General features: G+C 41.6%; 1 protein-coding gene across 2 annotated transcripts; it reads left to right on the top strand.

Annotated features, from left to right (window-relative positions):
* The first annotated feature begins 15112 nt into the window (after positions 1–15112).
* Positions 15113–52793, top strand: ddr2l (discoidin domain receptor family, member 2, like). Of its 2 annotated transcripts, none has more exons than XM_078251525.1 (19): positions 15113–15434; positions 28097–28195; positions 28284–28386; positions 28702–28777; positions 29682–29834; positions 32610–32757; positions 34721–34826; positions 35063–35252; positions 36604–36850; positions 36962–37051; positions 38420–38559; positions 39437–39548; positions 40901–41017; positions 42961–43205; positions 43440–43567; positions 44068–44265; positions 45699–45933; positions 46315–46464; positions 49217–52793. In XM_078251525.1, the coding sequence occupies exons 2-19, from the start codon at positions 28135–28137 to the stop codon at positions 49349–49351; spliced, it is 2634 nt and encodes an 877-aa protein (XP_078107651.1). In that variant the 5' UTR covers positions 15113–15434; positions 28097–28134; the 3' UTR covers positions 49352–52793. The 2 variants fall into 2 exon arrangements, with proteins under 2 accessions (XP_078107651.1, XP_078107650.1); XM_078251524.1 differs by having other exon boundaries at positions 15114–15434; positions 38417–38559.
* Positions 52794–72089: the final 19296 nt, after the last annotated feature.

Here is a 72089-nt window from a genome sequence, read left to right as displayed (position 1 = left end):
TATATTTAATGGTTCTCTAACTGTCTCCATCATTCTGAAACCAGATCACAACAAATGTTAAGGAATTTTTCACCTGACACCTGACAGTAAAAAGAGGCAACATTTCTTTCAGTATTTTTAAATTGCATTACAAGGTATGATAGGAATGTGGCGTGAACAGCATTACTAATCTTGAAACCTATTTTTATTACACAATGCTGGAGCAGAGTTCACAGAACGAATGTTTAGCTGACAAATCTGCTACATTTGAATCCATCCAATATCATCATAATCTGGGCTGCTCTAATTGCAAATCCCCGCGATCCCCAAAAATGCCATGTAAATTTGGTCTTTATACATCAATACTCTGATTTGAATATTAGCATAGTAGTAGCAGTAGTAGTAGTAGTAGTAGTAGTAGTAGTAGTAGTAGCATAAAACAGTTATTAAGGTATTTTAAAACTTAAAAGATTCGGGACTTTTGAGAAATCATTTCTAGAACTAATATTAACTGGTCTTTACACGGACAACAATAAGTGGAAGGGACCTTTTAGTTCCTTGAAAAGTAATTCCTGGGACTTCAAGGGGAAACCCAGTCACACATGGCAGAAAGAAGTTTCATCTGGACCATGACAGTTGGACTGACAGACAAACAGATTATCCCTTCAATAGAGCTGTACTTGAGCCACACATGACAAAACACATCTTATATTTTCATACAAATAACATATTAGAAACATATTTTGAGTGCATGCTTTTGTATGACAACCCGAACCTAAGTGTGTTTCTCTTTTTCCCTATTTGTTGCTGCAGCAACCCTTTTTTTCTTTACTGGATCACAGCCGTTTCTTCCTATTTTAGCCACTTTGCTGACCGTAATCCACGTAAACATGGCTGGAGTCCAAAACTGTTCATCTGTTGCAGGCAAAATAAAGAGTTACAGACTTAAAGAGTGATCCTGTCAGAGTGAAGAAGGGGAAAAAGGATAGAATCAAGAGGAGGAATGATCAGAGGCAAAGAGGACAACAAGGAGGTTTTCCTCTCCAAACACCTCCTCCTTTTATTTCCCTACATACCAACACAGTGAGTCATCTCTGGCAGGAAGCATCCAGTTGAAACCAGAAAGGAGAGAAGGGGGGCTGGGTGACGCTGGAGGAGACAAAATGAGGAAGACAGGAAGAAAGAAAGGAAGTGTATCTGATGGGAGATTCCAGGTTGCATCAGACAGGAAGTACACAGAAACCATGTCAGGATTTCACAAGAAACATCAACCTTCATGTTTGAAACTGAAAAATATCTTCACTAGAACATAAAATGCATCATCAACAGCTCATCAGCTTTAATGCCTCATTATGAAAACATAACAGTCCTTTAGAAAGTCCTTAATCTTACTTTTGTGTTGCTAAAGGCTTTTACAACATCAGCAGCATGAAAAATAGTTCCTCTGTGCGATAGAAGTTTCAAGTTCTTGGAAAGTTCTGGAGGTCAAAAAGGAGTCAGAAATATGACAAATAGCTTCCATAAAAACCTCAATAGGGGCCAAAGATAACAGAAATTATATGGAGAACTTCACAGAGATGAATTAATCAAGCAAGCGTGTAAACAAGGAGTTTAATAACTTGCGGTTATAGAATGAAGGCTAAATAAGGCAGGTAAGTATGAAATATAAATTGTTGCACCTCACTGTAAAAGATGTGAAGAAAAATTAATAAGTAAGAAAATGAAAACTCAATAGATCCATCAATTATTTTGGCAATATTGGGAAATAATCTCAAAAGTAAATGCCTTTTTTGTCTCCATTAAAAAGTGTGGACTCAAACAAAGCTTTACATTTCAATGTGACCCTTCATAGCAAAGTGCTGATCATAAAGTTTGGGTGGGTGGATTACTGTGGGTTTAGTCAGCTGTGGACCATCTTTTCCAAACCATAACCAAGTGTTTGTGCCTAAACCTGAACAAACCTTACCACAGTAGCAGATCAGGAAACGATCATATGAATTGTTTTTGTAATAGTCATACTGTAAGTAAATAGGGGCATCACTTGAGTAAACAATATTCTCTGAAAGGAAATGACAACTTATTTCATTCAATATATGATTTGCCCTTCGGTGTTCTTCAGGGAAGCTGTCTTGGTCATCTCCTTTTCTTCATTGTTTACCCTATCTTTGGGTAGTACCATCAGGGAAGTTTCTCGTGTAACAGCATTACTAGCTGGCTGTTTAGCAATTGTACTGTATGACATACATGAGAGCAGCATTGCAGACATACCTGGAGAGTCACAGAGTGGAAAACCACATTGTGGAGGCTAACATGCTATTTAAAGCTCAGGTTTTTAATAGCAGTTTCTGTTTGGCTTGAGACCAAACTGCAACTTCTTTTTTCTAATTTTAAATTGCACATGTGTTTCCGTTGCTTTGGAGCAGGGTTATTGTAGTAAACTTAAACGAAAACAGAAATAAACCGTGAAAAATAAGTTTAGTAAACTGAAAGTATATTAAACTAAAACCTTCAAGGAAAACTAAAACTAAAATAAAAGTGTACTGCCTGGTTAAAAAACAATTAACAATAAAATAAAAATGAACGTAAATCATTTCAGTTTTTTAATTATAACGTATTACTACCAAAAAAAGGAGACGGCATGCATTTCCGTCAACTCTCGTGACATTAAACCACAGAAACTGAACGGACTTGACATGTGATGGCACTGTGCTGCAATTTGCTTACATCGGGCACTAAAGTAGCACAAAGATTAACCATTAAACATCATGGCCATTCCTATACAGTTCCCCAACCATGTATTTTGTATTGCATGTAGCTACATACTTCTGGGACATTACACCCCATGGCCTTAACAAAACAAACTAAAACTACTTTAAAACTAAACCTTTCTGTAAAACTGAAACTAAACTAAAACCAGCAATCACACTGAAAACGAACAAAAAATAAAATAATAATAATAATAATAATAAAACCTTGGTTTGGAGTGTGAAATAAAGAGTTTTGTTGTTTGTAGTTGCGTCGTAACTGCCCCGTTACATCTGTGACCAACTCTCATTAAATCTGTAAAAACTTGCCTTGTGATGAATGCCCAATAAAGCATCTTTCTATCTTTCATTTGTTTAACTCCGGGGTAAAAACTTTACTAAATGTGTGGTGTTCTTGTTTGACAATAACTCTAATAGAAATGTTGGGGTATAGTCACATGTACAGCAATGTACAGTAAAATGAAACTTAAGTTAAGCCATGAGAACATGTTCATACTGATGCTGATATTTCTGATTCTTCTTTTACGCAATTCTTTAAGTGTGATGAGTACTATGAACACCTTCTAAAGAGTTATGGGTAAATCTCAGGGGCTCGATTTTCCTCAGAGCTACAGAAATCCAGGATTAGAAAAGTATTTGAAATATTTGTGTGCTGGGTGGGAAACAACCAGAGGCCCAGCCGGGTGGAGCTGCATTCAGGTGCAGAGTCATACATCCGACACCAGCAAAGGTTTCTTAATGCTACTAATCTGAGCTCTTTCCCACACCTTCTACTCACCTAACAGAACCATTAGAGAGCACATAAACTCTGTGCCCTGTTTACACAAAAGACGCCTCCATCATTCATTCATCTGACATGACTATCAATCATGCATGCCGCACATACCGGATGAGAGACAGAAGCTTAAACACTGTGCGACCATGACAGCAGCATTTCTGAGATATCAAAAGAAGGTGCAGCGTGATGCCGCTGCGACACACCTGAACACATCACCTGCAGATTTCCTCGGATTACAGCGGCTTTTTCTCACCACAATTGAAACACCCAGTTCAGGCATTGAGGTGTGGCTTTAATTTTGATACTGCAGTCACACGTGGTCATTAAATATCACACATGGTTATAAAATATCACATGTGAAAGCGTTACAATTTGCCATGCTTGCAACCAGGAAAAAGGATCAGGGGTCAGTTGACCCAACACATCTATGTATTGATATAGAGCTGCAAAGATGAATTGATTGATCAATTAGTTAACTATTAAATTAATCGCCAACTATTTTCATAATCAATTTGAGTCATTTCTTTTGAAAAAAAAGTAAGATTTCTCTGATTCCAGTTTCTTAAATGTGAATATTTTCTAGTTTTTTCATTCCTCTGTGACAGTAAGCTGAATATCTTTGAGCTGTAGACAAAACAAGACATTTGACATTTTATAGACCAAACAACTGATCAAATAATCAAGAAAACAATCAACAGATTAATCAAATGAAAATGAATCGTTAGTTGCAGCCCTGTATCTGTGTGTTTTTGCTTTGGAGGATTATAGTGCGTTCCATTTAGCTCAGAACTCAGAAGCCGGAGCAGGGAATGACGTCACACTCAAGTTGAATGCGTTACATTTACAAGTCTGATTTTTCATTGTGGGGTTAGCTCTAACCACATTAGCCATTGTTAGAAATACCAGTTAATAACAATGCATTATGCTCTTTTTGTGCATACAAACAGCGTAACAACATGTCCACAGATAGAAGTTGGACAGGACTGTGTGTACGACTGATTTAGTGAGACACGCATAAGACAGAATTGCTAATAACTGTATGTTACTACAGCTTTCCCTACTGTTGATGCACGGGGCAGCCATGTTGGATTTTGAACTCGGGGTACTGCGAAGTTGTCCGAGTTCCGAGCTCAGGGGGGAGTTCAGGGGGCGTGTTTCCGAGTACAAATGGAACGCACTATAAGCCCCTTTGAATTGAGTGACCCCGTGATCTTTTTTCTACCATCATCCTCGGAACAAACTCAACAACAAGTTCAAATCATATACCCCTTCACCACCAACGAGTTTGATGGTTGAGGTGCCTAATCTTGAACCATTTTTTTGCGTTTCGGGAGCAAAATAATTGGCACTTGGGAAGACAGGAAACAGCTGATCAGTCCTGTGAGATAAATGTTTGCTACGTCAGAACTTGTTCGGCAAATGTGCTTCCGTATTTTTCGGGAAAAATGGGACCCGGCAGAGGCTATAGCGTTCTTTTCACTGTTAGTCTCGTTTGCTGTTACAGGTCATTTATGATCATCAGATGGAACATTACACAGTTTCAGAAGCGTGTAAAAGTTACATGTAGTCACTTTAAGTAAAAGTAAAATAACACATTTTAAAAACGACTTTAAAAAGTAAATGTACACAACAAAAACTACTCAATTACATTAACGTGTGAGTAATTGTAATTAGTTACTTTCCACCTCTGCCCAAAACCGAGGAATGCAGTTATGATTTAAAAAGAAGAAGAAAAAATGTTTTAAAATCCACAAAATATCTTGTCAGTTTACATTTCTTTTTTATTGGCAGGTATATTTAAAAACACTTCCCTGATTGTTGGTTTAAACTTTATATGATTTCATTTTTCTTCACCATTGTGATCTCCTTAAATGTCAGATGTTATCTGCAGTAAAAGATGTTGCTTTGCTTTCTATAAACAGAATGAAGATTTACACTTCCTGGCAAACAAGCTTCCATCACATTAAAACACTTCCTCCTCTTCGCACTTCAGAGGAAGGGCAGGAATGTTGGCTGAGAGTCAAGAAGATGTTGAGACACGCAGAGCAAAGTGAACTCTCCCCTTCAGCAATCAGATGGAGGCTTTGAAACTCACGAACCCTGAAACCAGAGGGGATTTCACTCATCAGCTTTGAAGCAAGAGAGCGTGTGATGGGTGGAAAACTACAGAAGAGACGGCGTGAAGTTCAAAAGTTTCAAATCGGAACATTTACTTATCACGGTTAATTAACATGTCTACATTCAAAACTGGTTTCTCTTTTTCAGTGGTGTAATGTAACTACGTACATTTACTCAAGTACTGTACAAGTACAAATGTTGAGGTACTTTAAGTTGAGTCGTTTCTTTTCATGACACTTTCTACTTAATTTCGGAGAGAAATATTGTACTTTTTACTCTGTTACATTAATCTGACAGCTTTAGTTACTAGTTACTTTAGAAATTAAGATGTTTGCACACAGAACACATGTTTATACAATAACGTGTTTTATTATAAATTAAACTATACAACAATATGAAAGCCTTCAATTCCAGCTGAAATGATGAGTCGATTAAACACAACTGTTTGGATCCGTTCCAGTTTCTAAAATGGGAGGATTTTTCTGCATTGACCACTTTTACTTTTACTACGTTAAGTACATTTTCCTGATGATACTTACATACTTTTACTTAAGTAACATTTTCAATGCAACAGAGTATTTTTACAGTGTGGTATTAGTACTTTTACTTAAGTAAAGAATCTGAATACTTCTTCCACCACTTCTTTTTTGAAGAAGAACTCACCACATGACATACATTTACTTAACCCTCCTGTTGTTCTCGGGTCAAAAAATAAATAACATGGATGGTTCCATACGACACTCTTCTCACAGTAAAAGAAATGATTAGTTCACTACTTTTTTATTGAATTAGGGTGATTCATTTTATAGCATTTGAAGGAAAAGATTGATAAAAGAACGTTGAAAAAAGTGACAAAAACGTTGAAAAAGCTTCAAAAAACGTGGGGAAAACGACAACACAAATGGCACAAACAAAAAAAGTGCAGACAAAATCATCAGAGATCGGAAAAAATGACAAAAACTTGAGAAAAAAAAGGGACATAAATGTTGGGAAAAGCGACAAAAGTCGGAAAAAAAAGTTTTAGTAGTCGACGGGAAGACAACAAAAGGGTTGAATCAGGATACAGCTGTACACGCTGATGAAAGGATTTTCTGACGTTGCCCAGCTGGTTGGCAGCAGATTTAATCAGAGCAGAATTTAGTCAGTCAAGTGTTGAAATGTTGAAACCAGAAGGGGAACCAACAAAGGATGTGACACACCTAAAGCTCAACTCATCCCTCCGGTTATTTTAAGAGATTCGAAGGAAGTCTTAGTTTCTTAAGTAAGAAGTAAAAGTTGGACAAGTTTCATCAATAGGTGTCACATTCCTTTCCTTGTTTCTCTTATTCACACTGGTGAGAATAATGTGTCATCTCACCTATAAGGAAACCTGAACTCAAAGGTCAGTTACAGAACAGAAGCCGTGGCCTGCAGTCAAATAGTCAAAAGAAATTACGTCCTCTGTTTTTTTCAAGATTCAAGATTCAAAATCCTTTATTAATCCCACAATGGGGAAATTCACACTGCTGCAGCAGCAAGGGATAAGAGGAAAGTAGAGGACGCACGTTAATAATAAATATTGAATAGAATAAATATGAAAATAGTAAAACATATTTACAGTAACTACACAGTAAATAGTAATAAGTAAAAGTAAAATGTATTTACAGTAACTGCAAAGTCACGTGTTTTATCAGTCCTGGTGTGTGTATTTCGTCCATGTGGTCTACTGAGAGCAGTGCTGATTGTAGAGTCTGACAGCAGCAGGCAGGAAAGACCTGCGGTATCTCTCAAGTGAGAGTTTGCAAACTTGTCTGTTAGTGACAGAGGACAAACAAGTACAGGTTCAAAGGGTTTGAATATCAGTATCCTGTGTCGCTGTCGCCAATGCTATGCGCCTGTAACCCAGTCAAGGAAAGGGTTAACAGAAACCTAGTGCTGGCCAATCGGAGGTTGTTATGCTAGACTCTTGCCTTTGGCTGTCTCTATCTAATCTGTCAGAGGGAGAGCAGGAGTGTTAGTCAAAGAGAAGAAGTTGGTCATTTCATGGCGCAGATTAGAACCCAAATTGAAACATAAGCAACTAAAATTGTTGGGGGAGGAGGGGGAGGGGGGATTAACACTTTTGCAAGGCAGTGTATCCGTGTCACATTCTCATTAGGGGCTGAGCCCCCCCTAAAGGTTTGATCCTAGGAGAATTCATGAGAGATTCAAGATTCAATACTATATTATAATATACTAATAGGAATTTGGTGAAGTGTGCACATTACAAAAAAAAAAGAAGAAAGCATTCATAGCAGGACAGTCAATACCCGTTAAAAACACATATAGACATTGTTTAGATTTATGCAAGATAGGCAAATTGTTTGTTTTCATGAATCCTCCAGGACTGCTCACTTCATAAAGGAAACGCTACTTCCTGTATTGCTGTGAACATTGTAACTGGAAGTAAATCAAGAGTGTGATGTCATTCCTCCAGTGGTGACAGCAGCCAGCTGGAATGTGTCCAGATAATCGTCCCTCTGACCTCCAGTACTCCTCCGCACTGCTTCTGTTTGTTTGTCCGAACGTGTCATAAAGTGTTTGAGGTTGATGACAGCGAGCAGCGACTCTGTGAGTAAACACTGCGTTCATCAAACCGGTGACGACTATCGCTCCGAGTTTCTCTGTCCTGATAACCCGGATTAAACTCCTCTCCTTCTCCTCCTCCACGCTGAACAATGACCGTTATCTGGAGACATGATGACTAAAGAGCTATTTCAAACACAGACGCTGTAGACATTTTTTGAGAAATCTTTTGCAAAGTTTTTGAGTCATTTTAAATGAATCTGGAAAAAAATACGGATGAGTCCTAGCTGCTGTTAGTTTTCATTATGGAAAACCATGAGGCATCATTCCAAATGTCCCACTGTCTTTTCAAAATCCTTCTTTTGTGATTCCTGCACACTTGGCATTTTCAAAATTCATGTGTGATGTCATGTGTCCTTCCAGAATAGGCCTAGTCTATATCGGAAATTCCGCCGGATGTCCCTTATTTCGGCCGGATGTCCGTCAATTAAATTTTCAATTCATTTTATTTATAGTATCAAATCATAACAAAAGGGTGTGTGTGTGTGTGTGTGTGTGTGTGTGTGTGTGGGGGGGGGGGGGGTAATACTGTTAAGTGTAAGTGAGTTCAGCTTGCATCACGTTTTCTGCCTCTGTCTGTCCTTTCGTGATAAAGGATGAAATCGCCTGTGTGCCCTTATGTGACTCTTCTGCACGATGGTGCCGCTGTGTTTTAATGTGCTGGGTAATGTCATTTTTCCCGCCGTGCGCTACATTAAAATCAATGCGACACACCTTACAAAAAGCGTGGAGGTTGTCGATATGACTAGGTAAGATGCGTGTAAATTGTTGCGGCCAACACTGTTGAAATTTACGGCTATATTTCAATTTCTTTGCGGGAACACCGCCTTCACCAGCCTTTTTTATCGGCTCGCTTTCGGGTATGAACTTTCCACAAAGCTTGCGCAGAGATCAACTGCGCACTGACTGGGTTATAGGTTGCCAGGTTGAGGTGACAAACGGGTTGAAAATTGGTGTGTGGATTGTGTGAATAGGATGCGTTTCATACAAGATCTGGCAACTGGTCAACATTAGACAAACATATTGGTCCGAGGAGTTTGGGCCATGCAAATTACGGGAGTTTCCCGGGAGAAATAACAAACCGGGAGGGGTCCGGGAGATAGGGCTAAAAAACGGGAGAAACCCGGGAAAAACGGGAGTGTTGGAAGGTATGGTTGGTACTCAGACACAGATATAGAGAAATATGATGAATATGAACTCTGACAGATAGTCTAGCTAGCTGTCTCAGATAGCTACACTATCTGAGTTTTCTGTTGTACGACAAAAACTACTTTTGAACGTACACATGTTCCACCAAAACAAGTTCCTTCCTGAGGCTATTTTGCCAATAAACCAGAGCATGTTGTTCTCCCATCCCGGAGTGCTGTGTGGACTAGCCAGACCTTCCTCGGCAGCGCTGTGGAGGAAGGTCTGGCGATGCGAGACTATTCCAGAAACAATGTCCTGGTTACTCTGGGTTAATCCCAGACCTAACTGTGAACAGTTTCTATTGGAATTATGATTACTCTCCTCTGTGCAAATAAAACATCTTGTATTTAGGGGAGATGCACAAGTTTTTTTTTTTTTTTTTTTGTATGTATGAAGAATATTTGTTCCTGTCCTAAATGCTTTGTGTCTTTGTGGGAAGAACAGAAATGGGGACATGAACTGGGTCAGACGTCAGCCAGCTGGATTCTGTCCATCTGTTAAACAATCTGAGTCTGCAGGTTTGTTGTTCCAAACACAATATGACAGCATCAGATTTCAGCTTGACAGACTTGTCTTTGTCTACTGTCAGACTATTTCATTTCATACTTATTTATGGTTAAACACTGCAAAGCTGCATGCGTTGTTGTGATATTCTGATGGACTGCCACTTGGTCACTTTTAGATTTTAACATGCATAATTGCTGTGTATTGTTGTTTATGGTGTGTGTGGTCTTACTGTATAGGCCAGTTGCAAAGACACATTTCCATGTTATGCTAATCTAATGGACAATAAAGTTATATGTATCTGTATGGATTGAATTGAATTTCAGCTTTTTTTCTGTCATCACAAAAGTTGAAATTAGTTATGTTGGATCGGTGAAATGAATCGGTTATTCATTATTTCTGCCAGATGAAAACCCACACAGAGTGGTTCCACCAACAGGTTTCATTGTATAAACTTCATTCCTCTGCAGGATGAAGGTGAACCGTTTTGTTTCCATCTCTGGTTCTTTGTGTTGATCGGTAGTGAAGGGGGTCCGGTGGTGAAGGATTTCTGACTCAGACTGCCTGAGATACGTCACTCACGTGTGTGTGATGCATGTGTGGGGGTTTCATTTATCACACGGCGTTGCGTTCGCGTTCAACAAACAAAGAAATTCAACAAATTTCTGAATCTTGAGTAACCAGGAGAGACCTGCCTCATAGAAGACATGCTGGTGCCCTCTTTATTTTATTTCTTTGCCCATCAAAGTCCACCACTGACAATAATAACTCCCTTCACTAATTGTAAGGCGGCTTGGCATTAATTGAGATTAATTTATGTGTAACATTATTTTTAAGGAATATGTGGCCCTGTACAATAGAAGGCAGTGAAGGAAAGACAGTAGTTTTTCTCCATAATAAGCACAAATGAATGAAAAGGGTTTTTAGTGTTTGTTCACAATGAAAAAAGCTGAAGAAAAAAGTTTTTTTTTTTCAGCATGTGTTATCTGGAGAGGATCTGAGTGACTGATGTGAGGATGAGCAGGAAGAGGAGGAGGAGGAGGAGGAAACTGTTGATGAAATGAAGCAATGATGGCGAGGATGTTTACAGTCTGTGGAAGACGGAGGTACTCTCACTGCCACATTTGGGCAAGTTAACATGAATGTTTGGATGGTGAGATGAAGCTGCTGTGGTTCCTGCTGCAGTTGACGCTTAGTATCAGCTATGTGGATAGTCTTGCTTTGCCAGACCCTCCTCCTCCTCTTCCACAGTGCTGCAGAGGAGGGTCTGGCTATAGTCCACACAGCATTCCTAGATGGGAGAAAAACGTGCTCTGGTTTATTGGCATTTCTTTAAACCAATCACAATCGTGTTGGGCAATGCTAAACACTGGGAAAAGATGCAATGCCGCTACAAAATAGCCTCGGGAAGGAACTTAGATTGGACAGATAGTCTAGCTAGCTGTCAGGATTTACCCTGCAGAGATCTGAGGAGCAGTTAACCATAGTCCTCAGAAATCCACCGGAGTTTAAAGCTATAGTGCATAGTTTCTGTCGCCCCCATGAGGAATTCTAAGTAATGACAACAACACTGTCGGCGCGTCCACATGATGCAAGCCTTCTGTGTGTGTGTGTGTGTGTGTGTGTGTGTGTGTGTGTGTGTGTGTGTGTGTGTGTGCGTGTCCTCTCTGATTGTCTTTGTGTTGGTACAGATGGCTCTTGCGTCACAAGGGGGGACCTGATTGATAAGAGGAGCTGAAGGGAGGAAGTGATGTCATGTGTGGGATGATGAAACTGTGGTCTGAAGCAGAAGAATGGAAGCAATCAGAGAAACTCTCTCTGCTGGATGTTTTGATCTGCTAATGGAAAAAAACTAATGGGTCGCAGAGAGGAAGGAGCCAGGTTTTAACATTTATCACCCTGTGTGCAACAGGAAAGGATGGAGGGATAGAAGAGAAGTTTAGAAAAGAAGACTGAATCATGAAAGGAAAAAGGAAGAAAGAGATCTGTAGGATGGGATGTGACCTCCTCAGAGGAAGGATGAAGTTATCAAATTAAAAGCATGATATGAAAAGTAAATGTCTTCACCTTCTTCACTTCACTTGTCTCTCTGTTGACGAAAGAATGTTATGAAAAACAAGAGAGTCATTTTATGGTGCGCGCCGCTCGCGCCGGGAACACCTACCTTAAACCAAACTTTAGAGTGTCTGCAGCTTTGAAAACTTTCTGTTTTACGATGAAACTCTGCTGCCACCTGCTGTCTCAAACACACACACACACACACACACACACACACACACACACACACACACACACACACACACACACACACACACATAGTGCGTGGCACTATCTTTGTGTGGACCCGTCATTGACATAATGTATTCCCTAGCCCCTTACCCTAACCTTAACCATCACAACTAAATGCCTAACCTTAACCCTTACCCTCACCCTAACCATAACCTAATTCTAACCCTAACCCTAAAACCAAGTCTTAACCCTCAAACAGCCCTTTAAAGTTGTGGGGTCCAGCATTTTGGCCCCACAAAGCTGTCCGGACGCCACAAGTATACTGGACTCCCGGTTTTTGGACCCCACGAATATAGTTAAACAAGCACACACACACACACACACACACACACACACACACACACACACACACACACACACACACACACACACACACACACACACACAAATCATAACTGTAACATTACATTACAATTATTTCATAAAATACACCTTGCATATTTATCTTACATTATATTTATATTATAGCCACATTATAGTAAATTGTCATTTTGTATTGTATTATTAGGCATGTCGATTAAATATGTCACTTTATTGGTCAAAAACACCTTTTTTATACAAATATTACATTTATTTAAACTTTTCTGTGATAATTTAGGCTACTGTAGACAATATGTTCTAACTTTGATTCATTTGTAGGCCGACTGTTTCTTATTTTCTTTTTTCTCTTTATCTGTATCTCTTCCTACCTCACTGACTCTCTGATCATTAGAATTTCATATCAGGCTCTTTCTTTCTTATCTTATCTAATGTTATGAGCCCCAACACAAGATTAAACTGAATCTCTTATCTTTTTCTCTTAAAATACCATTAGTTTACACACAGACGCAAGGTATCTGAATGGGATTTCAATTATAACAGAATATAATAAATTAAGGTATAGGCTAGTTTAAAAGGGGGAGCTCACTGCTGTTGTGGTTCCGGAGGGAAACCACGGACAGGTAATCAGCTGACAGCTTATGTGTCTGTTGTATAACATGAAAGTTGTCCCTTTTTTCTTTTTTTCTTCCTGAAAATGTCTTTCTGATTCGACTGAAATTCAAAGATGGCTTTCAAGATACATGGCGCAGTGGATATGACACATGCCTTTGATGGGGGAGATATAGGTTCAGTTCCCACTGCGACACATCAACCAATGTGTCCCTGAACAAGACATTTCAACCATAGTTGCTCCAGAGGCGTGCAGCCTCTGACATACCAACCCATTCTACGTAGCATTATAAAAAAATTATATGTATGTATATACATTTCAAGGTTTTTCAAGTTGTAAAAAAATGTATCAGATTAATATATCATAATCAAATCATGTATCCGTTAGTAATTAACCCCAGAGTTGGCTGAGCCCTAAATTGGCATCTCAATAGAAACATTAAGATATTTTAAGGTACAAATTAAGAGCCTCTCTCATGTTATTGTGTAAACCTTTAAAGTGGTTTACGCATGAAAAAAGTCCTTAATCCATGCATTAAAAAAAACATTATGAAAACCTTAAGGTGTAATATTTAACTTAACTTTTATCTACCCCAAATTTGGGATCAACCTATTAAAAACCCGAATACGAACCCCTTTCAACATCATCAATTCCCACCAGAAATACTAGAATCTCAACTTTATCCTAATAACACCTTTAAATAGTTAATCAATGAATTAGCCAAATATTTTAAATGAATTTATAAATAAAGGCATGAGTCATGAGCCCTTTATAATCGTATTTATTTTACATATTTATTCTGATGATTTGATATTGTCCGTCATTTTAGTTTGGGCTTTTTTTTCTTCTCCTTCTTCTCTTCTCTTTTCTTATCAGTATTTTAGTTTATTTCTATTTTAATTGGAGTATGCATTGGTGGAGTGCCCAGGTTAAGCCCCTCTGATGTTTTTTTTTGCATCTCTCCATCACATCTTTTATTGATCATGTATATAGTAATCTGTAGTATTTGTTTATGTGTAAACCAATAAACTAAACTAAATGAAGGTGTGTTCAAGGGCTTTCCAAATGAAACGACAAATGAAGTGGGGCTGCTGTGTTTTAAGTTGTTTTCTGTCTTTAACACATTCTATGGTTGTTTTTCAGTGACATGATATTGTAAAGTCATCCAATAGAAAATACCTGAAAGCACCACTTGAAATCTTTATAGCACTGCATTTAGGATATAGAACATGAGGGTAAACTCATGGTGGTGGGTGGAGCAGTGGATATGACACACGCGAGATCTGGGTTCAATTCCCACTGTGATACATCAACCAATGTGTCCCTGAGCAAGACACTTAACCAGTGGTGTAGTCTACGTGATACGCAGTATACCCACTAAGAAAGCTCCAGGATTCCCATTAACCCACTTAAATATACCCAATGACACGCAACAACATACTTTCCATTATATTGTTGATATATTTTGAATTGTCATCTGTGTCTTCTTCACATAGGCTAAATAAATGTATTTCCACCGTAAATAAAAAGTGTAGTCAAAAAAACGTGCTCAAAACTTCCCTGGGGGAGGACACCCTGACCCCCCACTATGATATGGCTCCCCCTGCCCCAAATGCAGATTCTGGCCAATATACAGTACAGTATAGACCTACCCTCTACAATACATTAGACTACTACCACTGGACTTAACCCATAGTTGCTCCAGAGCCGTGCGACCTCTGACATATAGTAATTTTAAGTGGATAAAAGCGTCAGCTAAATGGCATATAATGAAATGTAATGTAAACTGGTGGAAAGCGAGACTAGGTGGAAAGGAAAGGTCCCATCTACCCTCCATAGTTCCCTTCGTAGGGCCCTACTGCGGATTTCCTCCAAGTTCTCATATGTCAGACACTCAGGGTGCTCATGTTGCCTTCCTCCTCCTCCTCCTCCTCCTCCTCCTTCTCCTCGGAAACGGGATGTGATGTAAATACACAGCAACTTTTTTTTTTTTGTTCCCGTGTCTTTGGAGTGTGCAGCTCTTTTTTTCTTCTCCTTCCAACACTTTGTTGAAGCAAAACAAGAAGAAGAAGATATAAAAGAGAGAGGAAAAAGTCGGACAGCGAACGATCAGAGAGATTCAAAGTCGCCGTTAGTTTCCTCCACCATGATCCTGTGAGCTCCTCCGTCTGTCTGCGATAACTGAACTCACCGAGCCGCCGGACTGGACCCGAGAAAAACGGATCAAACCGGAGAGCAGCTCGCTGCTGTTGTGGATCCGGAGGGAAACCGCGGACAGGTAATCAACTGCTGACAGCTTATATGTCTGTGTTGTACCTGACTTAAACAGGAAAGTAAAGAGAGTTCAGGCTACTGGCAACTTTGACTGCATGACAACAGAGCTGAGATCAGTTCTGCTGCTGCTGAGGCCTAAATGTGACATCTGAGATCTTTGGAGAAATTATGCAACATTAGTACACAGGTTACAGATTACACTGCCAACTCTAACAGATAGTTTAAAACCATAAAGGTAAACTGCAGAAAAACTCAAAGAGCAACATCAGATTTAGAGTAATATCAGATACATTGTAAACCACTTAAAAGCTGCAATGATTAGTCGACAAAGCGACTAGTCCATAGAAAACTAATCTGCAATTATTTTGAGAATCGATTCACCGTTTAAAGTTGTTTTTCCATACAAAAATTGCAGAAAATGCTGTTTTCAGCTTCCTTAGATATGTTGTTTTCTTGCTCTTTATGTTTAATATCATATTAAATTGAATATCTTTAAGTTTTGGAGTGATAAAACAAGACATTTTACATCAACTTGGACTTTGAGAAACTAGGATGGACATTTTTTACAACGATTAATCGATTAATCAAGAAAATAATGGTAAATTGCAGCCCTAAAAGCACTGTAAGGATATTTTGTATTATAGGACAATGACAGCGTTCATGTGGAAAGTTTAGGAGATTAAAAAAACTGTATGAATATTATAGAGATACTACAGGGTATATTATAGGATAAACTCAATATAGGACACCTCAGAAAGACAGATTATAAAATGTATTGTCACAAGAATACCATGAAACACAATTAATCTGTCATAAACTTTCTATAGAGAACCACAGATGCACTGTGAGTTACTATAAGTATTATAAGAGTATTATGGGAATATCACTGTAGGATGATTATAGCAGGACTGTAAGAGATGTAAATACTAACAGAATAACAGACTGTAAACTCTTTGAAAGTGCAACAGAAAGACTAAATTAATGAAAATGAATGATGATAATATGCACTACTTATAGAGCTGATAATAATAAAAAAAATGTTGCAGATTAGCTGCTTTAAAGTCACTGAATTCACAAGAATACTGTTTACTGAAGGGCTGCAACTGCCGAATATTTTTTCGATTAATCGATTAGTTTTTTGGTCAATAAAATGTCAGAAAATGGTGAAAAATGTGGATCAGTAGTGAAGAAACTAGAAAATATTCACATTTAAGAAGCTGGAATCAGAGAGTGTTTCCCTTTTTTTTAAATAAAAATTGACTCAAACCGATTAATCGTTTATCAAAATAGTTGGCGATTAAATTAATAGTTGACAACTAATCGATTAATTGATTCATCTTTGCAGTTGTCTGTTTAACTCCTGCATGTTTTAAAGTGTGTTTGCAGTCAGTTTAACCCCGTTAACTCCGTTGCTTAATAAAAGCGGGCTTTCCACACAAACAAACTTATGTGTCATTAGTATGACAAAAAAAACGAGATTTTAACTGTGTCGGGCTCGGACATAAATATCTTAATGCCTGTCGGGCTCGGGCCGGGTTCGGTTACTGCTCTGTAGGACGCGGGCCGGGCTCGGACAGAAAAATGTGACCCGATCCGCACTCTAGTAACTTTCACCTGTCAGTTAACTGTCAACATTTCAACAGTGTCTGTTACTGTAGCTTGAGCACTGATATTGTAAGTCAGTTTAGGGCTGAGATGTTTGCTTGGTTTAAATGAAACTTCAGTCTGCAATGTTATCACATTGTGTGTGTGTGTGTGTGTGTGTGTGTGTGTGTGTGTGTGTGTGTGTGTGTGTGTGTGTGTGTGTGTGTGTGTGTGTGGCTGACCTCTTCACCTCCTCTGAGGTGTCTTTGGGTTATTTTCGTGCTCGGCATTCAGTATTCAGTAAGCTGACGGCTTACAGTTTCAAACCTCTAAACACTAACTTCTCTTGAATAAATCCTTCTTCCTCAGTCTTGTCTATGTTCTCAGACTTTCTTATCTCACTTCATTCAGTTCATAAAGTTATAAAAATGATTATAAAGTCTTGTACTTGTTGTCTATGAGATGTAACTTTGGGCTGAGCAGCAACATGGTGTGTTTTGTGGAGAGTGTTGAATGATCATTCTGCAGAACGATTGTCAGGTAAGATGGCAGTGAAAAGACCCATTTTAAAAAACGGAAGTAAAACTCTGTGGATCAACCTGTTCAGGTTGTTTCATGAACCATTCATACATATTAATCCGAAAAGTATAATGCACTGTAATTTGAATGTATTCCATCTATTTATTGCTGTATGCAACACAAGACTTTCAACAAGGAAAAGGGTGTTTGTGTCGTATTGGTGCCTAAACTTAACTGTCCTAACACCGCAGGACAGTCACCTTTTCTCGGCTAAATTTGACTGTGATGGCCTCTGAAAGGACCGGCATCTCACAGTCACCTTTTGTCTGCTAAATTTAACTGTAAAGGCCGCTAAACTTAACTGTGTCATGTGACCGGCCGGCGGTCTCCGCAGTTTCGTAGGATATCATACAAATGGTGCATAAGTTTTCGTACGATATCATACGAACCCGTTGAGAACGCGTTGGCCTGTTGAACTGATTTCCATGAATATAATCCCCTCACACTTTTACTGACTGGCAAAAACAGCACTTTTAGTACTTTTAGTGAACAGAAATTGGTGGTGGACATTTGCCCCATAGGGTTACATCGCAGTCCGGTTTGTGGCTGCCGGCTACAGCTTTCCCGCTCAATACTGGACTCATTTCAAAGATTTTTGCTCACATTGGGGGAAAAAAGGGATATAGGAAAATAGGTTCCTTATAGAAGACAATTCATTGGGATGTTTTAGTTCCAAATCCAATAAAAAGTGAGTTCTGACAGCCAAATAAATCTAAGTCGCTGACGACTGATGGTATCAGCCCCCTGCAGGTGTCTTTCACAGCTTCAGGTTTGTGATTTGAAGCAGTTAAAAGCTGATTTATTGTCTCTTGAACAGACTAAGAGCAGCCTGCAGCTACAGAGTCTCAGAGCGATTTCACAACAGCAGCCGCCGCTCTGTTTGGCTCAGACTGTGAGAGCTGACAGCTCTGTTCACTCACCAAACAAAGCCAACAACAAAGCTATGGGAGACAGAGAAATTGTTTCTCACTGCTGAGAGACAGGATCATTCTACAGCTGAAGTATAGCAGTTTCTCCTTTTTAATCACTCTGTCCGCAGGTCATTTGGGTTTCAGGGTTTATCCCCAGTTTTAGGAGCAGTGCAGTGTATTGCCAGTAGAAGTGTGGGAGTGTATTTGTCCTGTAACAACAACCAGCACGTATCCAGATCCAGCACTCTCCTGCTGCTGCTGTCAAGTTTATATTTCTTCACAAACTCACCTGAGCCGTTTTCTCATTTGAACTCAAGACAACATCTGGAGAATCAGGTGTGGACATTGTCCAGAGTTTCTCTTTCACAAATATAGCACACAACAGGACGTGTTCTCACTTAAATGCTCCGTTTGGTTTTAGGCGAGGGGTGGCGCCTGGGTAGAGCATGAAGGAGGCAGGACGTGACGCAAATTATCGCAAATTACAACCGTAATTTGTTCATAAACAACCCAACCCGTTCCATTGACGATTTCGGCATCGGCCCTTACTGTAAGAAGTTGCTGAAAATCAACGTTTCTCGAGTTAGACATTTTTGTTTCTGTCTTTGTGAATAAAAACTAAAATAAAAACTTGGTTATGTTTAGGAAAAGGTTGTGGTTTGGGTAAAAATAATTACGTTTGTTATGTAAATTAAGTTCTGTACGTAAGCATTGACTTTTGGTTTCACATGGGACACAAATACATTTCCTTGGTGTGGTGTTTGTTTGAAGCATCCATCAACCCTGACCTCCTCCCTACGCAGACTTTGTCACTCTTTATACTACATCACAATATATTTCAGTAGAGACTAAACGGCATGAAATGACATGCAAAAAGTTAAAAATGAGTAGTCATAACACATGACTTAAGAAATTGGCATGGTATTCATATGCCATTTTGGTGATACAAGGCTGGAACATGCTGAACACACTTTATACCCCCCTTGCATACAGTAAGTCATTGCCCCCCCAGTCTAAAAAGGTGTTGACACGCCGCTGCTGTGCCCTCAGTGCTCTCTGGAGACTAAAAGTTAACAAGATGACGTCAAACTGGATCTCAGCGCAAGTGAGCACTCTTGCTTTCCAATAAAAGATAATTGGTCCCATCCCGATATCTATACGGCATTAGATCCAGATCTCCTCTAAAATCTCTCCAGCTCAACCTGCAGCCAATAAAGTGATGTTTCTGTGAGATTTCTGCCAATGATGGAACCGTTTAACAGATCATATTTTGCATGTTAGCAGCAGGAAAAGGTGAAACCACAACCTCCCTTTCTGTGAAGTCCTTCAGACGTTTAGATAAACATTTCCAAAGACATTTAACCTCAGGTCCCTAAGTCGCTATATAAAGTCGTATCAGGCTATAATCTGACTGATGATGCTCTCATGATGCCTTTTATATAAACACCACTTGAGTCACACTGGTAAACTCTTAAAAACACGAAACAGTCAAAATGGCTTCTGGAGAAGTGTGTGGGCAGATAGTCACTGTGGTTCGAGTGGAAGCAGCAGATTACAGATGAGTGTGAATGAGTGTGTGTCGAGTTGCCAGTGGCTCATTAAACCATTAAGACACCACACGGAGGGGCCGTTAGAGGCATGTGAGGCTCAGATGAGGAACACTAAACAACAGCTCTGTCATTTTTCATACAATGGTCTTAAATGACGTGTAACAGTAAATGAGACTAACCGTGAAAAGAACGGTACTTTTATATAGTTTTTAGTAAGGCATCTGCCCAGGTTCGATTTTTTTTTTTTTTACCGCAAAGTCACAGAATGATTTGTGGCAGGTAGACTGCGCTAGAGCCCACATTCTGATGGGTAACAGATTTCTTTGTAACACCAGAAAAGTGTTAAAGTATGCCAATGGAGCCAGGTAAAAGGTAGCAGGAGATTTCTTAATATAAGCCTAATTGTATTCAAATTTAATTTTAGAAGTTATCTGTTGTAGTTATTATGGCTGATAATAGGGCAGGACCATCACAGGAAAGAAGGAAATTAAACAAAGAACAACTAAAAGCTAAAAGGGAAAGGGAAAGAGGTCAGATGTTGTTAGTGGTCCCCTGCACTCGTTTTAAAACCAGAGGGGATCGATCATTTCCGGCAGTGGCAGCCAGGCTGTGGAATGCACTTCCGCTCTCTTTACGTTGTTCAAACTCTGTTGATTCTTTTAAAAAGCAGTTGAAGACTTGGCTATTCAAACAGGCTTTTAGTTAGACAAGGGCTGATTTGATGTACCTACTGTATGTTTTTCTGGTCTTCTTATGTCTTCTATTTATCGTATTCCAATTTATTGTAAAGCACCTTGTGATTTTTATCCGTGAAAAGTGCTAAATAAATAAACTTTACTTACCTACTTACTTACAACGGGCGATAACGTGAGTCACACTCAGTCTGGCTATTAACAGATCGGTATTTTAAATGATTCAAAACGACCCTGAATTGGCCCTCAGGTATGTAACCTAATATGTCTATTTCATTCATAAAATAACTTTACAGTGTACGATGTGGTTGTACGTCAGTAGCCAACATTAAATTACGTCCCCCTTCCATTTAGCGAAGACGTTTTTTTCCTTTTAGTCAGTGTTTGTGTTGGCCTACTATTTTCTTTTCTCTTGTCCCCCTGTAATGTTACTTGTGTAAAGCGTCCGTGGGTTTCATATAATGCGCTATATTAATCTTAAGTTATTATTACGTTGGTTGCTTCAGCTTAATGCTTTGGCTCGTGGCACAGTGACAGTGATACCCGGTTTAGCTCACGAGACATCCAGAGGAGGCTAAGTTACCGTATGCAACACTTGAAATGCAACGATGCATCTGTAACTTATTCTCTTATTGAAAATGAATGATTTTCTGGTTGAGCAAAACATGCATAAGCGCCCCAAAAATGGAATCATATTTGAATCAAACTGACTTTTAGGGCGTCTGAACGCAATAGTTTAGCGAAAACAGTTGTGTTTGCATTTCCATGAGCCCACAAGTGGATACAAGACACTTTGAAAAATGCTGCACAGGAATTCTCAGAACTTCTTTTTAGAAGTTTTATAACCTTTCGTGCTGTCTTTCGTTCGGCCCCCTGTCAAAGTCTGTTTGCACTGATGTGCTTTCATTTATCGGGCTCTTTGCTCTCCATGATGTCATTCGAGTCATTCATTTTCATGGGACCATTGAGAGCATGAGGAGTTGAGAACTATTTTAAAGCTTATATTGTTTTTGGGTGAACTTTTTACACGTGTTTTTGTAGAAATCTAAGGGTCATCTACGTATAAAGTCACAGAACTCATCAATGAAACAAATGTTAGTTCTGCTTAGTGATTCGTAACTCGGCCTCACAGAGAATCCAGAGAGAGATGGGCTCCTCTGCTCCCTCCACCCACCGCTGACGGAGTTATGATACCCTGCATACGCGTGTGTGTGTATGTGTGTGTGTGTGTGTGCGCGCGTGTGCGTCTGTGACATTCATGTCTTCGGGGCCAGTTTTCCAAGTCGAGCAGACCTGTGTGTGTGTGTGTGTGTGTGTGTGTGTGTGTGTGTGTGTGTGTGTGTGTCATTTATGTCTTCGGGGCCCGTATTCTTAGTAGAGCATTCTTGAGTTGTTCGACATCTGAGTTACTGGAGAGATAAAGTCTCGTTCTGAAGTTTTAAAAGTAAAAAATGTTTGCGCGTATTAATTTAATTTACTCTTTTAAATGTGAGACTGCAAGAGTGTACTTACCGTCTTAAATCTGCTGACAAGTTAAATAAATATAGGTGTGAAAAGGTTTTCAGGTCAAAATCTCTCTGAAAACCTCTATGAACCACACAACTGGGCTATGTAATTCCTCATTCAGGTTTGAAGTGTTTTTGATAACGCTCACCTTAGCTGTCACCTCAAATCTCTACATGTTAAATCAAGCGCTCCTCACATTCTTCAGATACCAGCAGCTCTTTTTAAACCATCTGCTGCTCTGCTCCGGTTCAGACCTCACAGCCATGACGTGCTCTGTGAGGTTACACAGTTTTACCCCGAATGCTACATGAGCGAAAGCTAAAAACGTCCACCTGAGAGCTGATAACAAACAGAGATGGCAAGCAAACAGGAGATTTAAACAAATGAGTTTTTATGTCAAAATGAGTTTACCTGTCACGATTAGAACCACTCAGCCTGTGAAAAAAGTCGTATAATTTCTTCTGTTGCTCTTTTAAAAATATATATATTGTAAATATTACCATTTTATCTCCGTTACAGTTAACTGGGAGACTTTAGTGACAGCTTGTCATTACACGCATCATTATAAGTGGGTACGTCCATTACACACATGGTCTATATCGACAACGTTTAATTTCAGGGATTGTTCAGGTTGGTTCACCTTCCACTTTCTTTGTGTTGACATTCTAACCTCCGGTGGATTTCTGAGGACTATGGTTAACTGCTCCTCAGATCTCTGCAGGGTAAATCCAGACAGCTAGCTAGACTATCTGTCCAATCTGAGTTTTCTGTTGCACGACTAAAACAACCTTTGAACGTACACGTTCCACCAAAACAAGTTCCTTCCTGAGGCTATTTTGCAGAGGCACCGTGGCTCCGTCTGGCACTTAGCGCCACCCAAGACAATTGTGATTGGTTTAAAGAAATGCCAATAAACCAGAGCACGTTTGTCTCCCATCCTGGAATGCTGCGTGGACTTGCCTGACCCTCCTCCGCAGCGCTGTGGAGGAAGGTCTGGCAATGCGAGGCTATTACCCACATCACTTTCTGGCATAAGTGCAAATTATACTTTGCACAGCTGTAAAGGTCTGCCAGACCTAAATCGATTATCAATATCCATGAGGGTATGCGCAGACCGTTCACATGCAGATAACTATCTGACTACCTGACGCTGATTTCCGCTTCTAACGATCACAATTTCACAGTACTAGGTGTTTTCACTGCTGATTTGTTTAACTGTGTTTTGAATTCAATAATTCCAACGTCTGTCCAAAAGTTAAGCAGTCGAGCAGACCTACTTTGCAAATTATTCTAATAATTTGCGTTCAGTCGGTTTGAACAATGATTAATGGTTAAAAAACATACTGTATGAGTTTTTATGTTAAAGATGGATTCACCAGTCTATTTCTACTCGACTCTATTGCGTGTTCTGCCGTTCTGTTTTGCACTCAGTGAACTCTTCATTCACCCCAGAGAGAGAGAGAGAGAGAGAGAGAGAGAGAGAGAGAGAGAGAGAGAGAGAGAGAGAGAGAGAGAGAGAGAGAGAGAGAGAGAGAGAGAGAGAGAGAGAGAGAGAGAGAGAGAGACGTGGATTCCTGTGTGTTTGTGTGAGCGGGAGACACAGACACCGAGAGAGAAAGAGAGCGATCGAGAGAGCTCTGGGTTGCGTTGAATGTTAGGAATGTTGAGGCTTTTGGCTCCAGTTTGTTCTGACGGAGGGAGGAGGAGATAAAGCAGGAGGAAGAAGGAGGAGGAGGAGGAGGGACAGAATGAGAGGAAAAGGAGGACAGAGGGAGGGAGGAGATGAGGAGGGAGGAAGGGAGACGGAGAAGACAAAGAAGAGGAGGCGAAGATCGAGGAAAAGCAGAGAAAATGATGCAACTACTGATTCATTTCACTGTCTATTTCCACTGTTTATGGGTTTTGTTTTTTAATTAAGTGATTATTCAGTTATAATATCCATGACAACAAATTTTCACCCAAAAGTTATATTCGGGGTTAGCGCTTCATTTGTGTTTTTGCACAGAGATCTTTTTTTAAAACGGTTCAATCCAAACGGCTTGTGTGGATGGGATTTTCTTTTTTTTTGAGAACGAAAGAGGATTAAAAAAAAACCAACCTCTTTTCAAAAATACACATTAACCAGAGAGGTCGCAGATCAGAAAACATAAGACTCATTTTGTGATGGTTTGGAGAAGTACTGTATGAGGACTTGTACAAGCCACAGTTTACTGTGAAGCCTTTTGTTACAGAAACAGATTCTGGGTGTTTATATCTCTGGTGGGTCGTAATCTTAGACTGAACTGAGGAAAAAAACTTATTTTTCTGTCTCTTTTGTTGTCTCTCTGTCTCCCTCCATGTTTCCCTTTTTCTTTCTTTATGTCTCTCTGTCTCTCCATGTTTTTCTCTCTCTCTCTCTCTCGCTCTCATGCGCTCCCATTTTGCTGTAGAGATGAGCAACAGTGCAGGAATCTGAGCTGCAGCCAACACATTACATAAAGCTCTCTCTCTGTCCAATCGTTGCCAGAAAAAAGAAGAAAAAAAACCGTGAACGTCTGCGTTCGCCTGCAGCTCGGCTGAAGTGAATGAACTCAACTTCCTGAAGCCAGAACGGATGTCTGTGTCAGCAAGGGAAGATTGTTTTCAGTTTGAAGCAAGCTGTAATCAGGAAACTTGTTGTCTCCATGAAGTGTAAATTCAGTACCGTTCTGTCACCGTCTGATCCGTTTCATTTGTATGTTAGGCTGCCTACTTCGAACTAACTTCCTCGAATCATCCCGATCGTATGTCATCTGTTGGTCATATTATGACGTGATGAGAATCTCTCAGACCACATGAACAACTTTAAGTTGAAAGGTTTTTATGGATTTTCTTTACCCAGTGACCCCTGAAGAATAAACTGCCTGCCCCATCATTAACAACAGCCCCGGAAAGTCTTATCTTTGCTGACCTCCAGTGGTTTGACCCGTCACCTTGCTGCAGTGATGTACAGGTGTACTGCAGGACGCTGTGACGTCACTGGTGGGTGGTCAGAGGAGCAAAACACAGATTTGTTTAGCCTTCTGTTAAGTTACTCTTTAAGCTGTGTATGTCGCTCTCTGCTTTCCCCTTCCGTCCATTGTTCTCCTCTCAACCTTTTCTCCCCCTCCTTCTCCTGCCTTCACTCTATCTCCCTCCTCCGCCTCCGCTCTTTGTGTTTTCTCTCCGCAGTCCTCAGCCTCACCCTGCTGTCTCTCTGCTGTCTGTGTTCAGGTCTCTCTCTCTCCCGTCCAGCTGTTTCCTCCAGCGACAGAAAAACGTCCAGAATAAGAGAAGAACAGCGAGATGCTGCTAATACTTTCAAATAAGAAAGTATATTTGTCAAACACTTTGAGAGAAGAGGTTGTGTGTGTATGTATGTGTGTGTGTGTGTGTGTGTGTGTGTGTTTTTTTCTGTGTTGCGTAACCTCTGTGAGTGGGCTGCCATTTGTGTGTGTGTGTATGAACTGCTCCACTCCAACAAAAAAAAACATTATGAAATCACACACACACACACACACACACACACACACACACACACACACACACATTCTGAACCTTGTTCATCCATCCTGCTGTACGGTGACAGTTGACCTCCTGCAGCAGAAACGTGTTTAAATAAGGATTTTGCCTGGAAAGAACTGCAGTTATTTGTGTTTATATAGTTTAGATGGCTTCATAAATACAAATGTGCAATCTCCTCCTGTTTGACAAGGACAAAGACTGAAGCAGCCTCCACATTGCCTGAGTGGATCCTATTGGATAATAACAAACTCAACAAGTCCTCCAAACCATACCACGATACCAGTTGTTTATTTCTGCCCCTCTAATACTATTTACAGGAGCGTGCCATAAATTAGCGGCCTGAGGGGTGGCAGGAAATAGAAACCACAGAAGCTTTCTCCATCCTCATATCGAAATGTAACGGTCACGGTTTTAAACACATCGTTAATGTTGTTAAACAGTTGCAGTTTAGTTATGTGTGGGCCACAAAAATGCTAAGATAACTTAAAGTGCCCATATTATGAAAAAACACTTTTTCTGGGATTCTGGGTGTTATTTTGTGTCTCTGGTGCTTCCACACGCATACAAACTTGGAAAAAGTGAGATACGGTTTCTGAATGTGTCCTGCCTTCAGTCTCTGGGTGAGCTGTTCAAAATCGGCACGGCTTTTTACGTCGAAACGAGGTGGCTAACCGTAACATGCTAGCTCGTTCTGAATGGCAAAACACTGCTACAACACACACTAGTTCACCATAATCTACAAAAGAACTACTTACATGTCCCTGTATTCTGCAGGTATTCCACGCAAAGTTGGAAGTGTGCCCTCCCGTTGGAAGTTGGAAGAAGTCTCCCGGCTAATCCTGCCTCGTACTAACTGAAGTTGTAGAAACAAACAGCTAGCTAGATGACGTGATCTTACCTAGCTGTACCTAGCTTACCTAGCTTACCTAGCATGTGCGACTGCTAACAAAGATGTTACAGCAGTGAGAGGTCTCACTCTGTAGCTAAAACAGAGACCTGAACACAGGGTGAAAAGAGGAGCTGCAGCAATGTGCAGTACAACAAAAATATGGTGTTTTCTGAAAATGAAACCATGTAAACCTATTCTGGTACAACCTCAAAATACAATTATGAACCTGAAAATTAGCATAATATGAGCACTTTAAAGGTGCAATATGTAATACTGACAGCTAGTAGTAGTAGTTACTAATAGTTACTGCAGTACAAATTCAAAATACTGGAGAGAGTCGTCTTTTCTAATTATATCTGAGTCAGCACACATCTTTTGCGTCTTTTGTTGGTGGAAGTAACCTCCTTAAATGTGCATATGATAATTATTCACCTCAATGATATATGAATTCATTTTAATGAATTAATAAACTCCTGGACTGTAATATTTCAGATGTGTTTGAGCAAGATTTCTGCTCATGTTCAAAACTTTGTGCACATTCAAAATATATCTCATCTGTGCTCTCTGAGATTTGGAAGAGTCATGATATTTTGAGAAAAATAAAGTGATAATAGGCTATTACAAGAATAAAGTCACAATATTTCAGAAAATAATCCACCTGCACCATAGTCTGCTGTGCATTACGTGATTGCTCTGCTGATAAGGTAGATCTCAGACCTCCTGACAGACACAGAGCCCCGTTTGGGACTCTGGTCTCTGAATGAGACAAAGTTTAGGGAAGTGGCTGTACGCTGCTCTACATCGGAGGTGGAAAACCAAAACTACTGCAGAAATATACAGAGCACAAACGGGACACATCTGCCGCAGCATGCCCACAGCAGAGCGCGTCCATTATAAACCTGAAGCTGCACAGACCACGGACGGCGCGCTGCGGCAGCTCCGTGGTATGTGCCGCTGCTCGTCTCTATTTTTACAGCGAGAGTGGACACTAAGTGACGCACAGGTCTGCTTCAGAGCTCCGTGTGTTTGAGTCTGACCCATAGACTGGAAACGTCAGGTCACGGGAACTTCAAACTAAATCATTAGTTTGAAATACAAATTAAATAAACAGCAGGAACTCATTCCATTAATGTTTCTTCTAGTTTATGCATGTTAAGTATAAACATTGTAAATGATGGATGATTTGAACGCAGCCTGAAACTTGTTTTCCTTTGGTAAGTGGACATGGCATAATTCACTCTGAAGTGATAACTTTTTCCAACGGCCATTGTTTTGCCATCATTCTGTTTTCAGCTGTCTGGATCACGATCACAGATTGTTAATCACCTTTTTAAACAACTGTATTGTTTTACCAGCTCTAAACACAGTGACAGAGAGTACAAACAATACTATAAATTATAATTCATTATTAAATCTCTCTCTCTCTCTCTCAGAGATGTAGCGTGTGTGTTGGTGTGATCGGCGGACCATCATGCACCTCTTCTTGCTGCTGATCCTTCAAGCCACAGCAGCCTACGGACAGATCGACCCTGGTACACACACACATACACACACACACACATAAAAGTTGTGTTTTTAAATGTTTGGGTGTCATTGTGATTATCTTGTGTGTGTGTTCAGCACACTGTCGCTATGCCTTGGGCATGGAGGATGGACGGATCAAAGACGATGACATCACAGCATCCAGCCAATGGTACGAGACCACAGGACCTCAGTACGCCAGGTCAGTGTGACTTACAGAGTGATGTGATTGGTTCCTTCCGATTGGTAGACGACCGCTCTACCACCTGAGCCACAACCGCCTGCATGTGACCCGATGTGTGCAGCTCCATGTCAGACTTCTCAGCTTTGTGGTTGGGTCAACTATTCATTCTCTGTAATGTCAATTTCACCCCCGAAATGATCATAAAATGAACTGTGGTCAACAGCTGTAAGGGCTCAGTTTTTGATCAACATTAGCAAACGTTCCCAGGATGTGCAGACGCTCTGTGTTAACTGTATTAAGTGTGTGTGTGCGTGTGCGTGTGTGTGTTTGCAGGTTAAATCGTGAGGAGGGAGACGGCGCCTGGTGTCCTGAGGGACAGCTGGAGCCTTCAGACAGTCAGTACCTGCAGGTTTGTGTCTGCTCAGTGCTTTAAAGAAAGAAACTTAAACATGTTCAATCGTGTTCATGTGCCCATATGGGTTTGACAGTTACAGAGTGTCAGTGTCTGTGAGGATTCTCAGTCGTTCAGGTCAGAGGATGTCGAGAAGTGCAAAGTAAAAAACTAAAGAGAGGCGGAAAAATCCACAGCAAGTCCAACTGCCTTTGACTAAGCACTTATAAATGTTCAAAACTGTATGTGATTTTCTGCCATTAGGGTTCTCTCAATCAAAAACAAAAAAAATGCAGTTTGGTGACGTGGCATCATGGGAGTTGTATCCGCAGGGGTCTCTCACTCTCCAAAACAAACAGACCCCCTAATTTAAACCGGTAAAAACACAGAATAAAGCAGTTTCATGTTAAAAATCTGTGTTTCTATGACGCTGATCGGTTTGCTCAGCTTGTCTCTCTGACAACTTAAGATCCAGACGTCCTTCATCCGGTTAAAATATGGCTTACAACTGGATAAAAAGTCAATTTATGACAGCTTCTGTCACGACACCACAATACTGAAGCATGCACAAAGGGGATATTGCCTCGCATTAAATGACAGATTTCTCTGGGTTTGAACACTGTTGGAAACATTTGGGATAATGTAACTATACAACTCAACAAAATATTTATAGGCCTACTAGTTTTAAGACCTTTCTTAGGCGGCAATGTTACATATTATATCTTTTGATAGGATTAAAGTATTATTTAACAAAGGTACAAACACAAAATATGATGTTTTCACAAAGTAAACCTGGTGAGTTTAAAATTGTTGTGATGCCCAAAGATACTTCTGACATTAGATAAATTGTGTAAACAGTCAAACTATTATCTGTAGATGAACATGTGGGTTCTTGACAGAAACCTGTTGCTGTGTTGTTCAGGTGGACCTGGGCAGGCTGATTTTCCTGACGGTGGTCGGGACTCAGGGACGATACGCCAGGTACTCCGGGAACGAGTTTGCCCGAGCTTACCGCCTCAACTACAGCCGGGACGGCCTGCTCTGGAAGTCCTGGAGGAACAGGCTGGGGAACACGGTGAGTGACACAAATGTTTCACAAAGCACCGTGGGTCGGGACTGGCAGGGGGAGATGGGAAATAAAGTCAAAACATCAGTCAGGAAGAAGGAAAGAATAGGAGAAAATGTGGAGCGGAAACTTGTGACGGAGTGATAGAAACAGAGCGATGGAGGGAAGAATAGGAGAAAGAGGAAGGGAGAGAAAAGACCTCTGAGCTGCTTCGGGCCATTCACGCTGAAATTACAGGAAATGACATTTAGCCACCAGCTTCCTGTTGGCCTTTAAGGTCCCTGACAGCTACAGCAACACAATCAGGACTCAATTTAAACAGCAGGTCATGTTTTTATCTGAGGCTGTCTGACTGAACACTTTCCTCCCTCACATTTTAAAAAGGGAACTTCCCCGAACCCCCACAGATTTTTGCTGTCAGACTCTGAAGAGCAGCGGGATTCACAGCCTGAAACAGAAACACACGGAAGTAGGATCATTGGCATCTCAATCCTTAAACACTCAGATCTTAAAGGGGTCATTTGAATTTTTTTGAAGGCCAGTCTAATACCCGCACTCTTTTACTACGAAGCCACGCTGTTGTAACACGTGCAGAATGTGGGTTGGTATTGTCTTGCTGAAATAAGCAGGGACGTCCCTGAAAAAGACGTTGCTTGGATGGCAGCACATGTTGCTCCAAAACCTGTACCTTTGAGCATTAATGGTGCCTTCACAGATGTGCAAGTTACCCACTAACACCCCCTCATACCATCACAGATACCATCACAGATGCTGGCTTTTGAACTTTGCGCTGATAACAATCTGGATGGTCCTTTTCCGCTTTGGCGGAGTCATTAGGTTTCCATTAAAGTCAATGTGTGTATTTTCACTGACTGCAGAACGGCTGCGTTCCGACTCCGGCACAGCTCCGGTGGTCCGCAGCCCTACGGAGCAGATACGCAGAGCTTCTGTTTTTGCCAGACACCGGAGAGCTCCGCAGCAATTCAGCACACGGCAGATAGTACGGGACAGGAAGTTGAGCACAGAAACAAAATAAAAATCTGGTTAATTTTCAAAATAAAATACATCGTGCTCACGGCGGATCATATTTCCCTGCACCACACCTTGAAAACACAGCACAGAGTTGTTTCCCCTCTGCTCCTCTGGATGGAAACAAACTGTTGTTGGTTTTGTGGTTCTATTCTACGTGAATTCGCGAGATCTAGCAGGTCCTCCTGACTTCAGCTGTCAGTCATGGCCGCAACAAATCCGGACCTAGTGGGTATTGACGAACGGCGGAGCACGGAGCCGTTCCGCAGCGGAGCCGGTCCGCAGACGTTCTGCATTCAGTGAAAATCCGGGGTTATTCCTCTACGTGTCAGTCCATCTCAGATGAGCTCAGGCCCAGAGAAGCTGGCGCCGTTTCTGGGTGTTGTTGATATATGGATTTTGCTTTGCAGGGTAGAGTTTTAACTTGCACTTGTAGATGTAGCGACGAACTGTGTTAACTGACAATGGTTTTCCGAAGTGTTCCCACGTGGTAATATCCTTTACATAATGATGTCCGTATTTTAATGCAGTGCCGCCTGAGGGATCGAAGGTCACAGGCGTTCAATGTTGGTTTTCTGCCTTGTCACTTACGTGCAGAGTTTTCTCCATGATCCTCTGGATCTTTTGATGATATTATGGACTGTAGATGATGAAATCCCTAAATTCCTTGCAATTGTACATTGAGAAACGTTCTTAAACTATTGGACTATTTGCTCATGCAGTTGTTCACTAAATGTTTTTTTTGAAGGAGTACCGACACTGAAGCTACGCAATGTACTGCTGTGGGACGGGGCAGCAGCTGAAGGCATTTTAAACACCTAAAAAATAGGGTTCCCTGAAAAAAAATCAATATCAGTTTAAGCGTACGCTATATTAGAATATTTTCACCCCTTTACCTTGCTGTCAAACGACCTTGTTTAAGTTTACACGGGACGAGCTGAAGGTGGTATCTATGCTCTTGTCAAAGCCGCTGGACTCCATTTTGCCTTACAGAACACGGAAGTTGCTGGTCTACCGCTGCCTCGATCTGTTAGTTTATTTGTGTAAATGTGTGACTTTAGCGTTTTAAAAGGGTTAGGAACTAACAAAACCAACAAACAAACTAGACAATCGTGGCAACGGTAGACCAGCAAGCCCTGTGTTCTGTGAGGTAAAATGATTGTTTTTGTCAATGGAGTCTGGTGGCTTTGAAGAGAGCATAGATGTCAGCTTCAGTTCCCCCCGCGTAATCAAGGTAAAGTGGTGAAATATTGTAAATATAGAGTACACTCTACACACTGATATAGATTACGTAAAAAAAAATGTTTAGCTGCTGCCCCCGTCCACAGCAGGACATTGCTTACTCCTGCCTGCTTCTCCAAACTGGGGGCATGCCGACCGCCATCTACGGTAATACACTGACTATGGACTATAGATATTGTAGTTACCTCATACAACACCGCTTCAAAAGATCTGAACTATCCGTTTATTAACAGAGCCATCAGGGTCACTTTTCCTGCTACTTTCATCAGGATGTAAATACAGCACATTTAAATGGAAAAATGCATGTTTGGATAATAGTGTAATCTCCTCTACTAAAGCGGCTCTAAACACATCTATCTGTATACCGTCTGTCTGCGTGCATATACACTGAATGTACGTGGATGTTTTCATGCCGGTGGTAGATGTTGCTGTTTTTTGCAGTAAGGACCACACTGTAGAAACCCGTCCCGTCTTCAGGACGATTGATGTTTCACATGTGATATTTGTCTCCAGGTGATGCAGGGCAACAAAAACGCCTACACCTCTGTCATCAACGACCTGCACCCTCCGATCATCACCCGCTACGTCCGGCTGATCCCAGTCACCATACTGTCCACCACCGTCTGCATGAGAGTGGAGCTGTACGGCTGTCCATGGGAGGGTAGGACACATAAACACACACAGTCACACTGTTAATGTGTGTGTGCTGACTGTGCTCTGCAGACATTAAAGGTTGTTGATTCAGTGCATTTCTAAGAAATGTTTACCCCTCCTCAGACTCGAATAAACTCTGCTGAAACCTCCTCATTCAATAAAAGTCAAGAAGGGTTGTTTGTGAGACCATTTTTAATCTGTTAATCTGTGCAATAAAACTGCAATTCACGCCAGCAACCTAGTACTGTTATATTATAGCACACAGTTTGTTCGCAAAAAAAACCTCACATCAAGCAAACACTGCAGAGATATTATCAACATTATGAATAAAAAAATAGGTATGAACTCTTTGGGTGGCAGGTTAACACATTAAAGGGATGGTTTTTAAAGTGGGTTTGTATGAGCTACTTCTCCACCGTGTGTTCAGTGTTAAATGAAAATATGTGATAACGATGTTGAATATTGCTATAACGATATTACTTGCAATAAACAAAACTTAATTATTTATTTAAAACTTAAAGATTAATGAGAACTAAGTGACCACAGTTCTGCATTTCTGCTGCTTTCAGTATTCTGCTAAAATACAACAAATTGCTTGTTGAATTTAACCCTGTGTTGTCTTCCATTCGACCATGTACTTGTCGTCCTGAAAATCAACACTTTTTCTGACGTTTTCGTCTCTTTTGTCTCTCTTTTCAATGTTTTTGGCTCTTTTTTTGCCGTTTAACGCTTCTTTTCACTACCATGTATAAACACCACTAACACCAACTTATTACCAGTTTTACATTTACTACATTTTTGGAATTTATGGTCACTAAACCTCATTTATAGGAAATTATACCTAATTCTTGAGTTAAAATAGCAGAAATTATGAATAATTTAGACTCATATTAAATGAGGGATAATTACAGAAGGGCATATGTCAATGTTCAGTCTGGTTCCAAATGCAAATGTTTTTTTATAAAACACCCAAAAGTCAATGAAAGTAGAGATCCGATCTTTTGTTGTCACTTGCAAAGCGTGATGTGTGCTATCATCCATGTTATTTTTGGGTAATTAAAATTAGGTAGTTTAAAGGAAACCCATTATTTCTGATATAGACATTTCGAAAAACGGGTCAAATTTGACCCGAAGACAACACAAGGGTTAAACCAAATAAATGGAACTCATTCCTAGTTTGGAGGAGCAGGCAGGAGTACTGACAAAGAAGCTAAGCAATGTCCTGCTGTGGACGGGGGAAGCAGCTTAATGTTATGGCTGGGAATCACCAGAGGCCCCATCATACGATATTATCAAGATACTTATGCCACAATATATTATTCCAATTTTAAACATCAGCAATATTCTGCAATATATTGCATTTTATTAACCTTTTTCCAACTTCAATTTATGTCCCCAAAAGAAAACTTTGTCAACATCTGTTTTATCTACAGTAAAAAGGTACACTTCTTCGTTTGGTTATCTCACTTCACTTTTATTGCTGCAAAATGGGATTGTCATGAAATGTAATAACAATCATGAATTCTTGTACCAAAAAAGTTCTCATGTGCAATTTATATAATAAAAGAGCAATACTTGCCATCTGTGTATTGATACCATATTGCCATGGAAAATCGTGATACTTTGCTGTATCGGTTTTAGCTACCTTAAGAAATAAATGTCAGTTTATTTGAACACACAATATTTGGAATATTTTCAACGCTTTACCTTGCCGTCAAACAGCCCTTTACAAAGGGAAACTGAAGCTGTTATATCACTCTGTTCGAAGCCACCAGACTTCTTTGACAAAAAACAGCAATTTTACCTCACAGAACATGAAAGTTTCTAGTCTATCGCTGCCTCGATCTGTTAAGTTTGTTTGTGTTGTTGTGTGACTTTGGTGAATCCGAACTAACACTTTAAAACACCAAAGTAGTAGCGGAGGCATTTCTAATGTCTTGAACCTGTCCCCCCCCCCCCCCTTCCTGCAGACGGTCTGATCTCCTACAGCGCGCCAGAGGGTCAGCTCATGATGCCCCCTGGTTATCCCATCGCCAGCCTCAACGACTCCACGTATGATGGAGTACATGAGAGGAGGCGAGTCACACACACTCATCACGGTCGTGTCTAGATGGTAACCCTAGATTTGCGAAAACTCTCGCGAGACTCCCTGCCCGACCATATCCTAACCACAACCATTCGAGGTCAACACCTACACCATCTCGCGAGAGTTTTCCCATATCTTGGGTTACCATCTGGACACGACCACTCATCACATGTCGCTGCTTCCTGTCTACATGCTCTCTGTGACTGACCGCTGTCTCGTCCAATAGGAGGCTGTTTGGCGGGCTGGGCCAGCTGACGGACGGTGTGATCGGCCTGGATGACTTCCTTGTGACGCGTCAGAACCACGTGTGGCCGGGCTACAACTACCTGGGCTGGAGGAACGACTCGCTGGGAAGTCAGGGATACGTGGAGATGGAGTTTGTCTTCGACCGGCAGAGGAACTTCACCTCCATGAAGGTTTTCAGATCTTACTTTACATCCTCTCAGCAGCTCACCAGCCACATTTATAAACGTGCTTCTAATGCACAGCAGCACTGCACAGACCGATCCAGTGAAACACTAGGTCACACCTTTTCAAGAGAGTTTCAAGGACCTCAGGAAGAATAGCACCTGCAATGCAGGAGCTAATGAGGATCCTAAATAAACAAACAAACAAACACAAACCTTTTCTATTCATGTTTTCTTTGTGTGTTTCTTCTGGTGTGTCTTATGTGTATCGTAGGGATGCACCGAATCCAGATTTTTGGGGTTCGGCCGAATACGGAATCCAGTGGTTAAGATTCTGCCGAATCCAAAACCGAATACCGAATCCTACTCCCATCCTCAGTCCATTAACACAGTAAACACAGTAATGAAGTAAACAACATCCACAGCCTCTAAAATAGTTAAATGTAACAGCTTAATGTTGAATTCACACGCTCTTTTCACATCGTAGGAAAGCACATCGCTATCGCCAGATGAGTGACAATTTTGTTTGGCAAATTTTCGCTAACCAGTGTATGATGAAGGCATGTTGGGTGGGTGAAAAAAGAACGCTAACGTTAGCTAACGAGCAGCAGCCGGCCGTTCGGTCGCTCCGCTCCCACTGTAGGGAGACTCATTTGCAGAGAGAACGGCTGACAGCCCGGGAGAGGCACTGTCTGGTTAACACAAGTTTTTAGCTGTGACTGTCCTTCCTTTGCCGTACCTGAAGTTGCTGCATTTTGGCTGCTGTCTGTAGATTCCTTCATGCGCAACTCATATTCTTTCGGATGTTTCATATCCAAATGTATATTGCGGCGATGTTGTGTGTTGTTTAGGGTCCTCGCCACCACGAGACAAATCGGCATTGCAAATTGAACAAGTAGCTTGACTTGAATGGCCTTCTTTTGACTGAAAGTACTGCCAAACAACACTTTTTCTGCTCACGAGTTCCATTTCACTTTCTCACAGCCTACTGCATTGAACGGTCCACCTACGTAAACACCTTCTCGTAATCAACGGCGGCGTCATTATATCGACCAGCGTAGCAAGCGTAGTCCAAGTGTAGGGTTCGGTTCGGTGGAAAACAATTCTAAGGTTCGGCAGAAACCGAACCCCGTCAAAAAGCCGAATCTGAAGCCGAATCCTGGATCCGGTGCATCCCTATTGTATCTAGATTGAAAAGAAGGCCGGCTTTCAGTTCTCTATAAGAGAAATTTTGGAAGTCGTCCTATAAACCACTACAGAAAAACAGTTTTTGATCGTTTCAAAAGAAAAACTATGAATTTATCCATTATGTTTCATTATTCTGTTGTCAATCTTAAAACATGATCTCTTCTCCGTCCAGGTTCACAGTAACAACATGTTCCACCGCGGTGTGAAGATCTTCTCCAGCGTTTCCTGTTGGTTCAAGCCCCGCCTCATAGCCGGCTGGGAGGTGGAGCCTGTGGCGTTCAAGACGGTGCTGGACGACAGGAACCCGAGCGCCCGCTACGTCACCGTGCCGCTGAACCGCCGCGCCGGCAAATCCCTCCGCTGCCGCTTCTTCTTCGCCGACGTCTGGATGATGTTCAGCGAGATCTCCTTTCAGTCAGGTAACACACACACACACACACACACACACACACACACACACACACACACACACAGATAAACATTTCTTTCAAACAGATAAATAAAATGACTTCCCTATATTTGTCCCTCAGAGGATACCGTACTCCCGACCCTGATGACCCTGGGGTCGACCTCCCCTCCAGTCAAGAAGGAGAGCACCATGCCAACCACACTTATGACAGGTATGACCTTTGACCTTACCCTTTTTATTTCACATGAAATAGATCGAATCAGCATGACGTCACGCTAACACAAAAAACACTTCCGGTTAGACAAATGGCAGTTAATTTGAAATGCAGAGAAATGTGAAATTGGGCAAACTTGTTGTCATTTTCAGCTGTAACTGTAACATTTAAAGATATAAAGTTAAACACGGAGGTCTGACCTGTCTGACGTTTCTGCTGAGCTTATTTTCTGTACCAAAAAAACAAATCTAGCGTTACCAACAGCATCTCACCGCCGGTCGGTGACTGCTAGTTTGGGTGGTGTTATTTTCTTTGGTCCGTGGCCCAACAGGTAAATTAGCTCTCCAAGCTAACGTTAGTGAAAGTGTTGACATATAAAATAGAGGATGGATACCTCGGTCACATCTTAATGCCTGTCGGGCTCGGGCCGGGTTTGGTTACTGCTCTGTCGGACTCGGGCTCTGCCGGGCTCGGACAGACTCTAACCCTACAGTCACATTAGCTACAAGAGACAGAGACAAAGCGACAGGCTACCATTCATTTTCAATGGGGGTGGCCATTTCCCAGCGACAAGCAACGAGCTTGCCGCTGCCACGAGCAAGGCGGGGCCAAAATAGACAAGAAGTCTATTTTATGCAAATGCTGAGCGATGCGACAAAGCGACTGCCAATTGGAGTGAAGGCAGCGTGAGGGCAGCGCGACGTATGTCAGTGGCTCGAGTTGAAGAAAATAATTCAAGATGGCGGAAAACGCTTCAGGACATCGTATTTTTGTATATATCTGATATGTTTGGCATTTTATCTCGTATATTTTGTTACTTTTATCGAGAAATAAATACTTTTAAATCCAAAAACATCGTTGTTGTGACTTGACAATATCTCTGAAGTGACTTGTAAGACGTGGTTGAAGGTAGCACCGGAGAATTTCTGCCAAGCAACCAGGTGTAGGCTTGGCACGCCCAGGAGCGCCCACAAGCGAGTGCATGTCACTCTCTTTTGTAGCTAATGTGACTGTAGGGTAATATGAAAGCATCAAACATGCATTTTAGATGAATAAGATGAGAGTATATAGTTAGGAGTAACCCCTTTTCGAGGGGGGCCTTGACAATAATTGAATATACAGTACAGTCATAATTGGACACAACAGTTGTTCCTCATCCCTGTTTGATCGGCGCTTTTAAATTGTAACAGGATTTTTCTACCCAAAGTTATTGTAAACAAACATTGTTATTGGGTCTATAATCCCTAAAATTGAAACACCTTAAGGGTGTTCCGTGCATCAATAAACCATTAAACTCACCTGAAAGTATGGATGAAAATCTAATCCGTAGACATCATTAAATCCTCTTTTACTTCTCCACAGCAGCCAGTCCATCAGCCAGTGACCCGCCAGATGATGGGAACACGCCCATTCTGATTGGCTGCCTGGTGACCATCATCCTGCTGTTGGTCATCATCATCTTCCTCATCCTTTGGTGCCAGTACGTCTGCAAGGTGCTGGAGAAGGTAAGCAGATGATCCCCTGTTAAAGAGATACAGGACTAAAGCAGTGGAAACTTTCCTAACACCGCCATTGGAAGAAATCAGATATTCCGATATATCGGCCGATAAATATTTTTTTTAAATCCAGAAACGCGTAACAAAACATAAACAGATTTCCCTAACATTAGTTATTTGTAATTATTCATGAGTCCTCACTAAAATAATATGATAATGCAGTTTAAAAATAAACTTGCTTATTTTATTGTCACAACAGAACAGAGGAACATGAAAATATATTAAAGTTCTGATAAATAAAATGTATAAAAATACAAACTTAAGATGTGAAACTTAAAGGTTTAAACACGAGTGTTGCCAACAGGGACGTTGTACAGCGCCCTCTGGTGGACAAACTATGCAATGCTCATAACATGGTTGAAGGGGGTTTCGTCCGTTTTTTTAATATTTTAAATATTCATTTATCGGCCATTATAAATGCCGATGCTGATAGTTTGGAAAATGCCTAATATCGGCCGATAATATCGGCCCGCCGATATATCGGTCGGCCTCTACTTTTTACATAGGCTGGTAAAACAGTAGGTTATCATCTGATTCCTGCTACACCTATTCATCCTACGGGTGGCAATACAGTGGCGTTTTGACCAGATGCGAATGATGCCCTTCCTTACTGCGACAATATGAAACAGGAATATTTGGGGCAGATTGCCAGTTCACCACCTAAAATTGGTCTGGTGGTAGGTTTAATGAAATTCATTAATTTAACCTCTGAAAGGCTAAATAACAAAATCCAATAATACATTTATTTCCCAACAGCTGTGCCAGCCAGTGTTCAACAAAAACACAGCTGTAAGAAATGGTTTTCAATCCCTATCTCCTCCTCTAGGCTCCACGTCGGATCCTTGATGAGGAGGTAACAGTTCGGCTGTCGTCCTGCAGTGACACCATCATCCTCCAGACCCCCCCTGTGCCTCCCCGCTCCGGCCACGCCCCTTCAGGTAGACAACAAGGAGTCAGTCCGTCTGTTGCACTTCCTTCAAGTCTAAATAGAAGGCTAGAAACGGCTTTTAATGGGTTTGAGTATCTCCCTCTATGTCACACTTGCATATGCATGCACATAACTGCCAATAGAAACTCTCTCTCTCTCTGAAATGACCTGAGATTGGCCAATGTCTCCCATCATGGGCTAGATTTTTCTAAAGCCTGAAAACAAAGCCAATAGAAGGTGCAGAAGTCTGGTTTTCTCTCAAATCACTTGTCACATTGTGACTGGTTTTCATTTCCAAAGTAGCAGAACTCAGGGCTCACCAATGAGACAAAGTATAGTTTTGCTATGGGATGGTAATGTTGGTCTGTCTATCGGTCAGTTGGTAGATCCACCATTTTGGTCCGGACTGAATATATATGGATATGGATAAATGGTGCAGAAACAATCCTCTCCTCTGTCACTTTGACAGTTTTAGTACAAATTTACTAATTTAAAGGTGCAGTAGGTAAGACTTATAAAACTAACGTTCTGTCATATTTGCTGAAACTGACCCTATGTTCCAGTAGAACTACATGAAGCAGGTAATTAAAAAAAATCTGGCTCCTCTGGCACCACCTGTAGTGAGATTTGCAAAAATCCACAGCTCCCTGTTCAGATGCACCAATCAGGGCCAGGGGGGGTGTATAACTGCGTGTCAATCACTGCTCATGCACACGCATTCATTCTCCCTTGTGGGGGGAGGGGCTTAGGAGACCGTTTTGGGCTTTAGCGGAAAGGGGGGAGGGACTGAGAAGTTGTCGATGTTCAAATTTTTTGGCTTTTTGCTGGCAGGTTTCTCTATAGAGCTCCCCCTACAGCTTCAGAATAGATATTTGGCAGCTCCTATGTTTACTTGTGTCTGACTCCCCGCTCAGTCAGTCTTCCGTTTCCTCTTCCTCTGTTCCTCCGACAATGCTTTCCTAGCTTTCTGCTTCTTTTTTGCCGTCTCAGCCATGACGATAGTGTGAAAAACCCCATCGCTACCTTGTTAGCCGGTTCCTGAATGGGCGTATGTGTGCAGTGCCGTGAAGCAATTTGTTATAACGCGAGACCTGACCGCGATACTTCCTGACGGTTGGAAAGTTGGAAAGTTGCAAGGGTGGTTTTTCTGCTCACATGCACTAGAGGGTAGCAAGACGACCACCATTCAACTTGAAAAAAAGTCATATAACCATTCCAATGACTGTTAGCTTATTAACTTAAATTAAGCTAATAGTCATTGAAAAAACTGCATAGTTCCCATTTAAAGAGCTGAGACATACTCCGACAGGGTTGTTTGGGCTTTGCATGCTCGATTAATTCATGTGTTTTTGTTTCCCTTAGGCCCTGCTAACACTGACCCTCACTATGAGAGAGTCTTTCTGTTGGACCCGCAGTACCAGAACCCGGCGGTGCTGAGAAACAAACTGCCGGAGCTGTCCCAGAGTGCAGAGGCCTCAGGTAAACATACTTTTTTTTTTTTTTATGATTATTTTTTGGGGCTTTTCCCTTTATCTTTTGACAGTGACAGTGGATAGACAGGAAAGGTGGGAGAGAGATGGGGGATGACACGCAGCAAAGGGCCACAGGTCGGATTCGAACCCGGGGCTGCCGCAAAGGACTCGGCCTACATGGGGTGCACGCTCCTACTGGGTGAGCTAGAGGTCGACCAAAAACCTACTTTTTAATCTTACAGTAGTCATAGCAGAAAGAAATATGAGAACAAGGTTGACAAATGTTCCTTTTAAATCCCCCAGTTCTCCTCACAGGCACGTCATTATGTTTTATTGACCATTTGTGATTGTTAACTGAGACCCTCCTCATCTCAGGAAAAAACATAAACTTGAGTGGAAGTAAATCTGAATTCTTGATGTTTTAAAATGCTCCACATGTCCCGTGATGACATGTTTAGACACGGCTGTTAAAGCTGTCAGAGAGAGTCGAGGCTTCCAGTTAAATTCTCCAAACTGCTGCACTCAAACTGCTGCAGTCGGCCCCCTGCTGGAAAATCTACTTCACCACTTCTTAACATCTTCTGAATGTTTCTCTGCTTTTCATTTTCTTTATTTGCTTCAGGAGAACATTGTACAAGCTCTCTCTCTGCTTTTCTTTTTTCACTCTTTCTTTTTTTGTCCTTAGGATTTTCTTGATGATGCTGAATGTGCATGCTCAATCATTCTGCAGTTTTCTCTCTCTTTTACCTCCCAGCCCTCTCTGTCGCTGTCCATGTTTTCCTCCTCCTCTTCCTCCTCCAGCTCTCCTCCTCGGTAATCCTCTCTATGACCTCCTCCTGCTGACTTCCTGTCACTTGACGTCAGGCTGGCTGCGTGGTAAGAGCTGAAAGGTGTGACTTCAGACATTTAAACATCTGTCAGACAGTAGACGAGGACGTGTGTTTATTTTTGAATTGCTTTTTCATTTCTGTGCATGCATACATTATTCTTTCTCTACAATCCACTGTATTAATTTCCTGCTGCGGACACATTTTTCAGTGTTGAAAAATCAAGTTCTTCATCGACATTTGTAAACTCTGTGAAAGTGAGGTTCAAAATCAAATATTTTTAAAGGACAATTCCGGCGCAAAATGAACCTAGGGCTTAATAACATATGTGTACCGAGTCGACCGTTCTCTGGGATTTCATGGCCTTTCATGGGGTTTTCATGCTAATTGAATGTGTCTGTAGCTTTAAACAAGCTACCGCAAACTGCTGATTAGCTTATAAACGCTAGTCGTCGGGGCAGAGGGTAAATCGCTATTTCTACACCACTAACAAGACTCAAAATAGCACCACACTTCCACGGTAGCATAATGAGGGTCCCTACATGTAAACCGAAGCGTTGAGAACTTTGTAAGTGTACAGACAGTTTATTAAAAAGATAGATTATAAAGACAGTACCGTTCACTATACAGCCAGGCGCCATCTTGGGAAAACAGTCATGACCAGTCGAACCACGAACGCTGTGCAACCAGTAACATACGCAGGGCGTTCGTCGTTCGACTAGTCATGAATGTTTTCCCAAGATGGCGCCTGGCTGTATAGTCAAGCTAGAGACACATTCGATTAGCATGAAAACATATCCCAGAGAACGGTCGACTCTGTACACTGTAACCCCTAGGTTCATTTTGCGCAGGAATTGTCCTTTAAGGAGCTAAAGTCACAAACATGAGATGACTAACACACAGTTAATGAAGATCAATACATTTGAAATGTTTTCCAGGATCTACAGACATTGATGTACCAGAAGAACTCAAGTTAATGAAGTCATTATATCAGGATAACAGAGTAGTTTACTTACAATAATGGTTTAATTATATAGTTATCTTCTAATGAAAACAAATAGTGCCATTGGAGCATAAGAAATCACAAGAGAAAGGTGTCACGGCTTCCTTCTCTCTCCATCAGCGTGTGGCGGAGGCTACGCCGAGCCCGACGTCACCCAGTGCACGCCGCACCAGTGTTTCCATAGCAGCGCGCCGCACTACGCCGAGACTGACATCGTGCGGCTGCAGGGCGTCACCGGCAGCAACATGTACGCCGTCCCCGCCCTCACCGTGGACTCGCTCACCAGGAAGGACATCTCCGCCGCGGAGTTCCCACGGCAACATCTGATCTTCAGGGAGAAGCTGGGGGAGGGGCAGTTTGGAGAGGTGAGCAGGAAAGCCGGGGAATCCTTTAAAGTTTGGAGAATAAAACAAAAGTTGTTTGAAAATAAAAGTGATGCGTGTATTTGATTCTTCTCAATGTCTTTGAATCTGACTGGGAGCTCGAGGTTGAAAGGGAATATCATGGCATCACCAAACTCTTGTGTTTTAGAAAAAAAACTACTTGAAAGTAGGCTTCTTGCTTCCACGGTTCTATTTATTCCTACTTTTCTCCTGCAGGTCCACCTGTGTGAGGCAGAGGGACTCCCAGAATTCCTTGGGGAGGGGTCTCCTCTCCCTGACAGAGATGGTCGTTCAGTGCTGGTGGCTGTTAAACAGCTGAGAGCCGACGCCACCAGCCAAGCCAGGTACGCCGCGTGTCTGTGTCACAGTGTTTTTATGTATATTGATTTGTGCCTAAGTTTAAATTTGACCCATTTTAAAGAAGTTTCTATATCAGAAATGTGGGTTTCATTCAACGAAATTGTGAAAGAAAACACTCTTCACAAGTAAAATAAATGATCAGTTAACTACTTTCATTGGATTTGGGTGTTTTATTCAATTTTATAGAATTTGAAAAAAAATTATGAAAGAACGTTGAAAAAAGTGACAAAAATGTCGGAAAAAAAACGTTAAAGCGCAGAAAAAATTGACAAAGACGTTGGAAAAAGTGACAATAACACTGAGAAAAGCGACAAAAGTTTCTTGCGGTTTTCATTTTAAAATTTTGACCCAGAAAGACGCCGTCGACGGGAAGACAACACAAGGGTTAAAAGTGTCTCTAGTGTTGCTCATAAGAAGCTGTGAAGTCTAAAACATATCCTTTCACATAACTTAATTAGGGACCTGAAATCTGTTTGTCCATCAGGAATGACTTCCTGAAGGAAATTAAGATCATGTCTCGTCTCAACGACCCCAACATCATCCGGCTGCTGTGTGTGTGCGTGTCGTCCGACCCGCTGTGCATGGTGACCGAGTACATGGAGAACGGAGACCTCAACATGTTCCTGTCACAGCGGGAGATCGAGAGCACGCTGACACACGCCAACAACATCCCTTCAGTCAGGTTAATATAACATACACTCTATCTATATACATACCAACATCACCTTTTCAATCCATCCAGTTCATGTAGTTCTTGATGGATGCAGCAGGGGGCGACATGTTTCCTTTTTGAACAGATGCAGGGTTCAACATTTAATTTTTTTTTTCACTTGCCCGGTAGTTTAAAGTGCTCATACTATGCTTTTTGGTTTTTTCCCTTTCCTTTATTGTGTTATATATCTTTTTGTGCATGTTATAGGTTTACAAAGTGAAAAAGTCCAAAGTTCACCCCAAAGGGACTTACCATCTCCAACAGAAAACACTGTTCACAAACTGCTCCAAACAGCTCTATTGTAGTCCAGCCTTTACTTCAGAGACAAACGTGGTCACTTTGTAACACACGTTATAATGCTCGCCTAGCTGCTAGCATGGCACGCCCTCATACTCTGCTTCTGACTGGCTAGTAGTCCTTACTTAGGTACTGTGCATGTGCGACTCCCAAGAAAGATGGAACAGAAGTGAGATGTCTCACTCTGTAGCTAAAACAGAGAGCTCAACACACAGGGTGAAAAGAGGAGCTGCAGCAATGTGCAGTACAACAAAAATATGGTGTTTTTTGAAAATGAAACCATGTAAACCTATTCTGATATAACCTCTAAATACAATTAGGAATCTGAAAATGAGCATAATATGAGTAAGTAAAATAAAAAAAAAAGTAAAATTCTACTTGCCCGAAGTCAATATTTACAGGCCCCTATACAAATTGTTTTTTATTAGTTTTTATCTGTTATTTGTTTGACCGCATACATTTTTAGATGTGTCAAATAGTTTGAGTTGGAACATTTGTATTTTTAGGTTTCTAAAGGCCATGACACACCAAGCCGATGACAAGGAACTAATTGCGACGAAGGCCGAATGTGATGTTGCCTCACGTCGGCCCACGTCTCCTTTGTCTTGGCCAAGAATTAGCACTGGAAAACACAGCAGAGACCACAGCCTAAACCTACAATAACTGCAAATGAGACATGTTTTATGCAAACACTTTAATTGCACTTAAAAAAAACATTAATAGGGTAGGATGTTTTTTTTTTTTTTAAAAGACCTGGAAATCATTGTGGAACTGTAAGCAGGATCCAATCCTGTATAACGTAATTTTTTTTTTTTTTTGCCTGAACGGGCAAGTGGGTGGTTATATTAACTTGCCCGACATGGCCTTTTACTTGACCCGGGCCATCGTGCAACACTTATTATTGAACCCTGAGATGTGATATAACACACAGGCTATGATCAACACTTTTCTACAGAGGAACAAAGGAACACACATAAGATTCTCACAAAATCAGAGAAGAATCAAAATTCTCATCTCCTCCACTGTCACTTCTTCTCAACCTCGTTCTCCGTCTTCTACTTTCCTTATCTCTTAACCTCGTCCTTCCTTTTACCCCCTCCCTCCAGTCTGTCCGACCTTCTCCACATGTCGGTGCAGATCTCGTCGGGGATGAGGTATCTCGCATCTCTGAACTTCGTGCACCGCGACCTGGCCACCAGGAACTGCCTACTGGACCGCCGCCTCACCATCAAGATTGCCGACTTTGGTATGAGCCGGAACCTGTACAGCAGCGACTACTACCGCATCCAGGGCCGGGCGGTGCTGCCCATTCGATGGATGGCCTGGGAGAGCATCCTGCTGGTGAGGGGGGGGGGTAGTTAACATAAGATCAGACTAAAGAAAGAAAAGAAGATCACTTGTCAAAATAGATAATCTGTTGTTCCCTGGCACCTATACCTGCTCCTAATGATGGTTGAAACAAGTAAAGTAAAAGTAAAACCAAAAGCTTTAAATCATTCCTTAAACTTGTCTTGGAATAACGTTTCTCTTATACATATACATATACTCTTATATGTGAGCAATGTATAATCCAAAGCAAAATTCCTCTTATGTGTCCTCATACCTGGCAAACAAAGCTGATTCTGATTATGAATGTCAGTGGATCTCTTAGTTTCAAGAGAATTTCTGCAGCTGCAAAAGTATGTGAAAAAGTATGTTTATTGATGGATGACTCCTCTCCAGGGTAAGTTCACCACGGCCAGTGACGTGTGGGCGTTTGGTGTCACCCTTTGGGAGATCTTCACTCTGTGTAAGGAGCAGCCGTACAGCCTGCTGTCTGATGAACAGGTCATAGAGAACACTGGCGAGTTCTTCAGGAACCAGGGCAGACAGGTGAGACGAATCAAACTCATTGGTTTCAAGTCATGTATAAGGGCACGGTCACACATGCACAAAATTAACATTGGCGAATATTCAATTCACATTCACTTCAATTCAAGGCGAGCGAAGGGACGAATAAAACATTTGCTTCTGGTGGAAAAGCAAATTGGCATGTCCACATCGCTTTGGTCAACTTTGACCGGCGAAGTCGCAGCCTCAAATGAAATTTCATTAGAAAATGCTCGATACTACACTGTTTTTTTTTATATTGTCCTGACTTACAGTGGGGAGAACAAGTATTTGATACACTGCTGAGTTTGCAGGTTTTCCTACTTACAAAGCATGTAGAGGTCTGTAATTTTTATCATAGGTGCACTTCAACTGTGAGAGACGACAAAAATCCAGAAAATCGCATTGTATGATTTTTAAATAATTAATTTGCATTTTATTGCATGACATAAGTATTTGATCACCTACCAACCAGTAAGAATTCCGGCTCTCACAGACTCCAACCTCTCCACAATGGCCAAGACCAGAGAGCTGTGTAAGGACATCAGGGATAAAATTGTAGACCTGCACAAGGCTGGGATGGGCTACAGGACAATAGGCAAGCAGCTTGGTGAGAAGGCAACAACTCTTGGCGCAATTATTAGAAAATGGAAGAAGTTCAAGATGACGGTCAATCTCCCTCGGTCTGGGGCTCCATGCAAGATCTCACCTCGTGGGGCATCAATGATCATGAGGAAAGTGAGGGATCAGCCCAGAACTACACCGCAGGACCTGGTCAATGACCTGAGGAGCGCTGGGACCACAGTCTCAAAGAAAACCATTAGTAACACACTACGCCGTCATGGATTAAAATCCTGCAGCACACACAAGGTCCCCCTGCTCAAGCCAGCGCATGTCCAGGCCCGTCTGAAGATTGCCAATGACCATCTGGATGATCCAGAGGAGGAATGGGAGAAGGTCATGTGGTCTGATGAGACAAAAATAGAGCTTTTTGGTCTAAACTCCACTCGCCGTGTTTGGAGAAAGAAGAAGGATGAGTACAACCCCAAGAACACCATCCCAACCGTGAAGCATGGAGGTGGAAACATCATTCTTTGGGGATGCTTTTCTGCAAAGGGGACAGGACGACTGCACCGTATTGAGGGGAGGATGGATGGGGCCATGTATCGCGAGATCTTGGCCAACAACCTCCTTCCCTCAGTAAGAACATTGAAGATGGGTCGTGGCTGGGTCTTCCAGCATGACAACGACCCGAAACACACAGCCAGGGCAACTGAGGAGTGGCTCCGTAAGAAGCATCTCAAGGTCCTGAGTGGCCTAGCCAGTCTCCAGACCTGAACCCAATAGAAAATCTTTGGAGGGAGCTGAAAGTCCGTATTGCCCAGTGACAGCCTCGAAACCTGAAGGATCTGGAGAAGGTCTGTATGGAGGAGTGGGCCAAAATCCCTGCTGCAGTGTGTGCAAACCTGGTCAAGAACTACAGGAAACGTATGATCTCTGTAATTGCAAACAAAGGTTTCTGTACCAAATATTAAGTTCTGCTTTTCTGATGTATCAAATACTTATGTCATGCAATAAAATGCAAATTAATTACTTAAAAATCATGTGATTTTCTGGATTTTTGTTTTAGATTCCGTCACTCACAGTTGAAGAGTACCTATGATAAAAATTACAGACTTCTACATGCTTTGTAAGTGGGAAAACCTGCAAAATCGGCAGTGTATCAAATACTTGTTCTCCCCACTGTATATTGTACACCCAGTGTTTACCCTATGTTGACTGCTTTAACCTGGCGGATAGCTCCGCTAAAACACAACACAGAATCCGTCAGCACATTAGCGTGTCGTCCATTACAGAGCCTGTTTGTAACCATTAGATTCACGGCATAACCACAACCCTGGGGAAAATTACCACTTTCTTTATGTCTAGGATTATAACATAGCGTGGTCAGCTGTGCATTTTAATTGGCAGTACTAAATACTCGGTTCACCAGGCTGAAGGACAGGATGAGATGGCCTACCTGCGTCCTCTGGCTCAGCGTGTCCTCAGCCTCAACAGCCGACTAGCCGACACTCCTCGGCAGCGTTGACACTCAGTTGGCAGTTCATTTGTAGACATTCAAAGACTTGTACATAATATTAACACAAAAATATCACTACAAATCAGAAACACATCCCCTTCTCTGCTGACTCTCATCTCTCAGTCAGCCTCTCTGCACCAGTCTAAGCCTCCTCCGTGTCTGCTTCATATCTACTGTCGTAAGCTCTGTGACGCAGGAAAGCCACAACCACTCCATCCTGGCCGCCAATAGAAATCAATAGGTGGATTTTGCCGTGACACTACCAACAACGTTATCTTTGCTTTACCGGTTCATCTGACTTCAGCAGTTTAGATAACACACTCGACTGTCCTGCTGTTACAGATGTGAACTAACTACAGACAGTTGCCTCGTTCATGGACACACGGCAGCGCGGTGCTGAATGAATACAGGGGAAACACAATGGATTTATATATTTTTATATATATATATATATATATATATTATATATATATATTATATATATATATATATATATATATATATATATATATTATATATATATTTATATATATATATATATATAAATATATATTTATATACATCTTTTTATATATACATCTTATATATATATATACATCTTTTTTTATATGGTAAACACTGCTTTTTTTCAGATCTTTACTAACCATCTCTAACCCTCCTGTATTTTCCTACTAGATCTTCCTCTACGGCCCTCCGCTATGTCCACCCTCGCTCTTCGAGCTGATGATGCGTTGTTGGAGTCGCGACATACCTGACCGACCCACCTTCGAGGGACTTTACCAAGCCCTGAGGCCCCACGTCAACCAGTGAGCCAAGGCCGCTGGCATGTCCCACTCAGCGGGTTTGTTCATCTCTGGACTCCTGTAAGATGACAGAATGACACGAAAAAAAACAGAGGACTGGAATTGCGTTACAAGAGTAAATCGCTGTCAGAGGGAATGAAGAAACTGGCAGAACTGTGGTCAGAAGGTGGGTTTGCTTTGTAGTAAAAGCAGCAATCTGTTCTGAGAGACAAGATGGAGGTAGAAGGAGAAAAGGCTGGTCAATCAGAGGAGATCCAAAACCTTTAGTTCGATAGTGAACAAAGATTTCTTAGCTTGTTTTTTAAAGATTTCAATCATTTCTGATTTCACGGTTTCATCCATCTCTTTAAAGCCCCTTTGACCAAAACGTCTTGTCGGACCTTTTGACATATCGTTTTTCATGTTGTTATGGTGCCAAAGGTATCATAAACTTTATTTTTCTTCTACTTTTTGGCTTTTAAAGATGCCAAAATCTGGACAGACTCTTCAGTCTTGGTAGTTTCTCCTGTCCCTGTGGTTTTTATTATTATTGTAAAGCACTGTCTGTGTCTCTCAGTTATTCATGTTCATATATTAACCCACACTGGAGCTAGGGTTAGGGTCAAATTGTAGTGTAGATTTATTTTTAGATTTATTCGTGTTCTATTTTGTTTCTTCTTGTTTTTAATTTTGTTGGTCTTTTTTGTGGATATGAATGTTGTTTAGCTGAGGTTCACATCATGGTGCCGGGAGGCTGCGTTGAAACCTGTGCGGTTCACAGACTGAAAATTAGTTTGTGGGTAATTAAGGAGAGAAAGTCAATTGGAGGCACATTAAAGCAAATAATTAAAAAAAAAAAATGTGTTGTGCCTTTTTCTTGCCAAAGAGAAATAAAGAGTGTAAGTGATAAAAACCATTAAATAATTATATTACGTTTGTAAAACATATGGATGCTTTTATTCAAAGTGCCTTATATTTGTAGCATGAGTGGTACCAGGGGAAATGTTAAGCCAACATTAACAACACGGGTACTGCTAGTGGTTAGATTATCTAATGCAAAGATCTAATGTCAAGGTATCTTCTTACCTGTGTCGGTGTTTGTGCTGGGGCCTATAAAATGTATGTTGAATGTGTCCTATGTTGGAGCCTATAGACCTGTAGGTGTTTCTCAATTAACCCTGTTCTGCTTGATGGAGTTAGTTGTGGTTAGGTTTGGTTTATACAAAGCTAGCCATACTGTAGAGCCTTATGATTTTAATATTTGAAGTCAGTAGTTTCATCACTAGAATGAGACAACAGTGGAACAAATGCCAAACTGTTCAATTCAATTAAGAGTTACAAATGTTAACCCAACAGGGCCTTTGCAACAGCAACTAGGATAGAGAGTTTGGCAAATGACCAACGTTGCTATTAGCTGACTAAAAAGCTAGCAAATTGTCGTGGTGTTTTTATATGCGGTTTGATTTAGTGCTAAAGACAGGGAAGACACTAAGCACTGTTGGAAGAGTAGCAAGATCTCTGTGTTGATGCTAATTGCTTGCTTCTTCTCTTGGGTTTTAGCAGACAAGGTTCACTGTAGTTTAAGAATATATGTAAGCTAACTACCTTCTTAGCTCGCTGTCAAACTAACTAGCAAAGTACTTTGCAAGTAAGCTAGGTTATGTTTAAACCAGGTTTGGCTTTATTCTAAAAACTGTGGCGATGTTAGCTAACGTTCACCTAATTTGGCTTGTCTTGTCTTTGCCTAGTTTGACAGTGTGATGGTTACTAGGGCTGTATTTGACACTGCGTACTATACAAATTATTTGGCAAAAAATGTAGCATGCAGTATGTAGTATGCAAACAAAAGCATATTTGCAATATGCCAACAATACCCAGATGTTATACTGATTTGCATCGGACTAGTCCACCTCGCCAACTGTGTCACACAATGCAAAGCGCAGGAATGGTCCCAACAGCGTATTTAGCGGAAAATGGATAAGTCTGGCCTGAATTGGTAACAGTTTCACACTGCATACTGTGATCGGTAGTATGTAGTAGGCGGTTTAATTTCAGCCTAGGTTAAGTATGATCTACAGCAGCCAATCAGACCACATCAAAGTAACATTTTGGTGCGTGGAATAAAGACACTACATGCACATTTTGGGCCAAACGTAGCAGAACTACTGTGTTAAAGGGGGACCCTCTGAGCTGAGGGCCAATGAGCCACTAGAGACTGATGGGGATAAACACAAACACCTTGGACAGATTGAGTCATCAGACAAGTCCCACCTTTCACTGCATTAAGCAGCCAATCATTGCAGCCAATCCTAATGCCCTCAAGAAGATTAATTTAAGGAAATAAATATTCCTTTTTCTGCCATTAGAGGGTGCAAGTAATGGCCTTTGTTTTGAATCCATACAGATTTTTACCGCATAGCATTCAAAAGAGTTTTGTTTCCAGAACTAATGATGAGTTTTCCATACACATACTTCAGCATTTCTTGCCATAACGTCATGATGATTGGGAGATCGAGCTTCAACCAAGTAAAAGTAAAGTTGATTGATCAACATTGTACCTGGATTGTGCATAAGTGGTAAAGCACATTTTTGTTTTTAAAATGTCATCATTTTATGCCCCAGTCTTTTTATGTTTTAGTCACTCAGTGTCAGTGTGTATTATGTGCATTACATGTATGCAGTATTTTAAATCCTCCCTTAGAGAAAATTGTTTAAAATGTAAGATGGCGCAAATCAACATCACCTTCACAGGAAAGAAGGAGGAAGACCAAATAGGTTAAGTTTGAGTGCATCTTTCAGTGTTTTTGTTGTTACAGTAGTGTTTTTTTTTTAAATTTTGTATCTGTACTGTATCTTAACACTTTTATAAGTGTGTGTATTTGTGTCTAAGAGAAAATGAGTTTGTGATTGAGTGTTTTTGACATTCCTTTGAGCACTGGGAGCTAGTTGGGATTAAAGTGGTTAAGCGGAGTTGCTCTGTTGTGCCAAAAGATGTAATTAAATGAGGGCGACAGGATTTTTTAAAGCAAGAAGACCGAAAGTAAGGAAACCACTAAACTCAATCTCCCAGAGTCCTTTGCTACAGTGAGCCTGTGTATTTTGTTCCGGTTCCATGAGAGAGATAGACAAGTCTTTTAGTTTGATAGTGTACAGTAAAGTGATCTATAATGTCTCAGTGTGCGAATGCAGATTAGGTGTGATAATTGTCAGAATTTATAGTAGCTGTTTCTCTGATTATTTCTATCCTGGGAAGGTGTTGGGTTATGTCTTTTTTTTCCAACAGGAATTGAACATTGAACATCTAACAGAGATGTCCTGCTTCAGACATGTATTGTACATAGGCTAGTAGCTGTGTATATTAATATATTAGGAGTTGGGAACTTGTGTTCTGTCATCCCAAGTCATTTTCACTCTGTACCCTCTCGTGTCTCCGTTTGTTTTTCTTATAATAAACAGTCAAATGTGTCATATAGGAGAGTAGAGACTGTGTTTTATTGCCTCTGCCAAGGAGGTTCGTTCAGTTTGTTGGTTTGTCTGTTTGTCTGTTCGTCAGCAGGATTAGGGACACCTACTTTTCCAATTTGCATGAAACTTGGTGAAGGGTGTACCATGGGCCAAGGAAGAACCCATTACATTTTGGAGCAGATCAGTTGCGAGATAGGGCGTGGCCTTGGTGGGGGTCTGCGCTCTCTGAATTCTCTTCTAGTCTTACATTTGAAACTCCCTAAAAAGATCCCAAAGTTTCCAGAGATACCAAATATGTCAGACTGAATTCTTTAAAAAGTGTTGTGATCTAGACATTATAATATTTCCATTTGATGAAGTTATGCAGCCATAAAAACATATCTTGGAATAAGCATTACATACTGTACCTTTAATCATGTCCTTACAAGCAAAATGAGCTATTGTGCTTGATTATAACCTCTCCGCACAAAAACAAGATAAACGTGTCCGTGTACACGGATCAAAAGATTAAATTACGTGAGCATTTCACGAACTGCCGTGACACTGGGTTGTTATGACGGTCCTAGTCTCGCTTTGCCAGACCTTCCTTCACAGCGCTGCAGAGGAGGGTCTGGCTATAGTCCACATAGCATTCCGTGATGGGAGAAAAACGTGCTCTGGTTTATTGGCATTTCTTTAAACCAATCACAATCGTCTTGGGCGGCACTAAAGTTCGCACGGAGCCGCTGTAAAATAGTTGTGCGAGAGAAAACTCAGATTAGACAGATAGTCTAGCTAGCTGTCTGGATTTACATGCAGAGATCTGAGGAGCAGTTAACCATAGTCCTGGGATACTTTCCATAAAATCATCTCTCAATGCAAATCAAACCAGCTATTAGGCTAACCGACATAAAACCATGCCAATCTCTAGGTATGGTGAAGGGGATGTGATGATGTGGGGCTATTTTAATTCCAAAGGCCAAGGGAACTTTATCAGGATGCATAGTATCCTGGATCCATGAAATAACTGGCCTTTAAAAATAAAAATCTACTGCCTCTATGGGAATTTAACATAGGGGTGTACTCACTTTTGTTGCCAGCGGTTTAGACATTAATGGCTGTGTGTTGAGTTATTTTGAGGGGACAGCACATTTACACTGTTATACAAGCTGTACACTTAATAATTGACAATGTAGCAAAGTGTAATTTATTCAGTGTTGTCCCATTAAAAGATATAATGAAATATTTACTAAAATGTGAGGGGTGTACTCACTTTTGTGAGATACTGTATGACACACTCATTCAAATAAAAGGCATTCTGCAACAGAAGTTTAGACTAGGCTACATCCATGTGTGACTCAGACTCAGATAAATGCAAGGCACACAAAAAGTAATAAGAGTTAGGGTTAGACTCTTTAAGTATGGCTAATAACACATTGTATGTTACGTGTGATAAATTAGATGTAGATCTCAAAGCCAGCAGAGGAAACACTGGGCACAAATCCTCCTCGATGTGAATTGTTTAACAGTAAAAAATTATTTGCAAGTTTTCTTTTTTTCATGATCTTTTCATTGTGAGTGTAAAAGCCAAATCATGACTGATGCACGACCTTACTTCCTTCCAGCTGTTTGAACTGCTGCAACTCACTCCATTTTAGTCTAGATGAAAGACTCAATGCAACATAAACACAAAATGTACAACTGGTGTTTATGTGCAGGATATCAGCAGGTGGCAGCAGAGAGACAGAAACCTTTTTCCAAACTGAATCCTGCAGAGAACTTCCACCCTAAAGTCCATCGTATGCAAGTTTATGAAATAAAGAACACCTAGAACAGCTAAACGCAACAGTACCACTGATAAATTTGATAGATGACCTCGAATGGTTTTGATGAGATACCAGACCCATTATATAAACTCTGATAATTGTATAGATATTATATATTGAAGCTTAATTGCACTTTGAACAGCTTGAATGTTCTTTGGGGATTCAACCTCAATTTCAGTTAGTTAGCAGTTTGATCTCTAAAGGTCTTAACGAAGAAACAAAACATGGTGGATTCTGTTTTAGGGTGTTTTCCCCCCTTTTTCCAGGAAAAACAATGGCTTATGTGTTCCAGTTTAACAACAGAGTTCACGGTGGGTAGGAATGTTATTGTAACCCAGGACACTGGTAATAAAACTTTACAGCCAATAAATAGGGATACAAATATTGAAAGGATGCCTTTCTTGAGCCACTAGGGGGCAGAAGAACTCTAAAACAAGCTGACAGGAACACAAATTAACATTGAAGTGGTGTTTGTGTCCACTTGATGATCATAATAGTGCGTTCCATTTGTTCTCAGAACTTGGATTTTCCGAGGTCAAAGTCGGAAATACGTCCCCTGACCTCGGATTTCTTAGCTCAGACCTCGGGCAGCAACCGAGTACCCCGAGCTAAAAATCCAACATGGCTACTCCATACATCAACAGTTGTGAAAGCTGTAGTAACATACAGTTATAAGCACTTTTTTGTTATTTGTGTCTCACTAAATCAGTCGTACACAACCTGAGGCCTGTACTACGAAGCAAGTGCTTCGTAGTACAGTACAGCACACGGCCAGGGTTGCAACTGAAATAATAGGCTAAAGCAATGACAGTTTATAGAAAGCACAAGTGTAATTATGGTCAGATCTAGTGCCTGACTGATGGGGAAGTGATATTGATAAGCGTTGTGATTTACGCATTTACAGTGTCGGCTATTTTTTTGCCAGTTTTCCTTCCTGTTTTAGGAAGCAGCGACTGTATTGCGTTTTGCCTGCAAAACCGTGTCTATGTTCTTCATATTTACGTAAAATTATTGTTACTCTTCTATAAAATATGCGGCTCTGGTAGATGTTTGCGATTGGTCATGCTGTGCAAACACCGCCTCTTTTATGTGAACGCGCGCGCCGCTGGATTGGGAAACCCTGGGTTGATTGAACTAGTTGTCAACCACCATCGTGACACAGCTTATGCGGGACCGCGGTTGTTAGGGTTAGTGAAGCCGGGTAACTAAAAGAAATCCAGGGCATGTTGATCTTGATTCGTAGTACAGGCCTCTGGCTAGAGCTAACGAAAACAATGAAAATCCAACTTGTAAATGGAACGCATTCAACTGGGGTGTGACGTCATTCCCAGCTTCGAGTTCCGAGGTAAATGGAACGCACTATAAGTCCAATATTCTTTCTCTTTTAGCTCTGTTTTTGGTCTCTACCAACTACCTACCTAATATCTGTTTGTTTAGCTCCACTATGTCCACCAGCTAGTGTTTAAAGTTCCCGAGCAGAGGCCACATGACCACAGCTGAGGCAGGGAGGTTAAATCAAACCTCCTGCATGGAAAGGAACCACCCCCTTCAGGTGCAATCAATCACCCCAATTACAGGCTATATACTGCCTTCCTCTTTCCTTTTGACCTAAGCCATGTTGTGTGCACCCGTAAGTAAAGATCCCTATTTAATCCTTTGAGTTTCCTTAATGCACACAATGTATGTTCATGTTCTGATGTATTGTTAATGAATTTCTTATCTTGTTGGAGAGTTAAAACCAAGTTAGAAACACACACACACACACACACACACACACACACACACACACACACACACAGACAATTGAATTGAATCTTCCTTCTGAAAATAAATGCTGTGCTCTAACTGCCAACCTGCTGACTGTCTCATTCTATGTTGACACCAATTAGGTCAACTCTCCAGTGTTTCCCTTTAGCTATAGTCTCTAAGGGTTTTGAGGGTCAGTATGAGTGACCCCTTTTAACTCATTCACTCAACACTCATTTGGTGAAAAGCTTCTCAAATCAAACCCTATTGGGCCATGTTCAGCCTGCCAGCCCAAATCTTTCCGGCATAGCCCGATTTATTTTTCAAAGTCTGGATATTAAAAAAACAAACAAGAAATGCGACTTTTGCAAATCGGATCCAAACCACATTTGAAGGTAGTTTGAAATGTGATTCCAATATGAATTCTACAGATGCATTTCAGACTAGCCACTCTGGCTGCTTAAATCAGATTTCAAAGTGTCTTTTGCTTCACAAAGTGACGCATAATGACGTCAAACCAGAGTGATGGAAGTGCTGAGCAGAATCCATGCTGCTACTAGAAGCACGCTATGGAGGACAATATGGAGGAGATCAACAGTCCGTGGACAAAAGCCGAAATGAATTGTTTGCACCGCGACTTGCCTGCGCGATTGTTTGGAGGCTAAAATGATGGACCTCCATTTGTAATGCTTCCACAAAGGAAAGACTTGTCACATGTGTAAGCTACATATTTACTGAAGCATACCTTATCAGGACAGAAGCCCATCCATGTTGCGGACACACAAATCCGATATGATCACTTACAAATAACAGTCTGTCTTGAAGGTCTGATTTGAAAAACAAATCAGATTTGCCTGCAGTCTGAACGTATACCCTTACAAATATATACCCCAGCTCTGCAAATCTATCAAAAGGCCTGTTGATTGATCCCAGTAACTACAGGTATCCTGTGTAGATTTTGTTAAGCCAAAATGGATACACAACCTGAAAACGTGAAGCATTAAAGCAGCAATGGGAAAGATGTATTGGTGTCAGGATCATGTTTCTCTTTTGAAAAGAAGGTATCAGTAGCTGCATGATTTGGATAATGATGGTCAGATGTTACAAAACGTTTGCAGGACAGAGCTACTCGTTTTTGTGAGAGCCATACTCGCTGTAATTGTCCTCAGTGGAAGCAAGGCTAAATTGAGAGAGAAAGAAACCAAAAGCAGAGGTTTGTTTTCAGATGTGGGCTCAGTGACCGCAGCTTTTGTAAGGGTGGTTCAGGGCCAAAAGGCAAGACCCAGAGGCATAAACGATGGTCTAAGTTTCATTTTGATGTGGAAAAACTGTTTAATGTTGCCAAAGCCCTGTGCAGATTCAGATATGAAAAATAAATGACTCATGGTTGGTTGGATAAAGAGTCAAAAAATAAGCAATGAGTTTTGGACAGACGTGTACAAACAACGCTGGGCGGCGTGACAGCAGCTTTTATAAAAGTTTTTGTTCAGTAGTGTGATGCTAGAGTAGGCCCAGCCAAACCCACCCTGGCTGTAATTGTTGGTGCAGCTCTGCTCGCTGTTGTGCTCCTGAATGAGTGAGGAGATTTGGTCAAGATAAGGATTATTTTTATCTCTTTGGTGTGAGCTTTGTCACGTCCACAAATCCTATCAAAGGAACTAAGGAGAGTCCAGCAGGCTGAAATTGAGTGCATGAAGGGACAGGTTTTTCTAAGTTCAGAGTTCTCAGAGCATGCAAGGACAGAATCATGACTACGATGACCTGATGACGATGCTTTGATTTAGTGTGAATTGGCTTAGGCTGAATTTGCTCATTCATTTGTTCTTATTAAAATGTATTTTTGCTAAAATCTCATTACTGGAAATCTTCTGTGCCTGATTGTGGCTTTCCAATACACTCAAATATCGACATGGGAATAAAGATTTAGCAACTGATCATGTCACAACCTCTGCCTTCTGGTCCTTCCTTTCAGCCACATTCCCACTCTCCCCTAGAGGTTTCATGGGTCTACCCGAACCCTAGAACCTGATCGGTCATCAGGGGGTTTACAGGCTGCCTCCTGTTCTGTTCGTACTAGAACAGGAGCACAGTCTCATCCAGGGGCGGAGTGAGGGGGTGGCTTCTGGGACTCCAATGTTTTCTCAAAATCTATGAATCTTTTAGGACAACTTTCCTGTCTTTCAGAGGCTGTAGCTGGCTCTGTTTTTAAAGCTAGAAAAGATATATTGGTATCATATAAAACTAGACAATCTAGGAATCCATTTGTATGCTAGTCCATGCTAGCTTGTCGGGAGAGGGCTACATTACGCTCCAAAGTAGACTAAGGCTGCGTCTCATTTCTCTATTTACCCTACCCCTTAGCCCTTGGTTTGCGCACTCCCGTGAGAATAAGTGCTGTCCCAATACTCATTTTGGTCGAGGGGTAGGGCTAGGGGGAAGGGCTATATACCCCTTGACGCGAAGTAAGAGCGCGAGCTTACTTGGAACAGCAAGAGCTATTGTAATTACACTGGTCCAATTAAATAAGGCCACGCATCATACAGATGTCCTTTGATCATTTATTTCCACCTTTTCGTCGTAAGACACCGTGAAAACTACAAGAAAAATAAACACATAAAATACAATGAGTCAATATACTTCTTTCAGTCATTTTACAGTCTCTTAAGCACGTTTCCTTAAGTAGATGGCCCCACAATGTTAGCGTCACAACAGTACAGAAAGTGCATTAAATGCAAAGAAATTACAACAAATATTAAACACCAATATGACAAGACTGAAATACAAAAAGCACAATTACCGTGTGCGCCTCTTGGACCGTGCAAAATCTTTGTTTGAGGCCATACATTATTTCTCTGCAGCCATGTTGGCTCTCTCTCTGTATTCTTCTAACCCAGGCCTTCGCTAAACTCTGGTCATTTGACCTTTGATCTCAACATCAAAAATGACATTTGTAATAAAGGACAACAAATTTAAACAAAAAATATTTTTAAGGTAAAATATTTTAGTACAATTTTAAATCCAACATCCCTTTTTAAACTCATTTATTACATTTTTTACGTTTTTAATTACTGTATGAATTCAAACACTAATGAAATTAGCAAAATATAGACTTAAACATGAAAACTCAGTAACACTGTCCCTCAGACAGTTACACTCCCATCAAATTACTATGATTTATGACACATTTATGGAAACATTTAAATAAATCTAGTAATTTCCAAAAATAAACAACTGGCATTTTATACCTCTCAGGTCAACACTGCCACTTTAAACTCTCCTTACTTGTAGGTTCTTAGAGATTAGTTCCATTACAACACATTTTAGTTGTTTTCTACAAGTACAACTAACTTATGAATAGGTCGTTCAAGAATGGATGAACTAGTAAGTATTTGACCCTCTTTCCTGAGCTTTCTGTTTCCCATTTGTACTGTAACTTTCCGCACCAACCCATCTTCATCTTTACAAACATCTAGTACCCTGCCAATTCTCCACTCATTACGGGGAACCTCGTCTTCTTTGACAATGACGATATCTTCAACCTTCACATTACGCCTTGCAGAGTGCCAGCGTTGTCTGAGGATAATGTTTGCCAGATACTCTTTCTTCCATCTACTCCAGAATTGTTCTGTCAGGTACTGTACCCTGCGCCGCCTTTTCTTGGCATACACATCTTCTGCCACAAGTTTTTGGAGGGGGAAGTGGAACAGAGCTTTTCATGGTCAGCAAATGGTTTGGAGTAAGTGGTTCTAGACTTTTGGGATCATTGATGCTGTCAGTAGTGAGGGGGCGACTATTTACTATTGACATCGCTTCATAGAAAAATGTTCTTAAAGACGCATCATCTAATCTTCCAGCACTCTTGGAAAGGACACAGCTGAGGACGCTCCTAACTGTCCTTATCTGCCGTTCCCAAACCCCTCCCGTGTGACTGGCATCAGGTACGTTCATGATCAAGTCACAATGTTTCTCGGCCATGTAAGACATCAGTCTGTCTTTATCAACTTCTTTTAAAGCCTTTGTGAGTTCATTTTTTGCCCCCACAAAATTTGTCCCTCGATCTGACCTGATTTGTCTTACAGCTCCACGAATAGCTATAAAACACCGCAGTGCGTTTATGACCGCATCAGTTGTTAGATCTTCCAATATTTCAATGTGGATTGCCCTTAAGGATAGACAGGTGAATATCAGACCGTACCTTTTATGCTCTTTACGACCCTGCTTAGTGAGAAAGGGCCCAAAACAATCCATCCCACAGAAGGAGAATGGTGGTGAGGGATCAACACGGTTAGCAGGTAAATCTGCCATCTTTGTGTTTCTGTTGGTCTGCGAGCTCTCCTGCATGTGACACATTGTTTGATGTAACTTGCCACAATTTTGCTGCCACCCATTACCCAGTAACCATGTGCTCTGAGCTCATTGAGAATCTGTCCTCTGCCTTGATGCTGACTTTTTTCATGGCAGTAACCTATGATCAGAGGTGTAATCACCCCATCTCTTGGTAAGATTACCGGATGCTTCAAGTCATGAGGTAAGCAGGCCTTCTTTAATCGTCCTCCGTACTCTGAGAACACCGTCTTGCATTACTGGATCAAGCTGGAACAACTGATGGTTTTGTGGCAGTTTACCATGATTCAACATTTGTATTTCCTCTTTGAAGACATTCTTTTGAGCTAACTTCACAGGTACAAGCCTGGCTTTCCTTCTGTCTTCTACACTTATGGGCTCTGCTGTTTTCGCTCTCTTTGCCAGTTTCTGGAATCGAGCAACAACATTCAATGCTGTATGCCATTTAAAAAACGCCCCAGTCTTTCCAGAAAATTGTCCTCTTCGACTAATTTTGTCTGTAGTGCTTGTGTCACTTTGACTTCTGGATCTCCCACCATAAGCTGTGAAGTTGACCTTTGGGTGACAATTTCTCTTTCCCACAGGAATTTTGGTCTAGTGAGCCACGATGAACTCATCAACTCTGCCACCTTGAGCCTGCCAGGTCTGTTGTTTCTCTGATTCGTTGGACTCGATTGGCAACGAAAACATGAAACCTGCGTGCCTCGTTGTTAATGTAGCCTAAGACTACCTGTGAGTCTGTCCAAAAGTATTCTTGGTCGATCTTGAGCTCCAGCTCCTCCTTTAACATACTGCCAACTGCTGAGGAGACCACTGCGGCTGTTAACTCCAGTCTAGGTATGGTTACAACTTTGGTGGGTGCAACCCTGGCTTTACCTATGACTAAGGAGCAATGCACTTTGTCTTCTGTCACCACTCGGATATATGAACACTGACTGTACCCATAGCTACTCGCATCCGAGAAGTGATGCAGTTCAATCCTTTGTACCTTCCCTATGTTTTCAGGAACAAAGCATCTTGGAATCTGGAGTTTCTGCAGATTCTCTAGATCGTTCAGCCAATTCTCCCATCGAGGCTTTAATTCTGCAGGCAATTGTCCGTCCCATCCAATGCCCTTTTGGCACATTTCCTGCAGTATTTTCTTTCCCAGTAGAAGGAAAGGAGCCAGGAAGCCTAGCGGGTCAAACACAGAGGCGACTGTGGAGAGAATTCCCCGCCGTGACGCTGGCTTCTCATCCAGGGTGACATTAAAGGAGAATGTGTCACTGTTCGCACTCCACTTCACTCCCAACACAGTCTGAACTGGGAGTTCCTCATGATTGAGATCCACATCCTGTACTCCACTAGCTAGTTAACTGTCAGGAATAGACTCCAAGACTTCTCTGTTGTTTGAGATGAACTTGTGGAAGTGTAATCTCCCTTTTGCACATACATTTTGCGCTTCTCTGACTAGTTCGATGGCTCTGTCCACAGAGTCTACACTGATCAACCCGTCATCAACATAAAAATTCTTCCTTATGAAGTTGGCTGCTGCGGGATAATCCTTCTCGTTTTGGCTTGCGAGGTACTTAATTCCATAATTTGCGCAGCCTGGAGAAGATGCTGCTCCAAACAGATGGACCCGCATTCGATATTCCTTTGGCTCTGCCTTTGTATCACCGTTTTCCCACCACAGGAATCGTAAGTAGTCTCTGTCCTCTGGGCTTACATGGAACCTGTGGAACATTTTTTCAACGTCACAGATCAGTGCAATTGAGTGTTTGCGGAACCTGCAGAGTACTCCTGTCAATCCGTTTGTGTGGTCGGGTCCGGCTAACAAGTGATCATTCAGAGCTGTACCTTCATACTTGGCGGAGCAATCAAACACAACCCTGATTTTTTTCTGGTTTTCTAGGGTGATATACTCCCTGGTGAGGAATATACCAGACGTAACCTGCCCTGGGTTGGTTCTCACATCTCTCTGCATCCCCATCTTTAAACACACTGTCCATGAACTTAATGTAGTCATCCTTGAATGTGGGATTTCTCTCAAATTTTCCCTTCAGCTGCTTCAGCCGCACCAGAGCCAGTCGCTTATTTTCTGACAGTTGTGGGCGTGTCTTAAAAGGAAGAGGCATCTCGAGATGTCCATCTGCATTCTGATGTATTCTTTCATTCAGTAAATGCATGAACTGAATGTCATCTTGTGATATGCTCTTTTCCCCCGGGTTAGTATCTTTGAAGTCAGCTTCAAGGGCTCCGATGACATTGGCTGGTGTCAATGGTGGAAGTTCCTTGACAGATACCCGATAGCACAGACCTGTCACTTCTGTTGACTTTGCGACCTGAGATGAATTGCCAACAATGCTCCAACCCAGGTCAGTTTTGATACCATACGGCTCATAGTCACCTCCTGTTATGACTCGTCGTGGAGACAAGGCTCTGGGGCAGTCATAGCCTATGAGGAGTCCAACCTCACACTCCATCAGCTCTGGTATTTCCTGTGCTATTTGGGTCAAATGTTTCCACTTTTTGGCAGTTTCAGGGGTAGGAATGTGAGAACGTTCAAGTGGAATGAAGTCTCTGGTGTAAGCAGGTGGCAAGTTGACAAAGCTTTTTGAGGTAAACCCTCTTACTCTAAGCCCACTGACTCTTTCACTCTGAACAATGGAATCTTTTCCCATCATAGTGGTAAGCTTGAACTTGACTGGCTCTGAACCCGCCCCCATCTTCTCACTTACCCCTTGGTCTACAAAAGTGTTGCTACTCTGTGTATCTAGTAGGGCATACATTAAGGTCTCTGTTTCAGTGGTGTTTATTGAAGAAATCCAAACAGGCACTATCATGGATGTGCTCCCACCTTCACCTCTATCGACGCAGCAGGAAAGGGAGGATGTGTTTTCTTCTGCTTGCATAGCATGAGAAGAAGATGCGTCTGCTGCAGCAGAACGGTCCTCGTGAAGTGGTGTTGGATGAGGTTTCTTACATATACCACAAGCTGCTTTATTCTTGCAGTCCTTTGAATTGTGTCCCCCCTAAGACAACCAAAGCACAGATTATTGTCTAATACGAACCTTTTCTTTTCCTCTGCAGGCTTACTGGAGAGCTTCTGGCATTTGTGGATGGAGTGACTCTCTCCACAGCATAGGCATGTTACCGGGCTTGATCCATTTGAATCTTTTGAGCTGTTCTCTACAGCACTGCATGTTTTCATAATTGACATTGATTTATCAGACTTATCTGCTTTCACATTTGTACTGAATACACTAGCCTTTGGGCGTTTTACATCTCTTAGTGGCCTTTCTTCAGGAGACTTTAAGGCTTGAAAGGATGTCACAGGATTGCATGCTATATCTGCTTCCTTTGCTACAAAGTCAGCAAACTGCTTGAAATTGGGGTATTCCTCTGTTTGTCGCAGCTGCTTTGTGACATGGCGATTCCAGCGAGAGGTCAACCAATGTGGGAGTTTCTGGAGCATCTTTCGGTTTTCCTCACAGTCATTCAACACCTGGAGTCCCTTGATGTGAGGCATGGCATTGCTGCATGCTGTCAGAAAATCGCTAAATTGCCTTAATTTCACTGACTCTCTTGAGCCAATCTTCGACCAGTTGTTCATTTTTCTCTATATGCACACTGGATCACAAAGGGATGTCCGTATCGAGCATTCAATGCTTCCCATGCTTGATTGTAAGCTTCATCATCCTTTCTGTAGAAGATTCCTTCTACTACAGATCTTGCCTCACCACTGATGTACTTCTGCAGGTAAAACAACCTGTCCACTGGATTTATAAATCGACATTCTATCAGTGCTTTGAAACTTGTTCTCCACTCTAAGAACTTAAGTGGGTCTCCTAAAAAGACTGAGGTTTCAGGTGTAGGAAGTCTTGTAAGAAACATTGCATCATGCAGGGCTTGTACTAATGATGCTTCATTGTTAGTATTGGTTGTTTGTTCATCGCAATTCCTATATGTTTGTTCTTTTTTAATTTCTTTACGTGGTACTGGAGGTGTTGCTTGGTTTTCGCTGCAAATCTCATTTGAGTCAGTTTCAGAGTATGCCCTAAGCTTAGCAGCTATCACATCAAGATCTCTCTGGTTTTCCAGTCTTTTAAGTTCTTGCTTTTGTGCAGCAATTGCCTCCTCCATGTTTATTTCAACCTTCTTTGCGGCCAGCTGCGTTGCACACTCTGCCTTTTTGGCTGTTATGCTTTGCTGTTCTGATGACTGTGAAGAACAGTTTGAGTGGTGGCTACGAACAGTAGATTTGGTCTTTGAAGACCCAAATATTGACTGGGCATACTCTTTGTCCAGTATCAAATGAAGTCTTGCGCTTTCTGCCTTAGCATCAAATTCCTCTTGCCCTACTTCACTCATGCGTACTTTCATTAGCTCCATCAAGTCTCTTGATACCGCTACGCAGGAATCCACCTTCCTTCTAATCTCAGTAGAAGGTGTTGATTGAGATCGTACATTTACATATGCATCTTTCACTTGTTTCTCTAGCCCTTCCACAGCATCCATCATTTCACCCAAGTCTTCATCAGAGCGCTCATCTTTAAGACTGGTGCGTGCAGCTTTAACCTGCTCTTTCCATTTTTCATACAATGTTATGAATTTACTCTCATTTTGAGAGATCTCTTGTTGCTTCAGCTCCAGCATTTCTGGGGTTAATTTTCTCTCTCGTGAAGATCTCCTGAGGTTGTCTGTCTGGGAGGTGGTAGAGAGAGGCTCAACCGTTGATACTTTTACTATCTCTATTTTAGCAAGAATTTCACCTATAAGTATTTCTAATCTCTCCTTTTCAGCTTCCTCCGTTTGTGCCTTTAACTGTACTCTCAAACTACTTAACTCCTTTTGAAGATACTCTATTGTATCACTTAATTCGGCATTTGGTGATTTTTCTTCATGAACTGACATTTCACAGATTTTAGAGAAGGCACTGTCAAATTATTTCTAATTGTGCAGATAAACCCTTTATAACTATGTAGTTATCAGTGCAATCAACTGCTATTTCTATTCACTCAAGCTCGTTTGAGTATTTAAACTCTCAGATGAAAACTTAACAATAACATTAAAACATTAATAAAAAAATACATGATAAATCAGGAACAGTAATTGAGCTATAAAGACAAATAAAATTACTCTCTCATTAATAAACCAGTATTTTTTAACATGTTTCAACTTTTTTTGTCTTTTGCTTATAAAAATTAATGAATGACACTCTCTTAGTGAACCAGTAGTTTGTTTTATTAAGTCCTTTCTTTCAAACTGTACAAAGGTCCATAAAGAAGCACAATCAAACCTGGCGCTGTCTGTGGAGCCGCCCGTTTTGTGTTGCAATGGACGAAACGGATACTGCACTCTGTGGCCTGTAGGGGATATTTGCGGAGCTGTAGTCCTCGTTGTGCTGCCCTCTGTTGGCGAAGTCGCGGAACTCTCCAACCTGTGTCGAAACGACTATCCTTCTTTCTCCCGTGGATCAGCACGCCACTTCTCTCAATTCTTGTCCGGTCACGCTGCCTCAGCGAAGCTTCTCTCTCTCTTCTTCACGGACACACGCTGCTCTTTAGTAAGACTCTCACTTTAGACTCTTGGCCATGCTGGCGTTACGTTTTCACTGTAATTACACTGGTCCAATTAAATAAGGCCACGCATCATACAGATGTCCTTTGATCATTTATTTCCACCTTTTTGTCGTAAGACACTGTGAAAACTACAAGAAAAATAAACACAAAATACAATGAGTCAATATACTTCTTTTAGTCATTTTACAGTCTCTTAAGCACGTTTCCTTAAGTAGACAGCCCCACAATGTTAGCGTCACAACAGTACAGAAAGTGCATTAAATGCAACGAAATTACAACAAATATTAAACACCAATATGACAAGACTGAAATACAAAAAGCACAATTACCGTGTGCGCCTCTTGGACCGTGCAAAATCTTTGTTTGAGGCCATACATTATTTCTCTGCAGCCATGTTGGCGCGCTCTCTGTTTTCCTCTAACCCACAATGCAACAGGTGAGGCCTTTGCTAAACTCTGGTCATTTGACCTTTGACCTCAACATCAAAAATTTAACACAAACACAAATTTAAACAAAAAATATTTTTAAGGTAAAATATTTTAGTACAATTTTAAATCCAACATCCCCTTTTAAACTCTTATTTATTACATGTTTTACGTTTTTAATTACTGTATGAATTCAAACACTAATGAATTTAGCAAAATATAGACTTAAACATGAAAACTCAGTAACACTGTCCCTCAGACAGTTACAGCTATCCTGATTCATTGCGCAACAGGAAACATGGCTGCCAGGTCGACCAGAGAGATCCATAAATGTAAGTATTTTCGGCTGAAAGAATTGATTTAAAAATCAATATCAAACGAAATTCGCTGCTAATGGAGTTTAGTTAACACTGTAGACATGCATGGAGTCCATTCAAGGCAGAGAAATGCGGGACTGTTGTGCAAATAAGCAATGTAGCTAACGTCAACATTAACTTTAGCGTTAGCATAGCAAGCTAGCGATTTTTAAAAACGTTTCTATTACAAATATGGTTGCAAATATATATGTACAGGACTGTGTAGAGCACAAAACAAGACCGTCGTAATTTTTAAATCAATTCTTTAAGCTGAAAATACTTACATTTATGGATCTCTCTGGTCGACCTGGCAGCCATGTTTACTGTTGCGCAATGAATCAGGATAGCCCTTGCTGTTCAAGTAAGCTCGCGTTCTTACTTGGCGTATGGTGTTTATAGCCCTTCCCCCTAGCCCTACCCCTCGACCAATATGAGTATTGGGACAGCACTTACTCTCACGGGAGCGTGCAAACCAAGGGCCAAGGGCTAAGGGGTAGGGTAAATAGAGAATTGAGATTCAGCCTAAATTGTGTTGAGGGAAAAACTGGCACGGCCATTTTCAAAGGGGTCCCTTGACCTCTGACTTCCAGATATCTGAATGTAAATGGGTTCTCTGCGTACCCATGATTCTCCTCATAACAGAGATGCCCACTTTATGATAATCCCTACGGTTTCCCAAATGATGTACATATTTTTAGGCACTCTATTATAAAATGGCTTGAAAAATAGTGCAAATAGCTACCGTAAATGACCAATCTCCCTAAGGGGGGGCATGACCCCGACCCCCCCTTATAGGTCTGGGCTGAGCCCCAAATGTTTACAACATCTAGCTCTGCCCCTGGTCTCATCCATCAAACAGCAGCTGGAAGAGGAAGCTGGTTTGAAGGAACTGGTCTTCATCACCCCAGCGACATCTGATCACAAGGACAAATCAGGTGAGCAGGTAAGGATGTCTTTAACACTCAAAGCAAAAACAGAAAAATAATCTGGATAATTAACACTTTCTACAGCTAATTCATTTAGCATGATTGGACAAAAGGGCATCAAACACGAGCACCGACTACAGAAGCTAAAAACTCTGTAGTCTGGAGAAATATGAGCCCGCTCTCTCTGATGTTTAATGGAAGGTGTGTGAAGGCCAGGGTTCAACTGGCTGATGTGGAATCAGGTTCTGTTGTGGTTTACAGTGTTTTTATTGAGTCTGACTTCTATTAGCTTCTGTTACAGTTGCTTTACAGGGGGAACAAGCTGTTCTCACTGACTGACTGACTGACCAAGTAAGTGATATAGAGGAAGGGTTACATGCTACAAGGGCCCGCGTCTCAACTCGAACACCAGACTTTCCGTAGACATATACGTCGTTGTCACTTATTTCTTTGAAATCAGGTTGCCTGGGACAAACACAAAGCTGCAAACACACTTAATTTCTTCAGAAATTGTCTAGTTTTTAAATATGGTGTTAGCCCTCTTTCCTAGAGTCATATGAGATGATGGATATCAGTTTGAAACTGATGGACAGAGCTAGTTTAACACAAAGACTGGAAGCAGGGAGACACTTCTAGCCTAGCTCCATCAAAAGTTTAAATATCCAGATCAGATTTACGCCCTTGTTTTGTTTGTGAGCTTGTGGTGTGGCTGTTTGGTGTTTCCATGGCTCTTTATGCGCCCTGTGTGCAGGAGGCCCCTCCAGGCGGCCAGCCCTCATTATGAAGCTGTTTAAACTGCTCAGACCAGGCCGACACCTGCTTCTCATTGGAAACAGCGGCTGCTGCCTTGTATTCCTAAGAGGGAAGTGCAACGCGCTGTGATAAAGTTGGCCTGCCTTTGATCTTTACACAAATGTCATAAAAAAGGAGCTGCAGTTCAGCTTGATCACTTTTTAACATGAAGGAATCGGTTTAACTGCGCACATGTGCTTCTGCTGCAAGCTAGTTAGCTGAGCTGCTAGCTACTGCGTGGCTACGTACTGCTACTGGAGGAAACAACTTAGCGTTACCATTTCTCCTGCTACACAGAACCCGATTGTTTCGACTTGGATTCAGCAGTATATTTACATATGTATTAAAGTCCTATGTAGTTTTGTCATATCACCCTTATAAACACAGTTGTACAGTCTTAACGGGTGTTGCAAGAAACAAAAATTAAAAAGAAATGCAGCAAAGAAAAGACATAGGAAGACATCAATTACAGATTAGCATCTGAAGTCGCAAATGAAAACCAACACGGCTGAATGTTGGAGCCAATTAGGTGCTTTAAGCTGCAGTTTTTCTAATGGCCACTAGATGCTGACATTGAGAAGATCTCACTGTATTGACGAATAATGAATACTCCCTACAAAGCCAATAGTTTGCTTTGGCCAAGACGTGGGCATCCCACAAGCTCATTTCACTTTTTTTTCAGAATGATCAAGGATTAAAGTAATAGTTAAATATGGCTAACCATTTTGGGATTTACGCTTATTTGCACCTAAAGTCCGGAGCTGGAGTCAGGTCTTTGTTAACGTAGCTTAGCATAAAGAAGCAAGGGGACACAGCTAGCCTGGCTCTGTCCAAGCAAATTAAATTACAGTCATAACAGTGGATTAAGCAGCTGATAGTTAGCAGATGCTCCAGCTGTTGCCTCAGCAGACAATGAACAAGTTCATTACATAACTGTGGAGACAGACAATGCCAAATATGTGTCCTGTACATTAAGTTACAGGTCAACAAAGTGTAAACAACATGCTCAGGGTTCAACCATGGCATGTTTATTCTGTCTTTAAGTTTTAACTTTTGTCCAAATAAATCTATCTGCAGCCTGGACACGTTTCAACTAATTGCTAATGTCAATATACTAACATCCTCGCAATCAGGTTTTATTGCCAAGTACGTTTTTTAACACATACAAGGAATTTGTTTTGGTGTTGTTGGTGCACGTCACACATTCTTAAGATGGAATATTAAACAATATAAGTATAGGTACAAACAATATAAGTATATTTACACAGTATGTATCAAGTTAAAAATAAAGAATAAATTAAGATATAAATAAAAAATAAAGAGCATTACAGCAAAGAGAGAACAGTGGCATGAAGGTGGAGTGTCAGGGTGGTTTCCGGGCCTTGTTAATAAGGCTAGTGGCAGAGGGGAAAAAGCTGTTCATGTGATGTGAGGTTTTGGTCCTGATGGACCTCAGCCTCCTGCCAGAGGGGAGTGTCTCAAAGAGTTTGTGGCCGGGGTGGGAGGGGTCGGCCACAATCTTTCCAGCACGCTTCAGAGTCTTGGTGGCGTAAAGGTCCTGGAGCGGTGGCAGATTGCAGCCAATCACCTTCTCTGCTGACCGAATGACACGCTGCAGTCTGCCCTTGTCCTTGGCTGTGCTAGCAGCATACCAGATGGTGATGGAGGGTGTGAGGATGGACTCAATGATGGCTGTGTAGAAGTGCACCATCATTGTCTTTGGCAGGTTGAATTTCTTCAGCTGCCGCAGGAAGTACATCCTCTGTTGTGCTTTCTTGACGAGGGAGCTGATGTTCAGCTCCCACTTGAGGTCCTGGGAGATGGTAGTTCCCAGGAAGCGGAAAGACTCCACAGTGTCAATTGTGGAGCCACAGAGGGTGATGGGGGCAGGTGGGGCTGGGTTTTTCCTGAAGTCCACAACCATCTCCACTGTCTTTAGAGCGTTGAGCTCTAGATTGTTTTGCTTGCACCAGGTCACCAGGTGGTCAGCCTCCCACCTGTAGGCGGACTCGTCGCCATCAGAGATGAGTCCGATGAGGGAGGTGTCGTCCGCAAACTTCAGAAGCTTGACAGACTGGTGACTGGAGGTGCAGCTGTTGGTGTACAGGGAGAAGAGCAGAGGGGGAAAGAACACAGCCCTGGGGCGATCCGGTGCTGATGGTCTGTGAGTCGGAGACGTGTTCACATGCTGCTTCCTGTCAGACAGGAAGTCAGTGATCCACCTGCAGGTGGAGTCAGGCACGCCTAGCTGGGAGAGTTTCTCCTGGAGCAGAGCCGGGATGATGGTGTTAAAGGCAGAGCTGAAGTCCACAAACAGGATCCTGGCGTAGGTTCCTGCGGAGTCCAGGTGCCGGAGGATGTAGTGGAGGGCCAGGTTGACTGCATCGTCTACAGACCTATTGGCTCTGTAGGCAAACTGCAGGGGGTCCAGGAGGGGGTCAGTGATGGCTTTGAGGTGTGAAAGCACAAGGCGCTCAAAGGACTTCATAACCACAGGGGTCAGGGCGATGGGTCTGAAGTCATTAAGTCCTGTCGTCCTTGGCTTCTTGGGGACAGGGATTATGATTGAGGTCTTGAAGCAGGCTGGCACGTGGCATGTCTCCAGTGAGGTGTTGAAAATGTCTGTGAACACTGGAGACAGCTGATCAGCGCAGTGCTTCAAGCTGGATGGGGAGACAGCATCCGGTCCAGCAGCTTTCCTGGGGTTCTGTCTCCTAAAGAGTCTGTTGACGTCCCTCTCATGGATGGAGAGAGTCGTCACTGAGGTGGGTGGGGGGGTGGAGGGGGGGACCTTTATGGAGGGCATTGGTGGGGGAGGCCCAGGACCCTGCTGAGGTGGGGGAGGTGGAAGTGAAGCACAGTGGCTGTAGCTGTAGGGAGGTGTCGTGGGGGATGGTGTCAGGACTGTCCTTTTGTCTTTCAAATCGACAGTAGAACTCGTTCAGGTCGTTGGCTAGGTGTCGGTCATTGAAGGAGTGGGGGGTTTTAGGCTTATAGGTGGTGATCTGCCTAAGTCCTTTCCAGACAGTTGCAGAGTCGTTCGCTGAGAACTGGCGTTGGAGCTTCTCAGAGTACTGTCATTTAGCCTCCTTCACTGCCTTGCTAAAATGACAATGCTAACAATCTTTTATTTTACCCGGATTCTTCCCATCTTTGATAAGACAGTCCTGGCCAAGACAGCAGAATACAACAACATGCTAATGCTTTGTAGGTTTACCATCTTACTTTAACTTGTTAGCATGCTAACATTTACTAATTAGCAGTAAACCAAATGTATAGTCTCGCTTTGCCAGACCATCCTCCACAGCGCTGCGGAAGAGGGTCTGGCTAGTCCACACAGCAT

Source organism: Sander vitreus, chromosome 5 (genome assembly GCF_031162955.1).
Source record: "Sander vitreus isolate 19-12246 chromosome 5, sanVit1, whole genome shotgun sequence".
NCBI lineage: Eukaryota > Metazoa > Chordata > Actinopteri > Perciformes > Percidae > Sander > Sander vitreus.
This window is presented reverse-complemented; position numbering and strand designations above follow the sequence as displayed.

What these genes read in the sequence shown, in the direction of transcription:
- ddr2l (XM_078251524.1), top strand. Translation starts at nt 28,135, where the DNA reads ATGCACCTCTTCTTGCTGCTGATCCTTCAAGCCACAGCAGCCTACGGA. An exon ending in ACAGGACCTCAGTACGCCAG is followed by an intron (nt 28,387 to 28,701) that starts GTCAGTGTGACT and finishes GTGTGTTTGCAG; the next exon opens with GTTAAATCGTGAGGAGGGAG. An exon ending in GGAACAGGCTGGGGAACACG is followed by an intron (nt 29,835 to 32,609) that starts GTGAGTGACACA and finishes ATTTGTCTCCAG; the next exon opens with GTGATGCAGGGCAACAAAAA.